The sequence below is a fragment of the Heterodontus francisci genome, chromosome 49 (genome assembly GCF_036365525.1).
Source record: "Heterodontus francisci isolate sHetFra1 chromosome 49, sHetFra1.hap1, whole genome shotgun sequence".
In the NCBI taxonomy this organism is placed as follows: Eukaryota; Metazoa; Chordata; class Chondrichthyes; order Heterodontiformes; family Heterodontidae; genus Heterodontus; species Heterodontus francisci.
In genome coordinates this window covers 13,071,694-13,130,278 of record NC_090419.1, presented here as the reverse complement: position 1 = coordinate 13,130,278, position 58,585 = coordinate 13,071,694, and the positions used below count along the sequence as shown (strand labels likewise).

The 58,585-nt window shown below is 53.7% G+C and overlaps 3 protein-coding genes across 7 annotated transcripts; 1 reads left to right on the top strand and 2 right to left on the bottom strand.

Annotated features, from left to right (window-relative positions):
* Positions 1-6,151: 6,151 nt before the first annotated feature.
* On the top strand, positions 6,152-28,378 carry ftsj1 (FtsJ RNA 2'-O-methyltransferase 1). 3 transcript variants are annotated; one of them, XM_068024217.1, is made up of 11 exons: positions 6,152-6,233; positions 9,679-9,812; positions 10,328-10,397; positions 13,060-13,162; positions 13,995-14,073; positions 20,165-20,217; positions 21,182-21,235; positions 21,859-21,961; positions 27,187-27,270; positions 27,536-27,639; positions 28,055-28,378. In XM_068024217.1, the coding sequence occupies exons 2-11, from the start codon at positions 9,692-9,694 to the stop codon at positions 28,277-28,279; spliced, it is 996 nt and encodes a 331-aa protein (XP_067880318.1). In that variant the 5' UTR covers positions 6,152-6,233; positions 9,679-9,691; the 3' UTR covers positions 28,280-28,378. The 3 variants fall into 3 exon arrangements, with proteins under 3 accessions (XP_067880318.1, XP_067880317.1, XP_067880319.1); XM_068024216.1 differs by lacking the exon at positions 6,152-6,233 and adding an exon at positions 8,090-8,173; XM_068024218.1 differs by lacking the exon at positions 6,152-6,233 and adding an exon at positions 8,705-9,000.
* A 432-nt stretch (positions 28,379-28,810) lies between these two features.
* On the bottom strand, positions 28,811-38,592 carry wdr13 (WD repeat domain 13). Of its 3 annotated transcripts, none has more exons than XM_068024213.1 (11): positions 38,502-38,592; positions 36,689-36,789; positions 35,955-36,192; positions 35,292-35,327; positions 34,519-34,628; positions 34,256-34,386; positions 33,304-33,611; positions 32,266-32,446; positions 31,445-31,586; positions 31,185-31,303; positions 28,811-30,378 (listed from the first exon to the last, which is right to left on the bottom strand). In XM_068024213.1, the coding sequence occupies exons 2-11, from the start codon at positions 36,727-36,729 to the stop codon at positions 30,194-30,196; spliced, it is 1,491 nt and encodes a 496-aa protein (XP_067880314.1). In that variant the 5' UTR covers positions 36,730-36,789; positions 38,502-38,592; the 3' UTR covers positions 28,811-30,193. The 3 variants fall into 3 exon arrangements, with proteins under 3 accessions (XP_067880314.1, XP_067880315.1, XP_067880316.1); XM_068024214.1 differs by lacking the exon at positions 38,502-38,592 and adding an exon at positions 37,967-38,153; XM_068024215.1 differs by lacking the exon at positions 35,292-35,327.
* Positions 38,593-39,816: 1,224 nt separating this feature from the next.
* On the bottom strand, positions 39,817-49,440 carry si:dkey-16n15.6 (organic solute transporter subunit alpha). Its single transcript, XM_068024317.1, has 8 exons — positions 49,371-49,440; positions 46,865-47,016; positions 46,604-46,677; positions 42,683-42,838; positions 41,400-41,511; positions 40,883-41,135; positions 40,085-40,414; positions 39,817-40,030 (listed from the first exon to the last, which is right to left on the bottom strand). The coding sequence occupies exons 1-8, from the start codon at positions 49,438-49,440 to the stop codon at positions 39,939-39,941; spliced, it is 1,239 nt and encodes a 412-aa protein (XP_067880418.1). The 3' UTR covers positions 39,817-39,938.
* Positions 49,441-58,585: the final 9,145 nt, after the last annotated feature.

The following is a 58,585-nucleotide window of genomic DNA, read 5'->3' as shown; positions in this document are numbered from 1 at the left end:
ATGCTTTGCTGCTTTGATGGCAGGTTTTCTGAAGGCGGGCTGGCTTTACAACGCGGAAAGTCCCTGATGGGGCCCACGTGCTGGACAATACACCAATTCTGCCAAACAGGTAAATCCTGCACCTCTTGGTCTCATTAGTGGCAGTAATCCTTCTTGTTGTTAATGGCCCATTGTTTCACTGGAATTTAGCCTGTAATGTGATTCCACTCAGTGGCAAGGAGCCAGCCTTCCCTCCACGACACCCTGGTCCACTCCTGCATCACCCCCGACACCTCGTCCCCTTCCCACGGCACCTTCCTGTGCAATCGCAGGAAATGTAATACCTGCCCCTTTACCTCCTCTCTCCTCATTATCCAAGGCCCCAAACACTCCTTTCAGGTGAAGCGGTGATTCCCCCTGCTCCCATGCCCACATCTCTGTCCTGGGCTTGCTGCAGTGCACATCAACGCGAGCTCAGGAACATTTACTTTTGGCTAGGGTTTTCATTATTCTTGTCATTTAACACCCTCTCTGCACTAACACTTTGTCTTTCACCACACCGTTAACATACCCTTTGCCTTTGCCCCATGACCTCCTTGTCAGTCAATCTCTCTGACCCTCTGTCCTATCAACACCTTCCCTTTTATTCTCTTTTGCCCGACCCCTGCTTTGTTTGCTTAAAACCTGTTACATTTCTAACCTTTGCCAGTTCTGATGAAGGGCCACTGACCTGAAACGTTAACTTTGCTTCTCTCTCCACAGATGCTGCCAGACCTGCTGAGTATTTCCAGCACTTTTTGTTCTTATGCCATCTTTCCCACTGTTGGCTCCGCGTTGTGTTTCTCGGTCAGATATAGCGGCGCGGGTTCGACACAGGGTAAAGCTCCGCCCTGTCCTCCCAGCGTGGTTCTGCTCCCACCGTGCCAACCCGATATTTTCCTTTTCCAAACCCCTCTTTCTTGCCGGATTTACGGCAGGATATGGCAAAGCACGGGCTGTTCAACATGTTGAACCCTAGTTTTATATCGGAATCTGGCATTCATCACTAAGAAGCATAGAATCATAATCAGTCAAAGAGTAGAACTCGCTGCCAGGGGGAGTGGTTCAGGCAAATAGCGTAGATGCATTTAAAGGGAAGCTGGATAAACATGAGGGAGAAAGGAATAGAAGGATATGGTGGGTGAGGGGCAGAAGGGTGGAACATAAACACTGGCACGGACACGTTGGGCTGAATGGCCTGTTTCTATGCTGTAAATTCAATGTATTTTACAGTACAAGGCCGTTCATCCCACCTTAGGTCTTCAGCTGCACTTTGACTGCTCTAATCCCACTTGCCTGCCATTTTTCCTATATCCCTCCAATTTAAATGGTATTCCAGTTGCTGCCTCAGTCGGCCCCTGGGGGTGAAGCATTCCTTGTTCTGGTAACCCGCTGTGAAAACACGTCTTCCAGTATTCCCCTTCTTTCCCTGCAGTGACCGGCCTCAATCTGTGCCTCCTTGTTTCTGGCTCCCCGGCACAGTGGCGCAGTGGTTAGCACCGCAGCCTCACAGCTCCAGCGACCCGGGTTCAATTCCGGGTACTGCCTGTGCGGAGTTTGCAAGTTCTCCCTGTGTCTGCGTGGGTTTCCTCCGGGTGCTCCGGTTTCCTCCCACATGCCAAAGACTTGCAGGTTGATAGGTAAATTGGCTATTAGCAATTGCCCCTACTGTCGGTAGGTGGTAGGGAAATATAGGGACAGGTGGGGATGTGGTAGGAATATGGGATTAGTGTAGCATGAGTATAAATGGGTTGTTGATGGTCGGCACAGACTCGGTGGGCCGAAGGGCCTGTTTCAGTGCTGTATCTCTAAACTAAATCTGCGCACAGAAAGCTCCCACAAACAGCAGTGCGATAAATGATCAGGTACTGTGTTTGAGGTGTTGGCTGTGGAAAGTAATGTGCTATTGTTTTCAATCCAAGTTGGTCCCCCAGCCCTGCCTGACCACGAAATCATCCTCGCTAACAACGAGGAGGTTGCATAGCTGTTCTCAAAATTTTGTCTCCAGGGAAGTGTAATCCTGAGAACGAATGCAGCGGAGATAAAAAGGGAAACTTTGCAGTATTCCATCAAGAAACGTCACGTGGGGAAAAAAACAGGATCGTTCCTCGACCGGAAGATTGGAGAGAATCATTAATCCTTTGTGGATGTTTTAAGATTGCTTTGTAGTGTTCTAACCCTGCCTGGTTTCGGTGTCTAATTTGTAAATAAATGCTTCAGGTATTTTAGCCTGTTGTTCAAAAATATGTTTTTGGGATGTTGGCGGCTGTGTTTGTCAGCTTGCGTCTGGGCTTTCTGATTGTTTTGTAGCTGTTTGGACTGACTCATGCCGAGCACACAGTGTAGAGTAGAATCAGGCCAGACTGGGTAAAGTTGGCATATCTCCCCTCCCTGACCTTTTATGACAATCTGGCAGGATACATGCTCAGTATTTCTCAACACCGCTCATAAACGACCAGTGATACCAAAGTGTCGCAACTTTCCTGCCCAGCCTCCTATCTTCGACAAACTTGAGCTCACGTAAAACTCTGCTGTCCCGTATCCGAACTCGCACCGAGTCCCGTTCGCCCATCAGCGCCTGTGCTCGCTGACCCTACATTGGCTCCCGGTCTGGCAAAGCCTCGAGTTAAAAAATTCTCACTCATTTTTTCAAATCTCTCTATGGCCTCACTGCTCCCTCTCTGTGCAAACCCCTCCAGCCCCTACAACCCTCTGAGATCTCTGCGCTCCTCTAATTCTGGTCACTTGCTTCTCCCCGATTCCCATCGATCAGCCTGCTCTGCTGTTCAACATGATCAGGTCTGATCCTCAGCTTCAATTCCTCTTTCCCGCCCGCTCCCCATATCCCTTGATTCCCTGAGAGACCAAAGATCTATCAATCTCAGCCTGAAATATATACTCATCAACCGTCTGGGATAGAGAATGGTTAAACCGGTCATGTGTAAGGAATGACATGACCTTTGCAGGTGTGACGCTTTCACATGTGAGAAATGCAGCAGTTGAAGATGTAATGTGTATGCTAGACCGAGGCCTGATATTATTTACACACGCACACAAAATGCTGGAAGGAGTCCAGGTCTGGCAGCGTCTGTGGTAAGAGAAACAGTTGACATTTCAGGTCAATGACCTTTCATCAGAACCGGAGAAAGTCAGAGATGTTAAAAGGTTTGAAGCAAGTTCGGAGATAGGGAAAGCAGGCGAGGGGAGGAAAGAGCAAAAGGGAGGGTCTGGAGGGCACGGTGGAGGACAACGGGGATTAAATGACAAAAGGAATGAGGGTGAAAGACTGAAAGGAGATGATAATGGGACAAGCAACGATACAGAAGTTGTGTCTAGAGGAGGTGGTAAATGGGAACACAAGATCATCACCATCAACCGCCGTCCAAAACAAATGGCAAGAGTTCACGATCTGAAATTGTTGAACTCAATGGAGAGTCCGGAAATCTGTGAAGCGCCTAGGCGAAAGGTGAGGCGCTGTTCCTCGAGCTCACGTTGAGTTTCATTGGAACGGTGTAGGAGGCCGAGGATGTAATTTGTATGGACTTCCAGAAAGCATTTGATAAAGTCCCTCAGAAAAGACAGTTAGTGAAAATTGAAGCTCATGGAATTGACAGAAAATTATTGATCTGGTTAGGAAATTGGCTGAACTGAAGGGGACAAAGAGTTGGATAATGGTCAGGAGGCTCAAATTGGCAGGATATGAATAGTGCTGTGTCACAACGATCTGTGTCGGGGCCTCAACTATTCACTGTAATCATTTACGACTCAGATAACGGGATAGAAAGCCACATATCCAGATTGGTTGATGACACCATTGTAAGCAGTGTAGACGGAGGCGTGACATTACAAAGAGATGTTAACAGATTAAGTGAATGGGTAAAACTGGCAAATGGATTTCAATGTAGGAAAATGTGAGGTCAGCCACTTTGGATCGAAGAAGGATTGAACAGGGGACTTACTAAATGATCAAAAGCTAGAAATAGTGAAGGTCTGAAGAGACTTGGGGAGATCCAGGTACATATATCATTAAAATATCATAACAGGTACAGCCCACTTGATCAACACGCCATCCACAACATTTACTCCCTCCGCCACCAACGCACGGTGGCAGCAGTGTGTACCATCTACAAGATGCACTGCAGCAACTCACCAAGGCTCCTTAGACAGCACCTTCCAAACCCGCGACCTCTACCACCTAGAAGGACAAGGGCAGCAGATGCAGATGGGAACACCACCGCCTGCAAGTTCGCCTCCAAGTCACACACCATCCTGACTTGGAACTATATCGGCCGTTCCTTCACTGTCGCTGGGTCAAAATCCTGGAACTCCCTCCCTAACAGCCCTGTGGGTGTACCTACACCCCAAGGACTGCAGCGGCTCAAGAAGGCGGCTCACCACCACCTTCTCAAGGGGCAATTAGGGATGGGCAATAAATGCTGGCATGGCCAGCGACGCCCACATCCCATGAAAGAATTAAAAAAATCAAAAAGGCTAATGGAATGCTGTCCTTGATATCTCGAGGACTAGAATACAAGGGGGTTGAAGTCGTGCTTCAGCTATACAAAGCCCAGGTTAGACCACACCTTGAGCACGGTGTTCAGTTCTGGGCACCACACCTGAGGAAGGATACACTGGCCTTGGAGGGAGGGCCGTGTAGATTTACCAGAATGATACCTGGACTCCCAAGGGTTAAATTATGAGGAGAGATTACACAAACTAGAGTTGTATTCCCTGGAATTTAGAAGAATAAGGGAATGATTTGATCAAAGTTTTCAAGGTATTAAAGAGAACTGATAGGGTAGATGGAGGGAAACTATTTCCGCTGTTTTGGGGCAATTTGCCCCTCCACTGAGAGTAAAGGATCCTTCGTAAATACAGCTCGTTTACAATGCAAAGAATTTTTTTTGACACTTTCCGTCACTTGAGAAAGGGACTTTTTCTTCCCCCATACCTGTGGTTTTATTATTCTTTATTTATTCCTGAATCTACTTCCTTTTTGGAGGGCTGGATTTGCTTGGGTGTTTTCCCTCAATCTAGGACACACGTCAAGAACATGGGAATGTAGCAGGCCGGGTTTTACACAGGAAAATAAGAATTGCCGCACCGATGATTGTTGATTAATTGAGGTGACTAATCCCTTACCAGTTCTGCAACAGACCCACCCAGAGATGGCAAGAGAACTCCACAAGTGGTGGAGAGCTTTGGGAACCATTTCATCAAAGAAATCTATCTAATTTGAGCGCATCGAAAATCACGGCATCCGCCAACACTCTCGGATGTGTGTTCCGCAGTTTGACCACTCACTGAAATATCTTACCTGCAGATTAGTTCTGCATTTACCACCCTTCGAGCACAGACTGTGCCCTCCAGTTCAACAGTTGAGGACAAGGTGGAATGCCTGTCACGGTCAACATTATACTTGGAACCCAGAAACCACACCTCAGAGTCAGCAGCTTGTCCCACTTCGGGACTTGAGCACGAAATCCAGGCTGACACTCCCGTGCAGTACTGAAGGAGCGCCACACTGTCGGAGGGTCAGTACTGAGGGAGCACCGCACTGTCGGAGGGTCAGTACTGAGGGTGCGCCACACTGTCGGAGGGTCAGTACTTAGGGAGCGCCGCACTGCCAGAGGGGACAGTACTTAGGGAGCCGCACCGTCGGAAGTGCAGTCTTTCAGACGAGATGTTAAAACAAGGCCCCATCTGCCCTCCCAGGTCGACGTAAAAGATCCCAGGGCCACTATTGGAAGAACAGTGGTGGTGGCGGGGGAGTTCTCACCGGTGTCCTGGGGCCAGTATTTATCCCACAAGCAACATCACAAAAAAAAACGGACAATCTGGGTCATTATCACATTGCTGTTTGTGGGAGCTTGCTGTGCACAAATCGGAAGTCGCGTTTCCCGCATTACGACAGCGACCGCACTTCAATTGGCCGTAAAGCACTTGGGGATGTCCGCTGGGCAGGAAAGGCGCTACGTAAATGCAAGTCTTTTTTTCTCTCTCTGTGTTGACAGACTGTGGTAAGAATGTCATTTACAAGCACATCCTGCCCTCTAGTGAGAAGACTGCGCAAGGAATAGTTTGTAGCTGGTTGACTGTCGGACTGACCGATCTTTTCACTTCCTGTTTCCAGGAATGGACTCATAAGGGGAGAGCGAGGGAGAGTGCGAGAACTTGTAAGGTGACTGCTATCGTCGGTATCAAATTTTTGCTTGGTAAGACTCGCCTGGGATGCTAAAAGTGCTAGCTAAATGCAAGTTGTTGTTGGTGGTGGTGGTGGGGCATTTCCGCAGGTCACAGACAGACTTAGGAAGCAATTATCCGGAAGATGTGCCAAGAACTGGGGTTCATAGACAATATTAAGTTGCTTTTCCAAACTCATTCATTCTGCCATTGCTTTAAGTGTTTGAATCGGAAAATTGTTAACGAGTTAAGCAGATAAACTGGAAAACTTGAGTTTCTCTGCAGACCAGGCTGAGGCTCTCTAGCACTGCTGTTGGCGGGTAGGTGTCATTACAGCGTGACATGTTTACATAGGCAGTTCCCATTGTAAATGTGGACATGAGCAGTTTCGAATAGGAAGACCATCAATGTTAAATTGCGACAAGATGAAGTAGGCTTTCGTAAGCAGGATCTGTCGCGTCCCCCTGCTCCTCTCCCACCGATCCGCAAATGCTTTAGCTTCAAGTATTTCTCCGATTCTCCTTTTGAATGTTACTATTGAATCTGCTTCCTTTCTATCAGCGCGTTCCCAGATCACAATAACTCGTCAAAAAAAATTCTCCTAATCTCCCCCCCCCTTTGTGTGCGTACACACTCTGTACCACTTAAGTTTATATTTCTCTCCTCATCCGACCAACATCGATGAGTTCACACTTCTCAGTGTTAAACTGCAGCTGCCATATGTCTGCCCATCTCACTGGTCAACCCACGTTCTTCTGAAGTCATTTACTATCCCCTTCACTGCGTTTCCGAGTTTGGAAATGATGCCCCGTCTTCCCAAATCCAGGTCATCAATATATAATCAAAAAGAGCAGTGGTTCTAATACCGCATCTGGGGGCCACCGCTGTATAAATCCCTCCGGTTTTACCATCCAATACTTGAAATGGGAACTTGGGACAAAAGGCAGCGAGGAAAGGGAGACTGAGGAATGGCGAGGGTTGTGGTGGGGGGGGGGGGGGGGAGTTCATATCTGCGGTGGCCTGTAAATCTTCCTATTTGCGCCAGTGTTTTCCCTATCTCTCCTGAAGGCGTGACTATCGATGGGATTCCTCAGACGCATGGGATGAGGGTGGCCTGATACTCGGACCTGGGGTGCCCATTCTTCACCAGCAAGTCTGGCTGGGGAGGGAAGGGTATTCAACTGTGGGGTGCCTCACACAAGTAGGCATCCTTTTAATGCCACGGGTCATAGCAACCCGAAATATTTTTTAAAAAGTAATGGGGGAAAATAACTAGTAATTGGCCTGAGTCATAGGTGCGTAAGGGGGGAAATAAAAGGAGGGTGAAACATTTTGGCGGGGTGCAGTTGGCAAGGTCAGGGTGGGCACCGGCGATGCCGAAGGGCTTGCCAACTGCCGCAGAGGAGGGCAAGCCTTTGAAACACCCCTGAAATGGGGCCATTGTTTTGTTTCTAAAAAAAAACCTGAAGGGGAAATCATTAGCCTTGTCCTGACAATCCCCTCCCCATGGCCATCCAGTGCCCATCCCCCACCCTCCTCCTTCTTGCCGCCGCCATCTTGACGGCGCCCAACCGTCGCCGCGGTTTAAAATTGAGCGCGCGCGCGTTGAGGGCGGGATTTGGCGCCAACCCGCCGCGGCCGCCGCGCCTGCACTATAGCGCCACCCCGCAGCTCCCGCTGGTCGCAGGCGGTACTGCAGCCTCTCGTCACTTTCCCCCCCCCCCACTCCCCCACCACACATGAAAAACAAAAAAAAAACGCTGTTTTTTTTTTAACGATATCTTTTCCCCCAACCCTCAATTTTTTACATTTTAATCGTCTTTTTATCCTTCTCCCGTGCGTTTTTTTTGGGACGGGCGTCGATAGGTCACTCAGGCGCGCGTTAGACGGCTGCGCGGCCGGGTCCTCCTTGCGGGGCGGGGCGTGGGGCGCCGCTTACTCAGCCGCAAGAGAGCGGGGCAAGACAGCAGGGGTGAGGGGGGCCACTCAACATGGCTGCCTGGCCTAGTCCAGCAGGCTTTTGCTCAACTCAGGCTAGGGCAAGGCAGGAAGCACTCATTGGAGCAGGCAGCATCTGGGCAGGGGGTGGACAGGGCCGGGGTTGCAGGACAGCGAGGTTTGGAGGCAATATAAAAGTGAGGGAGGGGGAGAGAGGCAAAGGTAGATTGAGGTGGCCAAGATGTCAATGGCGACACCTTCCTATATTGGCCAAGGGCGCAGAATGTAAGAGCAGTCGAGGTTATGCCGCAACTGTATGAAACACTAACTGGACCGCAGCTAAAGTGCGGCGGACGGTACCCGTTCACTGGCTTTGCAGGACGGATGGGATGGTACTATGCGAGTGTACAGAGGATGTTGCCAGCGATGGAGAATTTTAGCTACGAGGAAAACTTAATATAGGCTGAGGGGAGAATTAATTGAGGTGCATAGAATTACGAGGGGCCGAGTGGTTCGGAAGGACCCACATCCCTTAGCAGAGAGGTCGGGCGGGGGGGGGAGAGGGCACGGGGATTAGGCAGGATAGCTAGCTAAGCATAGACGTAAAGGGCCGAATGGCCTCCGTCTTTGCTATAAATGTTCGATGATTCTTCAAGAGGCTACAGAAGGACTTAGAGGGGTTAGGTGATTGGGCAGGAAGATGCCAAACCATGTAGAATACGGGGAAATATTAAGTTATCCAGTTTTGGTCAGCAGAATAGAAAAGCAGAATATTTTTTAAATGCTGAGAGACTGGGAAATGTTTGCATCCAGAGGCACCTGGGTGGCCTTGTACATAGATCCCAGAAAGTTAACATGCAGGTACAGCAAGCGATTAGGAAAGTAAATGGGACGTTAGCCTTTATTACAAAGGGATTGGGGTAGAAGATTTACTACAATTATACAGGGTATTGGTGAGACCACACCTGGAGTACTGTGTGCAGTTTTGGTCTCCTTACCCATGGAAGGACATATTTGTACTAGAGGGCGTGCACGGGAGGTTCAGCAGACAGCTTCCTGGGATTGGGGGATTGTCCTATGAGGAGAGATTGAGCAGACCAGGCCGATACTCCCTGGAGTTTAGAAGAGTGAGAGGCGATTTCATTGAAACGTATAAAATTCTGAAGGGGTTTGACAGGATAGATGCCGAGAGGCTGTTTCCCCTCCTGGCTGTAGAGCCCAGAACAGGGGATCACAGTCTCAGGATAACGGGGCAACCATTTCGGACTGAGCTGGGGAGAGAATTCGTCACTCGGAGGGCTGTGAATCTTTGGAATTCTCGACTCCGGAGTGCTGTGGATGCCCAGTCGTCGGGTATATTGAAGACGGAGATGGGATAGGTTTTTGGGCGTTGCGGGAATCGAGGGATAGGGCGGGAAAGTGGAGTCAAGATAGATGATGATGTTACTGAATGGCGCGCAAGAGGCTCGAGGGGCCGGTGGAAGAGGCTGTATTGTGGTGGCTGTGCAATGTGCTAAGCCCGGAGGTTGTGTCTTTCAGCTGCTGAGCGAAGATGGGACGTTCTTCAAAGGACAAACGGGACATTTATTACCGCCTGGCGAAAGAGGAAGGGTGGCGGGCGAGGAGCGCCTTTAAACTGCTGCAGCTGGACGAGGAGTACAATCTTTTCCAGGGTAATGCAATTCCGTTGTAAGATCCGCCGATTTGCGCCGCTACGCATTTCCCCCCCCCCCCTGCCTTTCCGCCATCATCCCTAGGCGCCAGATTACGTCAGGCTTACGGTCCCGGATGGGGGAAAGGTGGACCTCAGCGCACGGTGCGGCCGAGGAAGCCATCTCCTTAAAATGCTCCACCCAGCCTCGTTGTAGCTGCTTCCAATGGAATTGCAGAAGGCGGTGGTGGGGGGGGGGGGGGGAATGCACGTGGAACTCGTATCGCGGAATGAATCCACCCCGTCGTGACCTGGTGTATTTTTGTTGCGGGGGGGAGGGGGGGGTGCGGTTTTGAGCGGGGGGAGCTGACAGGGAAAGGAAGATCCCGTGTTTACAAATCTCGGCGGGTTTGGTGCGGGGGCCGTCTGTCGGAACGGGGAGCAGGTGGCGTGCCGTTTCCGAACGCCGTGGAAGTTTCAACAGCGCTGTTCGGATATCCTCGTAAGCGAGTAAAATCGATGTTTCCTTTCCCCCAGACGTTTGTCGGGCCGTCGACCTCTGCGCTGCTCCTGGGAGCTGGAGTCAGGTCCTGAGCCGTAAACTCAAGTAAGTCTCAGACGAGGGGCCTTTCCCCCGATTGCAACCGTGCCGCGCAACTGTATAACTACTTGGACTAGAGTCGGAGGAGGCCCTTCGGCCCCTCGAGCCTGCTCCGCCCTTTCGTAAGCTCGCGGCCGATCTCCTACCTCGACTCCGCTCTCTCCCTCCATTCTCTCACTGCCCAAAAATCTGTCGATCCCAGTATTGAATATCCCGAACGACTGAGCATCCACAGCTCTCCGGGGCAGAGAATTCCCACGATTCACGACCCGCTGAGTGACAAAATCTCTCCTCGCCTCAGTCCGAAATGTCCGACCCCTTACCCTGAGACTGTGACCCCGTGTTACAGAGTCTTAGAGTCATTTACAGCATAGAAGGAGGCAGTTCAGCCCATTGAGTCCATGCCAGCTCTCCACCGAGCTATCCAATCAGTCCTACTTGATCCCTGTAGCCCTGCAAGTCTATTTCTCTTAAGTGGCCGTCCAATTTCCTCTTGAGGTCTGTGAGCAGCGGGTTCCTGGTCATTACCACTCACTGCATAAATAAGTTCTTCCTCACATCCCCCCACCCCGTCCCCAGCATCTCTCACCCAAAATCTTCAATCTGTGTCCCCTAGTCCTTGTACCATTCGTTAATGGGAACAGTTTTTCCTTGTCTAATGTATCTAAGCCTGTCATAATCGTGTACACTTCTATTTAATCTCCCCTCAATCTCCTTTGTTCTAAGGAGAACAACCCCAGCTTTTCCAATCTCCCCTTGTCACTAAAATCCTCCATCCCTGGAACCATTCTGGTAAATCTCCTCTGCAACCCTCTCAAGGACGTTCACATCCTTCCTAAAGCGTGGTGACCAGAACTGGACACAATACTCCAGTTGGGGCCCAACCAGAGCTTTTATAAAGGTTCAGCAAAACTTCCTGGCTTTTGTACTCAATGCCTCTATTTATGAAGCCCAAGATACCGTATGCTTTACTAACCACTCTCTCAATCTGTCCCGCCACCTTCAAAGATCAATTCACATGCACCCCCAGGTCCCTCTGTTACTGCACACTCTTTAGAACTGTGTCATTAAGTCTCCCTATCCCTTCTGCCAAAATGCATCACCTCACACTTCTCTCTATTAAACTCCATCTGCCACCTGTCTGCCCACTCTGCTAGCCTGTCTATGTCCTGTTGTAGGCAGTTCATATCATCCTCACTGTTTGCCATTCCTCCAAGTTTGCTATCATCGGCAAATTTTGAGATTCTACTCTGTATTCCAAGATCCAAGTCATTTATATATAAGTAAAAAAAAGCAGTGGTCCCAGTACTGACCCTTGGGGAACCCAACTGTCTACCATCCTCCAGTCTGAAAAACAACCGTTTACCACAACTCCCTGTTTTCTGTCCTTCAGCCAATTTTTTATCCAATTGGACACTGACCCTGCTATTCCCTGAGCCTCCATTTTGCTAACTAGCCTTTTATGTGGTACCTTATCAAAAGCTTTCTTAAAGTCCACATAAACAACATCCACCGCATACTCTTCATCAATCTTCCCTGTTACTTCATCAAAAAATTCAATTCGATTAGTCAAGCCTGATCTGTCTTTTACTAATCCGTGCGGGCTCTCCTCAATGAACTCGGACCTTTCTAAGTGTTCCGTGAAATTTTCCCTGATCATTGTTCGAAAGCCTTGCCCACCACTGATGTTAAACTAACTGGCCTGTGGTTGCCAGGACTGTTCTTACACCCTTTCTTGAACAAGGGTGTCACATTTGCCACGTGCCAATCCTCTGGCACCTCTCCCAATAGCCAGGGACGATTGGAAGTTCTAGGTTCCCCAGCCAGGGGAAACAGCCTCTCGGGATCTACCCTGTCAAACCCCTTCAGAATTTTATACGTTTCAGTGAGACCGCCTCTCATTCTGCTAAACTCCAGGAAATTTAGGCCCAGTTCCCTTGATTGCTCCTCATAGAACAATCCCCTCATCCCAGGAACCAGTCTAGTGAACCTTCGTTGCACTCCTTCTGGGGCAAATATGTCCTTCCTTTGGCAATGAGATCAAAACTGCACATAGTACTCCAGGTGTGGTCTCACTAATACCTTGTAATAGTACTAAGACTGCCTTACTCTTGTACCTTAATCCCTTTGTAATAAAGGCTAATGTACCATTTACCTTCCTAATCGCTTGCTGTACCTGCATGTTAACTTTCTGGGATTCATGTATAAGGATACCCAGGAGCCTCTGAATGCAAACATTTCACACTCACCATTCAAAAAAATATCTCCTCTTTTAGCTTTCTTACATTGTATTCCATCTGCCACGTTCTAGCCCAACCTGTCTGCAGACTGTCACGGTGTCGCTGCAGGAGGCTGGCCACTGGGTGGCTCTGTGGAGCTGAGTTAGTTTTGCTATGTCAGCCGTCACGGTGTAATTGCAGGGGCTGCCCACTAGGCGGCTCTGTAGAGCGGAGTTAGTTTTGCTATGTCAACCGTCACCGTGCAGTTGCAGGGCCTGGCCACTAGGCGGCTCCGCGGAGCTGAGTTTTCCAAGTTGCTGCCAACTCCTGGACAAACCGAGGCCGGCACCGCTGGAGATTTGTTGGGATATTCAGCAAACATCCCCCCCCCCAACACATTTCCCACCCCCTTTCCGATTTGTCTAAATTTTTTTTGGTCCCACTCACAGGAGGGATGATCCCACGAGCTCGCCAGTCAAGATCGTTGCCGTGGATCTGCAGGCCATGGCTCCTCTCTCGGGGGTCATCCAGATCCAGGGAGACATCACCAAGGTAACCTGGGGTTGGGGGGGGGGGGGCGGCGGGGGAGGGGACACATTCAGAAATGTTTGTGAGCTCGAGTGCACGCAAGAGCTCAGGTCACCAGTCTGTGCGCCCGTGCCCCGTTGAGTGCTGAGGGGCTTTCAATCCAGTCCTGATATGCTGCCCGAGCCTGACAGGAGGCACGGCGCATCGATCATGTTAACTTGCCTCCTTGGTCCAGAGGCGACAGTGGTAGCCCCACCGCCCTGGCATTCCAAGGCAGGACATGCCCGGGATTGGCCCGGACGAGCTCATAACTCAACCAGCCAGTCGGGGGGCTAGGAAAACCACCCCTTTCAGGTACCGGTTCTGGGATGTCAGTGCAACAGATCTGGGGAAACCAAGTGGAGAGTTATCACTCCCACCAGCTTAAACATGCCCTCCCTCCCTCCACCACCGACACACAGTGGCAGCAGTGAGCACCATCTACAAGATGCACTGCAGCAACTCGCCAAGGCTCCTTTGACAGCGCCGCCCAAACCCGCGACTTCTACCACCTAGAAGGACGAGGGCAGCAGACGCACGGGAACACCAGCACCTGCAGGTTCCCCTCCCAGCCACACACCATCCTGACCTGCAACTATATCGGCCGTTCCTTCACTGTCGCTGGGTCAAAATCCTGGAACTCCCTCCCTAACGGCACTGTGGGTGTACCTACCCCACGCGGGCTGTAGCGGTTCAAGAAGGCAGCTCACCACCACCTTCTTAAAGACAATTCGGGATGGACAACAAATGCTGGCCTAGCCAGCGAGGCCCACATCGCACGAAACACTGTGGCCACTTAGCTCTTCCTGTCTCGTAGGTTTCGACAGCCCAGGAGATCATCAAGCATTTTGAGGGTCAGGCCGCAGACTTGGTGGTTTGTGACGGAGCGCCAGATGGTATGGTTACCGTTGATCTGTGTACCCCACAGTGTCGGGGTGTGACCGCGTGTTTTGATAGATATTTAAGTGCAAGTCCCGGGATGGTTTCCAGTGGGCGTCAGTTTGCACTCAGAGAGATGGGAGAAGAGAAAATTGTATGAAGGACGTGTTTCGGACAGAGGCATATTGTTGGGACAGTGTAGAGGGAACTTTACTCTGTATCTAACCCCGTTTTTTTTCTTTATGTCGAGGGGGCCTTTATTCCTCAGGCCCCCTTTATACACATATTTTTAAAATAACTTTATTAAAAACAGATAAATCAACAAAAAACTCAAATTAAAATGCCATTCTCGGCGTCGACGATGCACTCCCGGTCGCGGAAGGCCTCAAGCGTACCGGCGGACACCGCATGCTCCCTCTCCAGGGACACCCGGGCGCGAACGTAACCGCGGAAGAGGGGCAGGCAATCGGGGAGGACGGACTCCCCAACGACCTGCAACCTGGACCTGTGAATTGCCACCTTGGCCAGGCCCAGGAGCAGACCGACGAGGAGATCCTCCTCCCGGCCCACGCCCCTACGCACCGGGTGCCCAAAGATCAGGAGCGTAGGACTGAAGTGCAGCCAGAACTTGAGGAGCAGCCCCTTCAAATACTGAAAGAGGGGCTGAAAACTCGCACACTCCATATATACATGGAACACGGACTCTTCCAGGCCGCAGAAATTACAGGTGGCCTGGGAGTCCGTGAACCTACTTAAAAGTCTATTGCACGGGACTGCCCTGTGCAACACCATCCACCCCAGGTCCCCAGTGTAAAGGGGGAGGACTCCTGCGAAGAGAGACCTCCATCAGGGCTTCCCCTCGCCGTCAGATGGCAACGCGGACCGCCAGGGCGTGTCCTGCCGGCTGACGAGGGCGAGGAAGTGGAGAGTGTGCAGGAGCAGCCCGTACAGGAAACTCCTCCGGGCCGATTGGAATGGCACGGAGGGCATTTCCGAGAGGCGGCTCGGGTTGTGCGGGACCGGCTCCCAAGGAGGGTTTCGGGGCCTAGGTCTGATGAGCAGTTCCGGCCAAGTAGGGGTCAGCTCGGCCGGGAGCGCGCCGCACTCCCGAGCCCCCTCGTCACCCGCAGTGAGGGGCATCCCGGGGGCTTCAGCTACTCCTCCGCCCACCGGTCCATCCCCGGAGCCAGCCACCCAGATAGCCGAGGTGCTCTCCTCCGCTGGCAGGGGAGCGCCCTGACTGGAGGCGTCCATGTTCCAGACTCTGAATAAATCCCGGTAAAAGACAGGCAACTCCCTCAGAGAGGCGCGGCTAACGGACTCCACCGGGAGCTGCGTGTTGTCTTGAAGGCAGTGCCCCGGCGGAAAAAATACGTCGCCAGCGCACACCATCTGGGAGGACGCTCGACGTACAGGTATCTCTGCAGGGTCCGAAGGCGGAGAGTCGCAGCCTGGGTGCGGACGCACACCAGCGACTGGCTGCCCTCCTCGATCGGGAGACTCAGGACCGCGGCAGAGACCCAGTGTTTCCTCTTGCCCCAGAAGAAATCGACGAGTTTCTTCTGGATCTTGGAGGCAAATGCAGGGGGCGGGGCCAAAGTGACCAACCGGTACCACAGCATGGAGGACACCAGTTGGTTTATGACCAGCGCTCGGCCCCTGAAGGAAAGCACTCTGTGCAGTCCTGTCCAGCACCTCAGCCAAGTGGTGACTTTCGCCTCCAACTCCTGCCAGTTTGCCGGCCAGGCTTCCTGAGTGGGGCTAAGGTGGACTCCCAGATAGAGGAGGTGCGTGGTGCTCCACGCAAAAGGTGTCATCTCCTCCGGCAGGGAGTCCACCCGCCACTGACCAACCAGGAGTCCGGAACATTTCTCCCAATTGATCCTCGCGGAGGACGCGGCAGAAAAGGTCTGCTGGCAGTCGTCCATCCTCCGCAAGTCAACGGGATCTGTGACCGTGAGGAGCACGTCATCGGCGTAAGCCGAGAGGACGACCCGCATGGCCGGCTCGCGCAGAGCCAATCCTGTCAACCTCCTGCAAAGCAGGCACAAGATCGGCTGCACGCAGATGGTATACAATTGGCCGGACATGGGACATCCCTGATGCACTCCTCTCCCAAAGCGAAGGAGCGCCGTCAAGGACCCGTTAACCTTGACTAGACACTCTGCGGCCGCGTATAAAAGTCGGACCCGGGCCACAAAATGCGGCCCGACTCTGAAAGTGCGCAGAATCCCGAACAGGTATTCGTGATCCACCCTGTCGAACCCCTTCTCCTGATCGAGGGAGAGAAAGGCGACTGACAGACCTCTGGGAAAGATGGATCAGGTCCCGGACCAGGTGGATGTTGTCCTGGATGGACCGAACCCGGGACTGTGTAGGACTGGTCGGGGTGGATCATGTAGGCCAGCACGGAGCCCAGGCGGGTAGACATAGCCCGGGCAAAGATCTTATAATCCGTGCTGAGGAGGGAGACTGGACGGCAGTTTTTAAGCAGGCGGAGATCGCCCCTCTTCGGCAGCAGGATGATGACCGCCCTGCGCCACGAGAGGGGCATCTCCCCGGTCGCCAGGCTTTCCCCCAGGACCCGCGCGTAATCGTCCCCCAGGACGTCCCAGAACGCCCTGAGGAAGTGCACAGTCAGCCCGTCCAGCCCTGGGGATTTGCCCCTCGAGAGCTGGCGGAAGGCGCCGGTTAGTTCCGCCAATGTGAGCGGAGCCTCCAATCCTTCGATGCCCTCCGGGCTGACCTGCGGCAGGTCCTCCCACAAAACTCTGCTCGCGTCCTCGCTGGACGGATCCGGAGAGAACAATGCACTATAATACGTACGGACCAGGAGGCCCATTCCCTCCGGATCTGTGATGGAGGATCCGTTGTCGGCCGGCAGCTCAACGAGCTGCTTACGGACCCCCCGCCATTTTTCCAGCGAGTAGAAGAAGGGTGAGGCGCGGTCCAAATCTTCCAGGATCTGCATGAGCTGCAGGTCCCTCGGCGCGCCCTTCTTCTCTTTGTACGCCTGCCACAGGGCCGGGTCTGCGATGGCGTGACCGAGGTGGGACTCCAAGTCGAGCACCTCCCTCTCTAGGCGCCCGATCTCGGCTTCCCGCCTCTTGGTCGACCCCTTCACGTACTCCTGACAAAAGACACGGATGTGAGTCTTGCCCACATCCCACCAGAGCCTCAAGGAGGGGAAGCCCCCCTGCTTCCTTCTCCAGTCAGCCCAGAATCGACGGAACAAGTCCCGGAATCGCTCGTCTTCCAGCAGCCGGTTGTTAAAGTGCCAGTACGCGATCCCGCCCGCGTGTGGAGTGGAGTGAACTCTGCCCACATGCGGCGAGGAAATCCCGGAGTTCCGCCGTGGGGATGAGAGGAGACTCGGTGGGAGGCATGAGGGGCTCCGCCACTGGCGATGGAATGAAGATCGTCCTCTGTGCCCCACACCGAGTCCCCATCCTCCTCTGGGTCGTCACCGCCAGCGGCCGACACACCCACCACACACTGTGGGGCGGATGTCCCGGCTGCGCCAGCTGGTCCTGGCTCCGCCACAATCCCACCCCCAGGATCAATGGCGGAGGAGTCCTTTCTGGGTTCTAGGATGGAACTGGAGCCTGTAGGCACCAGCGGCCCAGGACCCCCCTCCACCTCCGCCCCCAGGCCACTGAGCACTCCAGGGGAGATGGAAGTTCCCGACTCCGGAAATCCAGCCGGAGGCGGAGAGAGGAGGCCATCTCCTGCCCCGCCAGCGCCCACAGACCCAGCAGATGGGGCAGCATTTTCAGTTATAACCGGGTCGAGTGTCTCCTGGCTGGGAGGGCTGCCCCTTTGGGGCCTCGCCCTCCCCTCCACTCAGGGCACCTGACCCAGTGGCAGAATGGGAGACGTCCCGAGGCTCCCCCACCACAAGCAGGGCTCCACTGGCTCCCCCCAGAGGGGCTTCATGTACTGGGGCCTCCCTCTCCCCCTCCATCTTGAGGGGTAGGGAGGCTCCTGCTCAGGCTTTACAGACTTGGTGGTGGTGGTGGCAGGGGGAACCTAGGGACCTGAACCAGGAGACAGCTCCCCTCCAATTGATGGGCCCTGCACCTCAGGGCCCTGTGTTACCTCTATGGAGGGGTGCCTTCTCCTCTTTTTCCCACTCGGGCATGGAGGCTCAGAGACCTCCATGTCATCAGAGGGCTCTGCCTCCACACCCTCCTTTTTTTTAGTTACTCTGGGCCTGAGCCCAGCCCTGGGACAGGTCGATTCACTGGGAACGGGCCTTGGGCTGAGCTCAGGCTCGGGTTGTGTCACGGTGTCCAGGGGACGAGCCTCTCTGTGTTTATTTTTCCTCCGCGCCTTCCTTCCACTCGGGCGGGCACTCCCCTCCCCGTTGGAGGCCGTGAAAACCGCAGCCTCTGGAACCGACCGAGCAGTGTCTAGTGTCTGTAGGATGAGTGGAGGGAGTGGGAGGAGGTGCAGAGTGCCGGAGTTGGCGGCCGGGAAGTTGGGGCAGCTCTTACGAACATGCCCCACCCCCTTGCAGACATGGCATCGCGCCCTGTCCAAGATCCAGAAGACACGGTAGGCCGTCCCCTGGAACTCCACACTGAAGTGGTCCTCCAAGACCTCCTCCCGCGCCAGCTGTACAAATAGCTGGCGGCGGAAGGAGTAGACATGTCAGAGGCTGTGCTCCCGAAGACCGAGCGGGATTGGGGTGATCTCCGACCTCACCTCCCCCAGATGGTGCAGATGGGGGAGGAGGAGCTCACTGGGAATGAAGGGCGGGACGTTTGATAGCATTATCCGCTGCGCAGTGGCCCCCAGAGGGTCCACTGGCAGGAAAGTCCCACCCACAGTGAGCCCTTTATTCAGGGCCAGGGACACCACCCACTCGGTCTTCAGAAAAAACAGTCTTCCCATACATCTTTGAGGCCGCAACAACGGCCGAGGGGCCGACAACCTTGGCCATTGCCTTTACGCAGGCCTCAATGAACATGTTGGGGTGGGGATAGCACTTCACCCCATGGCTGGATGTTATCAATTTAAAGGGTGATGGGGCTGCGTGGGCAGTCACAGAGGCTGCAGCTGCATAGGTGGTAGAGGGCCCCGCCACCAGTGATGAAGGGCTTGCCATGGGTCTAACGACCATGAGCTAAACCCACCCCCAAATTGTAGGCTTGCAAACCGAATAACAAAAGATTCACAGAAGATATTGAATATATATAAAAAAACAAACAAACAAACAACAGGTTAGGGGAGAGGCTGAGGGAATAGAGGAGAGGGAAAGACAGACTGTATGGGATGACTTGCTTTCCGGAGGTGGTGCACACAGCACACTTAAAACAGTCTCTGCCAGCACACTAGGTCTTCCGGTCTTCTGGTTGGGGGAGGCGTCTTCACCTGGGTCAGCTGAAGCTGCCCAGGCACTATCTATCCCCTTCCGTCTGTTTAGCTGGGCAGCTTCAGCTGACCCAGGCTGGGCAATTGGGGTGGGGAGGGAGCTTCCCTGTGTGCTTGTTGCAGCAGCACAGATTCCTGCTGAATTGGCAGCCCCACCCCTTGTTGTTCCGGCCACTTGTTCCTCCCCCAACAGTCCAAAGCAAAGCAAATTACTGATGTTCAGCACCCAGCTCCGGACAAAGCCTTGTTTCCAACAAAAAGTCTCTTCTCTTTCACGGTGATTGTTATTGAAGCTTTTCTCTGCTCAGTGTCGCTCCTCTCTCCACCTCGGCAACCTCCAACTGCCACCAGCACTCTCAGCTGAGGCTCGTTGCTGCAATCAGCAGTCAGCACCTCCAATGAGACAGCAGCCAACCGCATTTTTTTTTTCTAACCCCCGTGCTGTACTTGTCCTGGGAGTGTTTGATGGGGGACAGTGTAGAGGGAGCTTTACTCTGTATCTAACCCTGTGCTGTACCTGCCCTGGGCGTTTTTGATGGGGACAGTGTAGAGGGAATCAGTTCGGACAGAACAGGGTGAAAATCTCTTGAGCTGTGGCTTAGTTGAGTGAATGAATGATCTGCAAGGCAGACAGGAGGCAGGAGGTTTGTTGCCTTCCCTTGTATGTCGATATTTTTACCAGTATCCATGGTGACCTCGAATGTAATTATTTCAAAACCCCTTCTGTTCCAGTAACTGGCCTCCACGATATCGATGAGTATATTCAGGCCCAGCTCCTGCTAGCGGTAAGTCCTGTTCAAGCAGCCTTAGTCACCATTAACGAGTGTTTGTATGTTGTCCTGTCACCAGACAAGCAGAGTGAACATTTGTTCTATGGTGGCTCTGTGAGACCCCAAGTCAGAGTTTAGTGACAGAATGTGACTCGGAAATAACGCAGGACATATAACACCGAGGATCCAGTACTGGAGCTGTCTTAGATTCGGGAAACAGGGAGCGACCATCGTAGTTTAGGGTAACATAGAATGTCCAGCACAGAAACAGGCCATTCAGCCCATCTGCTCTGTGCTGGCATTCCTGCTGCACACGAGCCTCCTCCTACCCCTCTCTCCATCTCCCCCCATCCCCATATCCTTCTATTCCTTTCTCCCTCGTGTGTTTATCCAGCTTCCCCCTTAAATACATCGATACTACCCACCTCAACCACTCCCTGTGGTAGCGAGTTACACATTCTCACCAGTCTCTGGGGAAAGGAGTTTCTCCTGAATTCCCCATTAGATTTATTAGTGACTGTCTTATATTGATGGCCCCCGAGTTCTAGTCTCCCCCCACAAGTGGAAACATCTTCTCTACGTCTACCCTATCGAAACCCCCCTTCATCATTTTAAAGACCTCTATCAGGTCACCCCCTCAGCCTTCTCTTTTCTAGAGAAAAGAGTCCCAGCCTGTTCAGTCTTTCCTGATAGGTTGTAACCTCTCAGAATGAGCATTCAATTGCAAAACAGCACAGCAATATCTGTAAGTGGGCAGCCATTTATATGAGGAAATGGAGGGTGGCCATTTTAAATTAGGCAAATGGCAGGCAGCCAGTTTTAAATAAGGGAAATGAAAGGCAGCCATCTTGAAATTAACCCTCTTCAAGCGAACAAATCATTGACGTAATCCACAGGGATTCCAAGTGTGATGTGTTGGTCTTTGGTGATAAATCTGCTCCTGGGAAATGTTAACCATATGGCTTGTCTCACATTCCAGGCTCTAAACATCACCACCCACGTGCTGAAAAATGGCGGAACCTTTGTAGCAAAGGTAGGCGTCCGCGCAGACTCATCGTGCACACACCTCCAGCTTTCTTTGGTGTTAAGGGATGTTTGCTACGGCCAGTGTTTCTTTGGTTGAAACATCTTTATTGGGGAGGGGACGGGAAGGATGTATTTTTAAGTATTTTTTGTTTGCGGCAATTCACGCCCTTTCGTCCAGTTCAACAACGACCAGCAGAAAACCGGGCAATAACTGAGAACGGACTATAATCTCAGGCTCTGCAACCCAGGAAGTAAGGATTACAGCGAGAGAGGTGGGCAGAGCATTCAATCAGGGGGGTGGGTGGGCGTGAAATTAAAGAGGGATCATTAAAGAGGCAAATGTGATTGCGTTTTGCCCCCCGGCAAGATCCCACAAACCTTGATGAACAACCAGATATTTGTCTTCCTGTCTGACTGGTGCCCCAGGATGCTTGACGTCCTCCCGCTCCATCGCAACAGGCAAATTAACATCTTATCATGGCCCCTCCGACAGTGCGGCACTCCCTCAGTACTGCGTTAAAGCTGCTATATAAGTGCAGGTTACGTAGTATTTACGGCACATTTTACAGGCCATTTGGCCCAACTGTTTGATGCCGGTGTTTAAAGCTCCTTGCTTCGCAATTCCGACAGATCTTCCGCGGGAAGGACGTTACGCTGCTGTACTCGCAGCTGAAAATCTTCTTCTCCGAGGTGACCTGCGCAAAGCCGCGGAGCAGCCGTAACTCCAGCATCGGTAAGAGTTCGGGCGTACGGTAAAATTGCTGTAATCGGGCACGGCGCAGGGTCACTGAGAGTCTAATCGCTGCGGGAAGTGTCTCTATGTTGACAGCTGCTTGGCAATCTGTGGCATGTCAAGGAGACTCGCCTTAATCGTAGGGAGGCGTCTAATTTTGCCCAATTGACCCCCGGCCTCGACAGCTTTCTGGGGGAGAGAGTTCCAGATTTCCACTCCCCTCTGTGTGAAGAATGTTTTCGGGATAATTTCTTGGAACAGTATGTTCTGGAGCCAACCAGACCGCAGGCTATACTCTACCTGGTATTGTGTGACAAGAGAGGATTAATTAATGACCTCACAGTTAAGGCGCCCCTAGGCAGCAGCGATCATAATATGAGTGAATTTTACAGTCAGTTTGAGGGAGAGAAGAGTGGGTCCAAGACTAGTATTTTAAACTTAAATCAGGGCAATTATGAGGGCATGAAAGCAGAGCTAGCTAAAGTGAACTGGTCAATAGAGATGCAGTGGCAGACATTTAAGGGGATATTTCAGAATACACAATAGATACATTTCAATGAGAAAGAAAAATTCCAAGGGTGGGACCCACCATCCGTGGTTAACTAAAACAGTTAAAGATAGTATCAAACTTAAAGAAAAAGCATATAATTGCACAAAGATGGGAGGCAGCTCAGAAGATTGGACAGTATATAAAAAACAGCAAAGAATGACTAAAAGATTGATAAGGAAGGTAAAATTAGAGTATGAGAAAAAGCTAGCTAGAAATATAATGACTGTTCCTGTAGATATTTAATATAGAAAAGTTAACAAAGTGAGCGTTGGTCCTTTAGAAAGTGAGGCTGGGGAATTAATAATGGATAATAATGAGATGGCAGATGAATTGAACAGATATTTTGCATCGGTAATCACTATTGAGGATACAAATAAGATCCCAGTATTAGCTGTAGGTCAGGAAATGGAAGGGAGGGAGGAACTCAAGAAAATTACAATCGCCAGGGAAATGGTACTGAACAAATTGTAGGAGCTGCGGGCTGACAAGTCCCCGGGTCCTGATGGACTTCATCCTAGGGTGTTAAAAGAAGTGGCTAGTGAGATAGTTGATGCGTTAGTTTTAATTTTCCAAAATTCCCTAGATTCGGGGAAGGTTCTGTTAGATTGGAAAATAGCGAATGTAACTCCTTTGTTCAAAAAGGGAGGGAGACAGAAAACAGGAATCTACAGGCCGGTTAGCTTAACTTCTGTCTTGGGGAAAATGTTAGAAGCTATTATTAAAGACGTTATAGCAGGGCATTTAGAAAAGTTCAAGATAATCAGGCGGAGTCAACATGGTTTTGTGAAAGGGAAATCATGTTTAACCAATTTATTGGAGTTCTTTGAGGGAGTTACACGTGCTGTGGATGAAGGGGAACCGGTGGACGTTTTGTACTTAGATTTCCAGAAGGCATTTGATAAGGTGCCACATCAAAGGTTATTGCAGAAAATAAAAGCTCATGATGTAGGGGGTAACATATTGTCAGGGATAGAAGGTTGGTTAGCTAACAGGAAACAGAGAGTAGGCATAAATGGGTCATTTTCTGGTTGGCAAGATGTAATGAGTGGTGTGTCACAGGGATCTGTGCTGGGGCCTCAACTTTTTACAATTTATATAAATGACTTAGATGAAGGGACCGAATGTATGGTGGCTGAATTTGCTGATGACACAAAGATAGGTAGAAAAATTAGTTGTGAAGAGGACATAAGGAGGCTACAAAGGAATATAGAAAGGTTAAGTGAGTGGGCAAAGACCTGGCAAATGGAGTATAATGTGGGAAAGTGTGAAATTGTCCACTTTGGCAGGAAGAATAAAAAAGAAGCATATTATCTAAATGGTGAGAGATTGTAGAGCTCTGAGATACAGAGGGATCTGGGTGTCCTAGTGCATGAATCGCAAAAGGTTAGTATGCAGGTACAGCATGTAATTAGGAAAGCTAGTAGAATGTTATCGTTTATTGTGAGGGGAATTGAATATAAAAGTAGGGAGGTTTTGCTTCAATTATACAGGGCATTGGTGAGACCACATCTGGAGTACTGTGCACACCACTGGTCTCCTTATTTAAGAAAGGATGTAAATGCGTTGGAAGCAGTTCAGAGAAGGTTTACTAGAATAATACCTGGAATGGGCGGGCTGTCTTATGAGGAAAGGTTGGACAGGCTCGGCTTGTATCCGCTGGAATTTAGAAGAGTAAGAGGCGACTTGATTGAAACATATAAGATGCTGAGGGGTCTTGACAGGGTGGATGTGAAAAGGATGTTTCCCCTTTTGGGAGAATCTAGAACTAGGGGTCACTGTTTAAAAATAAGGGTTCGCCCATTTAAGACAGAGATGAGGAGAATTTTTTCTCTCAAAGGGTCGTGAGTCTTTGGAATTCTCATCCTCAAAAGGCGGTGGAAGCAGAGTTTTGAATATTTTTAAGGCAGAGGTAGATAGATTCTTGATAAGCAAGGGGGTGGAAGGTTATCGGGGGTAGGTGGAAATGTGGAGTAATCAGTTCAGCTGTGAACTTATTGAAAGGCGGAGCAGACTCAAGGGGCCGAGTGGCCTACTCCTGCTCCTAATTCGTATGTTTGTAAGAAGTGCTTCCTGACATTACCCCTGAACAGCCTGGATTCCCTCCACCCCACCAGAGGAAGTAGTTTCTCTCTGTCATAGGGTCATAGGAAATAGGAGCAGGAGTAGGCCAATCAGCCCATCGAGCTTGCTCTGCTATTCAGTTAGATCATGGCTGATCATCTACCTCTACGCCATTTTCCCACACTATCCCCATATCCCTTGATGTCATTAGTATCCAGATATCTCTCGATTTCAGTCTTGAACATGCTCAATGATTGAGCTTCCACAGCCCTCTGGGGTAGAGAATTCCACTGATTCACCACCCTCTGAGTGAAGAAATTCCTCCTCATCTCAGTCTGTAATGGCCTGCCCCTTATTCTGAGACTATGTCCCCTGGTTCTGGACTCACCAGCCAGGGGAAACATCCCATCCCCATCCACCCTGTCACGCCCTGTAAGAATTTTGTAAGTTTCAATGAGATCACCTCTCATTCTTCGAAACTCTAGAGAATACAGGTCCAGTTTCCCCAATCTCTCCTCATAAGACAATCCCGCCATCCCGGGGATTAGTCTGGTGAACCTCCGTTGCACTCCCTCTATGGCAAGTATATCCTTCCATAGATGAGGAACCCAAACCACACACACTACTCCAGGTGCGGTCTCACCAAGGCTCTATACAATTGCAGCAAGACCTCTCTACTCAAATCGCCTTGTGATGAAGGCCAACATACCATTTGCCTTAACTGCTTGCTGCAACTGCATGCTAGCTTTTAGTGAATCATGAACAAGGACACCCAGGTCCCATTTGGACATTAACACTTCCCAACCTCTCACCATTGAAGAAATACTCTCTTTCTGTTTTTCCTACCAAAGTGGATCACTTCACACTTATTCACATTATATTCCATCTTCCATGTTCTTGCCCATTCACTTAGCCTGTCCAAGTCCCCTTGAAGCCTCCTTGCATCCTCACAACTCACATTCCCGCCTAGTTTTGTGTCGTCAGCAAATTTGGGAATATTACATTTGGTCCCCACGTCCAAATCATTGATATAGATCGTGAACAGCTGTAGCCCCACTTCCGATCCTTGCGGTACCCCACTAGTAACAGCCTGCCATCCTGAGAATGATCCATTTATTCCTACTCTCTTGCTTTCTGTCTGTGAACCAATTCTCCATCCATACCAATATATTAGCCCTCAATCCCACGTGCTCTAATCTTTTGCTAACCTGTGTGGGATCTTATCTGAAAATCCAAACATACCACAGCCACTGGTTCTCCTTTATCTCTGCTACAAGTAACATCCTCAAAAATACTCAAACAAGTTTGTCAAACATGATTTCCCTTTCACAAATCCGTGTTGACTCTGCCCAATCATATCGTTATTTTCCAAATGTCCAGTTATCTCATCCCTTATAATAGATTCTAACATTTTCCGTACTACTGATGTCAAACTAACAGGTCTGTAATTCCCCGTTTTCTCTCTCCCTCCCTTCTTAAATAGCGGGGTTACATTTGCTACTTTCCAGAATCTATAGAATTTTGAAAGATAACCACCAATGCATCCACTATCTCTATAACTACCTCCTTCAACACTCTGGGATGTAGCTCATCTGGTCCAGGGGATTTATCAACTTTCAATCCAGTTAATTTTTCGAGTACTACCTCTTTATTAATACTAATTACTTTCAGTTCCTCATTTTTACGAGTCCCTTGGTATTTCTGGGAGATTTTCTGTATCTTCCTCCGTGAAGACAGACACAAAGTATTTGTTCAGTCTCTCCGCCATTTCCTCAATTCTCCAGCACAAACTCTCCTGTCTCCGCCTGCAATGGACCCACATTCGTCCTTGCTAATCATTTCCTTTTCACGCACCTACAGACGCGTTTACAGTCCGCCTTTATGTTTCTAGCTAGCCTAGATTCATAATCTCTCTTCCCCATTCTTTATCAGTTTCTTGGTCCTCCTTTGCTGGATTCTAAATTGCTCCCACTCCTCGAGCTTCCCACTTTTTAAGCGACCTTATTCCTTTCATCTAATGCAATCTTTAAAGTCCTTTTGTTAACCACAATTGATTCATTTTTGCTGTTGGGTTTTTGTGTCTTCGAGGAATGTATACTTGTTGTAAACCGTGTAAAACTTCTTTAAATACTCACCATTGCCTGTCGACTGCCAAATCTTTGTCTATTTTCCCAATCCACCACAGCCAACTTGTCCCTCATACCTTCATAGTTTCCATTGCTCAGATTTAAGACCCCAGCTTCAGAATGAACTATATCGATCGAATCCTTTGATCATCTTAAACCCCTCGATTCAATCACCCCTTAGTCTTCTACACTCGAGGGAACACGAGCCCAGTCTGTGCGAACAGTCCCTCGTAATTTAACCCTTTAAGCCCCTGACGCAGCTGTGTTTCCCGTGTAAGTCACAGCGAGAAATGGCGCCCGAGATCTGGCAGCTGATATATTTGGGAACAAGCAGTGGGATGGGAACTGGGACTAGATTTATTGCAATAGTTTGCTCATTGTCCTGATTAAGTGGTGGGGGGGGGTTGTGGGAGAAGCTGCAATGGACATTTGGTGCTTGGAGCCAGGGCTGACTGGTTATTTTTTTTTTCTCTCCCTCCCTTCCGCAGAAGCGTTTGTGGTGTGCCGCGGATACTCGCCCCCCGCGGGGTATGTGCCCAACATGTCGAACCCGCTCCTGGACCACTCCTACGGTAAGAACAGGGTCTGCACCGCTCCTGTATCTCTCCCGGCTTCCCCCGAACCACGAGAACCCATCACGTACGATCGTACAGAGGCTGTTCGGCCCATCTGAGTCTGTGCTGGCTCTTTCGAAGAGCGATACTGTTCTTCCCGCTGCTCCCCCCCCCCCCCCACCCCCCTCGACACCAGCTCTTTCTCACCTGAAATCAGTGCCCTGTGGTTCTCGACCAGTTCCTCTTTATCACCTCTCTCTCTTTTCCTCCTCTCTTGCTGAAGATGTGGACTTTAACCAACTGGAAGGCCCCAACAGGCTGATCGTGCCTTTCCTCGCGTGTGGCGATCTCAGTGCGTACGACTCGGACAAGACCTACCCTTTACAGGTAAGAGCGGCGAGCTGCTGTCATGGTGACTGGATATGAAGTTTGGCTGCAGATCAGTCACAATCTCACTGAATGGCCTCCTCCCGACAGCGCGGCACTCCCTCGATGCTGCCCCTCCGACAGCGCGGCTCTCCCTCGATGCTGCCCCTCCGACAGCGCGGCTCTCCCTCGATGCTGCCCCTCCGACAGCGCGGCTCTCCCTCGATGCTGCCCCTCCGACAGTGCGGCGCTCCCTCGGTACTGCCCCTCCGGCAGTGCGGCACTCCCTCGGTACTGCTCCCGTCTTTGGAACAGGGAACTCGAAGTCGCCACCTGCTGACTCAGCAGCAAGCCACAGCCGACACCAAATGGACACGGGAAAGATGTGCTTGGTTTTCTGTTTCGTAACTCTGGTGTTTCTGCCCCCTCTCTCCAGCTGGATCCCAGCAAGGAATACACTTATACTCCACCCACCCAACCTCCCATCTGCCCTCCCTATCAGGAAGCCTGTTTTTTGAAGAAAAATAACCTGCTTGCTCGGGAACGAGGCCCCTCGCCCTCCAAGAGGCCACCCTCGCTGTCAGAGCCCTCAGCAGAGCAGTGTGACATCGCTGGGGCGTTTGGAGGCTTGTGTGTGACTGAGGGGGACAAAGACTTTTAAATCAATGAAGGACTCGGAGTTTAATGTTTTAATCAGAACTGCAAGTTCGCTTTTTTTTGATATAAGGATTGGTGAGCAAATAAAAGAGTCAAGAAAATACGCGAGAGTTTATTAATACTCTGGGTTTAACAGGGAGTGGTTGAGGCGAATAGTATCGAGGCATTTGAGGAGAAGCTGGACAAACACACGAGGGAGTAATAGCAGGATATGGTGATGGAGAGGAGTGGGAGGGCTCTTGTGGAACACAAACACCGCCACGCAGCAGATGGGCCGAATGAATCTGCAGCACAGGCCAGTGTAAACTCCAGACCGCGCCCCTGCCGCAATCCCTTATCCTCTGGGCCCTGGCAGAAGCCGCAGCTGAGGCTTGACGGAGAGCTGGTATTGAGAGTGCAGGCTCAGCTGCGACGCCCCGCACAGCTGAACAGCTCACTGACTGGCACTCGTGAGAGACTGTGAAACATCCTTCCCCCTTCCACAACCGAGGAGGAGGAGGCACCAGGAGAGAGAGAGAGCAGGAACAGAATCAGCTGCTGCGCTGTAATAATTTAATTTTCATCATCAAGTACCAAACCAAAGACAACAGTGCAACCTTTTTACAAACAGCTTACAGCTAAACGCCTCTGCCCTGATAACCTACAACTCAGTCCGACTAACCCCCCCCCCCCACCTTTTGAACAGCTTACAATCATCTACCAGCCCCTCCCAGGACACCTGCGGGGCTTTCCCTCACTCAGTGAGGGAGATCCCGACTAGAAACTACACATTAATTAGAGGGGTCGGTGCGAAGCGGACCACTGATCATATCCTGCCTTCCGTTACCAGGGACTTTGACCAGTGTTTTCGGACTCGCAGACTGCGACTGCACCTATTTTTAAATTCCACCCCCCCCCCCCACCCCCACCCCCACCCCCACAATTGCACGTTGAGAAAAAAAATAGTGTTTACAAAGACGCTATTAAATAAAACAGAAGCATTTTTAAAAACACAAATAAACTAAACAGTTTTAGACATAGTTCACCTGCTTGTGTTAAATATCTCGCCTTCCCCTTTTTTAGAAGGTAGATGTTCCGTAATTTAGCACATCAAAGCGCTCCGCGCACAATTAACTTCTCCAAACTGGGAAATGCACGGGTCCCGCTGCACACAGCAAGATCCCGCAGATGCGTGGCCAGTCGGCCAGGTTTTTATGGACTGAGGGAGGAATGGTATCCAGTCACACTGCAAGGTGCGCTGGGTTTAGTGTTTTCCCCTCGGTTTCAGCGTCTCACTTGGAAGACAGCGCCACCGACAGTGCGGCTCTCCCTCAGTAATGCACTCGGAAGTGGCGGCCTGGATAATGTGCTCAAGTCCTTGTGGGGGAGACTTGAACCCAGGGGCTCCGGGGCTGAGCGTGTTAGGCGTGCGTGTTACTCACTGAGCCACCGGTGGGACTATTAGACTCCAGCGACAGGGCTGAGTTTAGCTGGGGAATGGCAGCAAGGGAACAAGGAGGAAGAGAGACGCATCTGCGGGCTCCTCCCGGTCACACTGGCCCGACCCGCCTTCCCAAAACGCACAGGACGGGGGACACGAGGGCTACCCCAGCCGGAAATAATTCCCAGCCGGCGCTCGGCCTTCTCGTTGCTTCCCCCCCGCCACAACATCCCCTCTCCCTGCGCTGGCGTCAGCCCACATCAATTTCAACTGGACAGGGAAGGGAGGAGGAAGGGGTATACCTGTAGACAATTTAGTTGAAGGGGGCGGGGCAGGGGGGATTGCCTAGGAATCGCACACATCCAGGGAGACCAGAACCGCAGGCCAAGTTAATTCTGGAAATCTCTGTATATCGCAGCCACCTCGAATGTAACTAAATTAAAAATATCCAGCAGCTGACAGCCTGCCATGCAGAGCGATGTCTCAAGTTCAGTGTCACTACTTCTGTCCCCGTCGCCAGATAATGACCATGCCCTTGGCGTCGCTTGAAGCCAGCAGGCTCTCATCGCAGTTGAAGCTAACGTCGAGCACGGCCGCGCTGTGACCCTGTAGCTTGTTCACGATGGCCTTGGTGGCCCGCTCCACATCGAAGAAATACACACACATGTCCTCGCTGCCCGTCACTGTGTGAGAGAGAGAGAAGGAACTGTCAGCAACCGGCTCAGTGAGTCCTCGCAGATACAGAGTAAAGCTCCCTCTACACTGTCCCCCATCAAACACTCCCGGGACAGGTACAGCACGAGGGTTAGATACAGAGTAAAGCTCCATCTACACTGTCCCCCATCAAACACTCCCGGGACAGGTACAGCACGAGGGTTAGATACAGAGTAAAGCTCCCTCTACACTGTCCCCCATCAAACACTCCCCAGGACAGGTACAGCACGAGGGTTAGATACAGAGTAAAGCTCCCTCTACACTGTCCCCCATCAAACACTCCCCAGGACAGGTACAGCACGGGGGTTAGATACAGAGTAAAGCTCCCTCTACACTGTCCCCCATCAAACACTCCCCAGGACAGGTACAGCACGGGGGTTAGATACAGAGTAAAGCTCCCTCTACACTGTCCCCCATCAAACACTCCCCAGGACAGGTACAGCACGGGGGTTAGATACAGAGTAAAGCTCCCTCTACACTGTCCCCATCAAACACTCCCCAGGACAGGTACAGCACGGGGGTTAGATACAGAGTAAAGCTCCCTCTACACTGTCCCCCATCAAACACTCCCCAGGACAGGTACAGCACGGGGGTTAGATACAGAGTAAAGCTCCCTCTACACTGTCCCATCAAACACTCCCCAGGACAGGTACAACACGGGGTTTAGATACAGGGAATATAATCTCCAAGTTGAACACGGAGACTGCACCCGAGTTGCTATTGACTGAAGCCTGCCATTACCCAGTGTAACACACGACAGGTGACGTGTTCTTACCGACGCAGGCTCCCTGTCGGAATGACATGAGGGGACAGAAAATGCTGTGGACTGGATTTGAGCTGTGCTGAATTTCAAACGTCCTCTTCAGCTGTAGTGTGCCTTCATTGTCCACCACCCTGGGAACGAAAACAAAAAGACACTGAAAATGTAGCACAGGGGGACTCCCTCTCCCTCCCCACACAGGCCAGCATCACTCGCGCAGTACAGCAAGAGCCCAGTTCTCCCGCCGCACTCCCCCACCCACCCACCCACCCTACCTGTACAGCAGCAGCTTGTCGACACAGGCGTTAACCAGTAGGGAGGGGTCGCGGGCCTCGCGACTGATCCACGAGCGGGCGGAGATGCTGGTGATGGAACTGCCCTCACACACCAACAGGCGCTTGGCTTTAGTCAGTTTACCTGCGGGCAGAAGTGGCAAAGTGCAGGAGGTAAAGCGGAGCATGCCGGAGAGAGAGAGAGAGAGCGCGGCAGACGGGGGAGCGAGTGGGTAAAAAGGATGCAGCGCGAGCGAGGACGAGAGTTCAGCTCACGCTGGTCTCAAGTGGCGTCAAGGTCCCTGTGTTTCGGGTGGGTGGCCAGGGAGGAGGGAAACGATTCGGGTTCCTGCTCCTGATCTCCGTACGGTGAGTATCGCTGGAGAGTGTGCGCGAGGCGGCGAGAAGGCGGGCAGGTGAGAACGGTGGGGATGGGGGATGGATTTGGCTGTGCTGCCTTTCACAGTCGAATAGACCATCGGCACCCACTCTCTGGGCATCCACATGAAAGGCTGAGCCTTTGGTGAGTTATCCGGGGGAGGGGGGGGGGGGGGGGGGGCACCCGGCGTTAGCCGAGGGGAAGGTCGGCCTCGCCTGTGATGGCCTTCACAGTTGAATACCCCGCCGTCACCGCTCAAGTATTCCAGACCGGAAGGCCGACGGGGCAGGGGACACAGCAGGGCGTCCGTGGAAGTCGGGCCCCGGTGAGGGTGGGTGAGGGAGGGGAGAAAACGGCAGAGCGAGAGAGAGAGATTGAGGAGAAACCCGGGGGACCGGGGTGGGGGCGCTCACAACACGCAGAGGAAGATCCCAGCATCTCCTACCTGTGGCCATGTCGAAGAGGAAGGAGAAAATGCTCCCTCGGTCATCGCCGACCCAGAGGATTCTGCCGGGCGAGTCGAAGGACAATGAGAGGACGCGGCCCGTCAGTTTGCTGGAGCCTCCCTTCACCTTCTTTCCAGTGGAAATATTCATGATGTGAACGTTGTGTTTATTGTTCCCAACCTGTGACCCACATGGGAAAGACACAGAGAGCCATCAGCTTCAGGTGAAAACGCAGGCGACTGGAAAAGGTTGGGGGGGGAGGGGGGGGGGGGGGGGGGGGGGGAGTGGCGGGCAGCACAATAACAATTGTTGCGCAGTTCCTGCCCACTGGCCAGACGGTCAGATATTCCTGTCAACATCTCGGGTTGTAAAGCTCTCCTCGATAGTCCCCCCCCTCCTCATTCGGTTTTGCTATGTCAACAGTCACGCCGTAGTTGCAGGCTCTGGCCACCGGGTGGCGCGAGTTTCTTGCTGCCAGGAACTGGCGTCAGTCGCAATGAGTCACCCTGGCCTCCACTGCCCCTCCGACAGTGCGGCGCTCCCTCAGACCTCTCCGACAGTGCGCCGCTCCCTCAGTACTGACCCTCTGACAGTGTGGCGCTCCCTCAGTACTGACCCTCCGAAGGTTCGGCGATCCCAAAGTACTGACCCTCCGACAGTTCGGCGATCCCTCAGACCTCTCCGACAGTGCGCCGCTCCCTCAGTACTGACCCTCTGACAGTGTGGCGCTCCCTCAGTACTGACCCTCCGACAGTGCGGCGCTCCCTCAGTACTGACCCTCCGACAGTGCGGCGCTCCCTCAGTACTGACCCTCCGACAGTGCGGCGCTCCCTCAGTACTGACCCTCCGACAGTGCAGCGCTCCCTCAGTAGTGACCCTCCGACAGTGCGGCGCTCCCTCAGTACTGCACTCCTGGAGTGTCAGCCTGGTTAACGGGGGGCCCAGAGCAGGCAAGAGGCGCCCTCTTTCCCAAGTGCCGGCTGGCGCCCCCACTCCCCCGCGCCTCCCCCTCCCCCACCCCCCCACCGAAAACCTACCACAGTCAGGTTGTTGTTCATGGGCTGGAAGGTGCAGCAGAGCAGCTCGGAGCCATCAGGGTCGGGGATCTCGCGGATGCACTTCCCGTCCTCGGTGGCCCAGATGCGCATGGTGGCGTCCAGCGAGGTGGTGACGATGACGTCGTTGGAGAGGGACCAGGCGAAGTCGGTGACGCCCCGCGTGTGCCCCCGCAGCACCCGCAGGACAGCCGGCGGGGTGGGCACCAGCTGGAAGATGGAGATGGTGCCGTCCAAGGAGCAGCAGGCCAGGCGGCTCTTGTCGTCGTTGGCGAACTGAACTTTGGGAACTGCGCGGAAGGCAACGCTTGAACAACATGTCGATGGGGCCTGAATACTAGACAGGTCTGAAAAACCGGGCGGACAGGAGCGCGTGGAGTCAAATCATGGGGTGGTTCCGATCCGGAGGAGGCCATTCGGCCCATCATGCCAGCTCTGCGGAGGAGCTTGCCGATTAAAGCCGCTCTCCACCCCCCCCCCCACTGCTCTTTCCCCCACAGCCCTGCAAATAAGGTATTTCTCCAATTCCCCCTTTTGAAAGTTACTATTGAATCTGCTTCCACCGCCCTTTCAGGCAGCGCGTTCCAGATTTCAACAACTCACAGCGTCAAAAAAATTCTCATCTCCCCCACCCCTCCCCTCTCACTCCTTTGACCAGGACGCTCGGGAGATCTCCAGCCCCCTCTGCCCTTCTTCAATAGTGCCTGTCGGTTCTTTTATACCCGCCTGAGAGGGCAGACGGGGCCTCAGTTTAGCGTCTCATCTGAAAGATGGCACCTCCGACAGTGCGGCACCCCTTCAGTACCAGCCCCGGCGAGTGTCGGGCCTGGGTTACGCGGTGGGGACAGGACGCCGCGAACTCCTGACGTTGCGGCGCGCGCGGTGCACCCGAAGCGGACTCTCTCCATCGCCCCCCCCCCCCCCCATTCCTTACCCGCCTCGTCTACATGCTGGTCGAAGATGTGGTACATCCCGGCGAAGGCGTAGTTCTCGCTGAGCGTGGTATCGCCCGCCATGGCGCGACTGGCCTCCGCCACCGAGGTGGGCACCACGCTGCCCGGCGACCTGAACGGAGACAACAACGGGGCAGATTCGCGTTTCTACGGGGGGGGGGTGGGGAGGCTCTCGCCAATGAATTTTTAAAAAAATGAAGCGAAGTTGGAGGCTGACGGGTACGGGGGTCGGCGCAGTACTCACTTATCCTCGAAGGCGGCACGGTTCATCTGTGCCTGCAGCTGGTACGACCCGCGGCTCACTGAACGTCTGTGACCCCTCGCTCCCTGGGCTCGGAGATCGTCTTCGAAATCCTGGGACGCCGGGGTGGGGGTTAAACAAAACAAGAAAATAAGCGCCAGTGAAAGTACAGGGTTATCGCCAAACACGAGGGAGAGGGGAGAAAGTAAATCACAGCAGGCAGATCTCTGTAAATTATAAACCCAAACCCCGCTCATTTGAAAAATACATTTTTATCGACGTAACAATTTAAAATTTGCCAGCCAAGACCCCCCCCAACGTGTTAAGTCGAGTGGTTCAGGCGACGCCCTCAAGCGGCTCGATTGTCAATGGCAACAGAGAGGCCAGGGGTTCCCCAGTATGGGGGTCTCGCCGAGGAGGAATTGATTTGAGGGATTGGCGGGGGGGGGGAAATCGCAGCAAAGCAAGGAGGGAGAGCGCAGGGAGGAGAGGGCGCTGGCCACAGGAGGAGAAGGGAAGGGGTGGGGGAGGAGAAGGCAGCCAGTCGAGAGGGAGAGAAAGAGGCTGGGGGCTGGATGGAGGAATCAGGGATCAGACAGAGGTCGAACGGCTGTGCTACAATATCACGCAGGTCTGATTCTCGCAAAGCCGCCGGGAGTGGGGGGTGTGGTAGAAGAGGGAAGGAAAGGGAAACACACACACGCACAGAGCTAGGCAACCTCACACATCTCCTGGCAAACCGCTGTTGCCAGGGACCCCCTGAACAGGTCACTTACCCGCCCGTTCGGCCGTGGAACGGTGCGCGCAGGGTCCTGTAAGGAGGGTACAAAAGATTAATTGCCACAGTTTGGAGGGGCAAGATCATAAACAAGTATAAAGACGCCACAGGACAATTTACGCCCGCCATTTCCCCACCCACGAGCCTTTCTGATTCTTCCCTCTCCTCCCTCTTGAGGGCACTGCCTCTCGCTGGGGTTCCGGATCCCTAAACTCCCTCATCACCGCTCACCACTCCTCCTCCAGCAAGCTGGAGAGTGAGCAAGAGGAGCTATTTGGTCCTGACAGCCGAGCACTGTGGAGGCGGTGCTCCCACGAGCTGGCACCCACTCTCACACACATACACATATACACATACAAGGGCTCACACACACGCGCCCGCCAGCGTGTCACTCGAAAGCTGCCAGCATCCGCCGCTGGCCTTTCCTTGCCAATATCCATGGATGGATGGCGATGCCAATTGCGGTGCCCACTCACCACCTCAGCCGGGATCAGTGTTTGGTGGAGAGGGGGGTTGCGTAGGGGCTGTAACCGTGCTGGCGGCCTGCGTAAGGCTCGGCGACGACTTAGACTGTGACAGCGCGAGGCGATGACGGGTCTCGGCCTAACCACACCCCCACCCCCCCCCCCCCCCCAACCCAACCCCACCCCCTCCCCGTTACCTCCATGCGGTCGAGGGTGGTGCGGCTGCTGCGGATGCTGTTGCTGTAGGCGCGGAAGCTGCTCTGCTCGGACAGGGGGCCGTAACGCTGGGCAAGCAGCTGGCTGCGGAGCCTCAGGTACTGGCGCCGCAGCAGAGGGTCAAAGCCCCCCTTGGCATTCTCTCGCAGGAGCTGGCTGCGCCGGCGGATGTACTGCGTGCGGAACTGTGGGAAGTTGGCAGTCCGGTAGGCGTTATACCTAGTGAGGGCGGGAAGGCGAGAGAGGGTGGGGGAGGGGTGGGGGTTGGGGAAAGAGAGAGGAAAGGGGGGGTTAACGGTGTGGAGGCAGAAACATCATAGAATGAAATGTCTCAAGGGGAAAACACTTGCAGGGCTCTTGGTAAAGAGCAGTGGAAGGAGAGTGGGACAAATCAGTTAGCTCTTTCAAAGAGCCAGCACAGGCACGATGGGTTGAATGGCCTCCTCCTGTGCTCTATCGTTTTTTACACTTCATTCTCAAGAATCTGGGAGCTGGCTCGACCCAGCTGCAGGAGGAGGGGGAGGCTGGAGAGAGGCGAGAAGTGAGAAGCCGTATGGCATCAAGGCCTGGGAACAACAGAGTCCCGGCCGGTATTCACAAGCTAGACTTCAGCACGACACGGAGCTCAGAGGGAGGGAGCTGTGGACGCTCGGGGGGGGGGGGGTAATGACCCTCATTCCCCAACTGCGTCTCCTACCCACCGCCTAAATCTTACCTGGCATCAACAGCTAACACTTGCTGCCACACAGCTGCCATCCCACAGGCCCCGGGAAGTCTTCAGGGAGTTACAGGTTCCGTGCAGCTGCACACGGCCATCTGCAAGAGAGAGAGAGACACACACACACAGTCACACACCTCAAAAAAGGTAAAACGTGACTTCTCATTTATCACCATTTAGAGGGGAAGCTGGTCACTGCTCTCCACCCCACCCCCAGCCTGGGACTGGGGCATGCCGACCTGAAAGATCCCAGGCTCGACTCCCGTTAAAATGCCCCTTAGGGCAGCCGCGGGGTCGAGGCAGGAGGAGGCCGATCCGGCTGTCACATCCGTGCCGGCTCTCTGGGGAACCTTTTCTGCACTTTCGCTAATGCATTAAGATCCTTGCTGAAGCGTGGTGCCCAGAACTGGACACAATACTCCAGTTAAGGCCAAACCAGGGTTTCGTCAAGGTTCATCGTAACATCCTTGCTTTTGTATCTCTGCCCCTATTTATGAGATCAGGATCCTGCCAGTTTTATTAACCACTTTCCCAACCGGCTTTGCCACCTTTAGATGATTTGTGCACATATACACCCATGTCTATCTGCTCCTGCACCCTCTCTAGAAGTCTGCTCTTTAGGAACAGTAGGCCATTCAGCCTGCCCCACCATTCAATACTATTAAGGCTGATCATCCACTTCGACGCCTTCCCCCCCCCCCACATTATCCTCATATATTAATTAAATGTAATATATCCAAGTTTGCAGATGATACAAAGCTGGGTGGGAGGGTGAGCTGTGAGGAGGATGCAGAGAAGCTCCAGTGTGATTTGGGCAGGTTGGGTGAGTGGCCGAATACGTGGCAGATGCAGTATACTGTGGATAAATGTGAGGTTATCCACTTTGGTGGCAAAAACAGAAAGGCAGATTATCTGAACGGCGACAGATTGGGAAAGGGGGGGGTGGTGCAGCGAGACCTGGCTGTCTGAAAGTAGGCGTGCAGGCAGTTAAGAAGGCAAATGGTACGTTGGCCTTCATGGCCAGAGGATTCGAGTACAGGAGCAGGGATGTCTTGCTGCAGTTACACAGGGCCTTGGTGAGACCACACCCGGAGTACTGTGTGCAGTTCTGGTCTCCTTATCTGAGGAAGGATGTACTTGCCATGGAGGGAGTGCAAAGAAGATTTACCAGGCTGATTCCTAAGATGGCAGGGTTGACGTACGGGGAGAGAGACAGGGTCGATTAGGCTTGTACTGGCTAGAGTTTAGAAGAATGGGAGAGGATCTCATAGAAACCTGGAAAATTCTAGCAGGACTGGACAGGCTGGATGCAGGGAGGATGTTGCCGGTGTTGGGGGAGCCCAGGACCAGGGGTCACAGTCTCACGATAAGGAGGTAAGCCATTTAGGACTGAGATGTTTCCATGAAAGATGCAAATTATAACTGCATTTGGGGTGGAAACAAGATTAAAATGCACCAGGTGCCAAGTTGCAGCTCGACCCGACCCAACCCAACCCAGTTTCTACCCCATTGGCACCGCAGGGATGGGTCAACACAAGCAGACACTTCCGCATTCCCCGCCAACTTCCGGCAGAAGTCCATCCCCCCACCCGACGCCGCCTATTGGTCAACCTCGCCCGTCCATCAAGAGCACGGCACGCTCCGATTGGCCGCCCCGTCCAACGGCTCCGAATAGGGACGATAACCGCCCCGGATTTCTTTTTCGCCCCCCACCATTGGGATAAATAATCATTAATGATTCACACCCCCGCCCAAAACAACAAAAATCCACCCCCCCCCCGCCCGCCCGCCCGCCCACCTCGCTCCTCACCATTGCCATCCAGAGCGGGCACCGCTGGAGAAGTGAATCACCGCTCCGCCTGACGGAGACTCGGGTCACGTGTCCCCCCCCATCACGTGCTCCCCCAGGACGCCCTCACCACCCCGTTAACCGGAAGTGACCCTAGTCACGTGCTTCCAACACCACCTGCTCCCGGAAGTGTGCAGTGTGCATGTGTGTGTGTGGGTGGGGGGGGGAGCCTGTCACGTGCCAGTGATCGCCACGCCCATACATCACGTGACGCGCCTCCCGGTTGCCAAGAGGAGTGAGGCCTTGGTTACCGACCTCCTTGGAGCCTTGGTCAATGGAGGAGATGGGATCACTTGTGATGAGCGCTTAAACAAAGAAAAAACTATTGAAACTGGCTTTTAAAAAAATTTTTAATAGTTGCCCTTTATTTTCTTCCAAATGAATAGCACTGAACACTGGAAAATGTGATTATTTCTCCCCTTTCCACCAAATCTCCATCATTTCTGAGCAGCCATCTGCATTTTCCCCTTAGTTATTTACAGGATGCTGAAAATCTTCCCTCTGCCTCTCTCCTCCAGACAACTTTCCCCTCCCATCGCCATCGCAAACGCCCGCTTGACCAATTACCATGGCCAGACGGGGGTGGCAAGAACAGCACCATGGGCCGATGTTCTAATTCGGTGGCAAACTGAGATTGCCGGCCAAGTTTCCTTTCTCTAAAGCAAAATAAAAATCAAGTGGTTTATTCAGCACGGCCACAAGGCCGATACCAATCTCCAATTATTGCTCCCAGCTGCCTTACTTGGCCTCCGAGCGCAAACTGTTCAAGAGCGAAGTCCAGAAACCTGTTTGCACAGTGGCAGGAATCTCGAACTCCCATTCCCCCGACATACCGTGAATGCTGGGCGAGTTCAGATTTTGTCGACTGAGAGCCATAGTTTTTTTTTGTTGGGTAAGGGTATCAGGAGTTACGGAGCCAAGGAGTTGGAGTACGGATCACCCGTGATCCAGTGGAATGGCAGAAAAGGCTCGAAGTGTATTGGGGCCTCCTGTTGTCTCCGAATCCTCCTGCTGAAATCCAAGGAGAGACGTTTGCATGAACGTTTTATTTTCCGTCAAAAGGGGAAAACGCGAGACCCTCGGTTGGGTGAGCTCCTGGCGCCAATAGCGTGTTGGCTATCCCGTGGCATTGCTCATGGTTCTGATGTTTTAGCTGTTATCTTTGACCTGTTCCATTTGGATTTTTTTTTTTGCCTCAAATTCACAGAACTATAGGATGATACACTACAGCAGGAGACCATTTGGCCCATGGTGACTGTGCAGGATTGCTTAAGAGTCGGTAACACAGCGTGAAGTCTGGCTGTGAACCCGCACAGTAGGCACAAGTCCTTCATGTACGTAGGTTACGTGTTAAAAGCTTCTAATTTATCACTCAGGTAAAGGCTCATTACAGAGGCTTCAGACCATAGTCACATCTTTACAGGGATCCCGGTAGTTAATCTGTGCCTTCACCTGAACAGTGTTCATTTCAACAGGTACACAGTCCCGAACTGGAGACGCGTTCCAACTGGTGCTCAGTTTCCTTGCCGCGCCGTTCTCTGCACTCGGAGGTGCGGGGACAAAACTGCCGTCCGCAAGCAACTTCTTGGCCGTCTTGAAGTCAAACCTATCCAACGGAGCATGCTCGATCCTGCACAGTGTATCGTCTGCGTCACTGATGTAACCCGGGTTCATTCCCAGCGAGAAGCCATCAGGGTCAAAGCAGCTACAATCGTTGCCGCCGAACTCAATGTCCTCCGTCTGCATGGACTTGTGCAGCTTGATTGTGGGAAGATCGTCACCAGGGTTGTCACATGGCTCCACCTTCCTGAAGCAATAGCAGGCCAATATGCTGATGAAGAACATCTCGACAATGACTGCATAATGGAAAATGACTGCAAGGGGCACAGCAGTAGAGTGTTACAGGATGAATCAGGGAAGACGGTAAGTGCTTTAGGCCTTTCACAGGCTACATACAATTCTATCCTAGGTCAACTCACTCCAACCCAACCCGGTTCAACTGCACTGAACCCAAACCAACTCGGCTCTAACCATTCTCACCCAACTCAACCCAACTGAACTCTTCCCCAAACCAACCCAACCCAACTCAACTCAACCTATCCACACCCAACCCAACCCAACTCAACCCGACACAACTCAACCCAACAAAGCTCACTCCACCCCACCTCCTCTACTCAGCTCACTGTCTCCAATAGTAAATCAGGCAAAATTCCGAAGTACGTTATTGTGCTTAATCCCAGGAGCGAAAGTCAAACAAAAGCAAGCCAGATAAGGAGGTGTTCGGGACAGCTGACCAAAAGCTGGGTCAAAGAGTTGGGTTTTAAGGTGTGTGCCGGACTTACTTTGAGTGCGCATGTCCACGGAGAAAGGCGGGAAGCAGGGAATGGCGCCGAGTGCCCCCATCGTCTCCAGGATTCCACTCTGTAGTCCAAATAGCACCAGGACCACAATGATGCAGATGAACTTCTCCTGCAGGCCGTAGCCCTTCAGCGAGTTCTTGGTGGCCTTGTAGTATAAGAGGTAACCGTAAAAGGATAGGAAGGTGGAAACGCCGATAATGATGTTGACATAGGAGTTGGGGTTGATGAAGGAGACCTGCAAATGGCCAATGAAATGTCACACCACCGTACCACACATCCCGGTCTCCAGCCTTCCCTTTCCAAACTCCACCAATCCCCAGCCTGTGAGGCTGCCTCCCCACCCTAATCAAAGAGGCTGTTGTAAGCCACCCTCCCACCAATAATCCTCATCCAACGGCCGCATGGCCACAACCCGCCCCCGAGCACCTCCATCATCCTTCCATCCCAGTTGCCTTCTGGACTCCGATTCCCGATCCTCACCTTTGCAGGACGTACTCACATCTCCATAATCGTACTTCTCATCTGTCCACAGCACAAGCAAGACAAAGAAGAGTATCGTCCTGACAACCGATAACTGGAACACAGCTGCCGTCATCCACCTCAGGCTCAACCTTAGAAAGAGTAAGGGACCACCCGTTACCTCAGAGGCCCAGCATTAAACGTCACTTCCACCTCTGTAACATCACCCGACTCTGTTCCTGCCTCTGCCCATCTGCCGCCGATACCCTCATCCGTGCCAGTGTCCCCGCTAGACTTGACTATTCCAACGTTCTCCTGGCTGGTCTCCCACATTCAACCCTCTGTAAACCTCAACTCATCTGCTGCCCCCCCCCGCGCCCTAACTTGGCCCGTTCACACGTCAACCCCCTGTGCTCCCTGACCTACACTGGCTCCCGCTCCGCCAACACCTCCATTTTAAAATTCTCATCCTCGTTTTCAAATCCCTCCATGGCCCTCGTCCCTCCCTGCAACCCTCTGAGATCTCTGCCCTCCTCCAATTCCGGCCTCTTGACCATCCCCCGATTCCCATCGCTCCACCATTGGCGGCCGTGCCTTCAGCTGCCTGGGGCCCTAAGCTCTGGAATTCCCCTCCCTAAACCTCTCTGCCTCCCTCTCTCCTCCTTTAAGACACTTTTGAAATCAAGCTTTTCATCCATCTTCTGCCTATCTCACACTCTCCCCTCTGTCTGTCTGTCTCTCTCTGTCTGTCTCTCTCTGTCTCTCTCTCTCTGTCTCTCTCTCTCTCATTCTCTCTTATTCCCTCTTTCTCTTTCTCGTTCTTTCATTCTGTCTCTGTCTCTCTCTCACTCTGTCTGCCTCATTCTCTCTACTTTTCTCTCTCTGTCTGCTACATTCTTTATCTGTCTCACTCTCTCTATGTCTCACTCTCTACCTTTCTCTGTCTCCCTCTCTATCTCGCTCTGTGTCTCTCTTTGTCTTTCCATCTCTCCCTCTCTGTCTGTCTGTCTCTCTCTCTGTCTCTGTCTCTCTCTCTCTCTCTCTGTGTCTCCCTCTCTTTCTGTCTCCCTCTCTTTCTCACTCTCTCTCTCTCTCTCTGTCTGCCTCACTATCTCTCTCTCTGTCTCCCTCTCTCTCACTCTTTCTCCCTCTCTCTCTGTCTGCCTCACTATCTCTCTCTCTCTCTCTCTCTGTCTTTCTCTCTCTGTCTCCCTCTCTCTCACCCTCTTTCTCCCTCTCTCTCTTTCTGCCTCACTCCCTCTCACAATCTGTCTTTCTCTCAGTCTGTCCCCTCCCACCGTCCCTCTCTCTGCAGGAACTCACCGGTTGACGGAGATCATCGGGAAGCAGCAGCAGCAACAACACGGGAAAGGATTGGGAGACACCTCCTCTCCGGCCAGTTGTTCCAGCATCCGCACCTTCCCACCAAAGAAGTCTGTAATCAGTCCGAGGAATTTCCAAAGAGTAATGGAATGATAGCTGAGAAAAGGAGAGAGTCTTGATTATAAAACCGAGCCTGGGGAGTAAATGGAGCAGTTTGACAGTGGCATTGTTCACAGGAATGGAAGGATGTGAGCAGGTAGGAACAGGGAGAGGCGTTCAGCACTCCCTGCCAGACACATCATTCACATCCCTCGAGAGGACCCGCTGGCACCGCCTCAGACCCCACCTTATCTGGCAGAGGGAGAATTATAGAACAAGAATGTGCCAGGGCACAATGGGAGTGAATGGGAAGGGGTTTGGGTCCATTGGGATTGTGTACAATGGGATTGAATGGGAAGGGGTTTGGGTCCATGGGGATTGTATATAGTGAGAGTGAACAGGAAGGGGTTTGGGTCCATTGGGATTGTGTACAGTGGGAGCAAACGGGAAGGGGTTTGGGTCCATTGGGATTGTATAGAGTGGGAGCAAACGGGAAGGGGTTTGGGTCCATTGGGATTGTGTACAATGGGAGTGAACGGGAAGGAGTTTGGGTCCATTGGGATTGTGTACAGTGGGAGTGAACAGGAAGGGGTTCGGGTCCATTTGGATTGTGTACAATGGGAGTGAACGGGAAGGAGTTTGGGTCCATTGGGATTGTGTACAGTGGGAGTGAACAGGAAGGGGTTCGGGTCCATTTGGATTGTGTACAATGGGAGTGAACGGGAAGGGGTTTGGGTCCATTTGGATTGTGTCCAATGGGAGTGAACGGGAAGGGGTTTGGGTCCATTGGGATTGTGTACAGTGGGAGTGAACGGGAAGGGGTTTGGGTCCATTTGGATTGTGTACAATGGGAGTGAACGGGAAGGGGTTTGGGTCCATTGGGATTGTGTACAATGGGAGTGAACGGGAAGGGGTTTGGGTCCATTGGGATTGTGTACAATGGGAGTGAACGGGAAGGGGTTTGGGTCCATTGGGATTGTGTACAGTGGGAGTGAACGGGAAGGGGTTTGGGTCCATTGGGATTGTGTACAATGGGAGTGAACGGGAAGGGGTTTGGGTCCATTGGGATTGTGTACAGTGGGAGTGAACGGGAAGGGGTTTGGGTCCATTTGGATTGTGTACAGTGGGAGTGAACGGGAAGGGGTTTGGGTCCATTTGGATTGTGTACAATGGGAGTGAACGGGAAGGGGTTTGGGTCCATTTGGATTGTGTACAATGGGAGTGAACGGGAAGGGGTTTGGGTCCATTGGGATTGTGTACAGTGGGAGTGAACGGGAAGGGGTTTGGGTCCATTTGGATTGTGTACAATGGGATTGAACGGGAAGGGGTTTGGGTCCATTGGGATTGTGTACAGTGGGAGTGAACTGGAAGGGGTTTGGGTCCATTGGGATTGTGTACAGTGGGAGTGAACGGGAAGGGGTTTGGGTCCATTGGGACTGTGTCCAATGGGAGTGAATGGGAAGGGGTTTGGGTCCGTTGGGATTGTGTACAGTGGGAGTGAACGGGAATGGGTTTGGGTCCGTTGGGATTGTGCACAGTGGGAGTGAACGGGGAGGGGTTTGGGTCCATTTGGATTGTGTACAATGGGATTGAACGGGAAGGGGTTTGGGTCCGTTGGGATTGTGTACAGTGGGAGTGAACGGGAAGGGGTTTGGGTCCATTTGGATTGTGTACAGTGGGAGTGAATGGGAAGGGGTTTGGGTCCATTGGGATTGTGTACAGTGGGAGTGAATGGGAAGGGGTTTGGGTCCATTGGGATTGTGTACAGTGGGAGTGAATGGGAAGGGGTTTGGGTCCATTGGGATTGTGTACAGTGGGAGTGAATGGGAAGGGGTTTGGGTCCGTTGGGATTGTGTACAGTGGGAGTGAACGGGAAGGGGTTTGGGTCCATTAGGATTGTGTACAATGGGAGTGAATGGGAAGGGTTTTGGGTCCGTTGGGATTGTGTACAGTGGGAGTGAACGGGAATGGGTTTGGGTCCATTGGGATTGTGTACAGTGGGAGTGAACGGGAATGGGTTTGGGTCCGTTGGGATTGTGTACAGTGGGAGTGAACGGGAATGGGTTTGGGTCCGTTGGGATTGTGTACAGTGGGAGTGAACGGGAATGGGTTTGGGTCCATTAGGAATGTGTCCAATGGGAGTGAACGGGAAGGGGTTTGGGTCCATTGGGATTGTGTACAGTGGGAGTGAACGGGAATGGGTTTGGGTCCATTGGGATTGTGTACAGTGGGAGTGAACGGGAATGGGTTTGGGTCCGTTGGGATTGTGTACAGTGGGAGTGAACGGGAATGGGTTTGGGTCCATTGGGATTGTGTACAGTGGGAGTGAACGGGAAGGGGTTTGGGTCCATTAGGAATGTGTCCAATGGGAGTGAATGGGAAGGGGTTTGGGTCCATTGGGATTGTGTACAGTGGGAGTGAACGGGAATGGGTTTGGGTCCGTTGGGATTGTGTACAGTGGGAGTGAACGGGAATGGGTTTGGGTCCGTTGGGATTGTGTACAGTGGGAGTGAACGGGGAAGGGGTTTGGGTCCATTGGGATTGTGTACAGTGGGAGTGAACGGGAATGGGTTTGGGTCCATTGGGATTGTGTACAGTGGGAGTGAACGGGAATGGGTTTGGGTCCGTTGGGATTGTGTACAATGGGAGTGAACGGGAAGGGGTTTGGGTCCATTGGGATTGTGTACAGTGGGAGTGAACGGGAATGGGTTTGGGTCCGTTGGGATTGTGTACAGTGGGAGTGAATGGGAAGGGTTTTGGGTCCATTGGGATTGTGTACAGTGGGAGTGAACGGGAAGGCGTTTGGGTCCATTGGGATTGTGTACAGTGGGAGTGAATGGGAAGGCGTTTGGGTCCATTGGGATTGTGTACAGTGGGAGTGAATGGGAAGGCGTTTGGGTCCATTAGGATTGTGTACAATGGGAGTGAATGGGAAGGGTTTTGGGTCCGTTGGGATTGTGTACAGTGGGAGTGAACGGGAATGGGTTTGGGTCCATTGGGATTGTGTACAGTGGGAGTGAACGGGAATGGGTTTGGGTCCGTTGGGATTGTGTACAGTGGGAGTGAACGGGAAGGGGTTTGGGTCCATTGGGATTGTGTACAGTGGGAATGAACGGGAAGGGGTTTGGGTCCATTAGGATTGTGTACAATGGGAGTGAATGGGAAGGGGTTTGGGTCCATTGGGATTGTGTACAGTGGGAGTGAATGGGAAGGGTTTTGGGTCCATTGGGATTGTGTACAGTGGGAGTGAACGGGAAGGCGTTTGGGTCCATTGGGATTGTGTACAGTGGGAGTGAATGGGAAGGCGTTTGGGTCCATTGGGATTGTGTACAGTGGGAGTGAATGGGAAGGCGTTTGGGTCCATTAGGATTGTGTACAATGGGAGTGAATGGGAAGGGTTTTGGGTCCATTGGGATTGTGTACAGTGGGAATGAATGGGAAGGCGTTTGGGTCCATTAGGATTGTGTACAATGGGAGTGAATGGGAAGGGTTTTGGGTCCATTGGGATTGTGTACAGTGGGAATGAACGGGAAGGCGTTTGGGTCCATTGGGATTGTGTACAATGGGAGTGAACGGGAAGGGGTTTGGGTCCATTAGGATTGTGTACAATGGGAGTGAATGGGAAGGGGTTTGGGTCCATTGGGATTGTGTACAGTGGGAATGAACGGGAAGGCGTTTGGGTCCATTGGGATTGTGTACAGTGGGAATGAACGGGAAGGCGTTTGGGTCCATTGGGATTGTGTACAGTGGGAGTGAACGGGAAGGGGTTTGGGTCCATTGGATTCACTCCGAGGGAGAGCTTTATTTGCCGTGAATACTCACATGGATGCGATGAAGCTGCAGAGGGCGGCCGATCGGGGAATGTACATCCCGATCAGCGAGGTCATTGCAAACACCTAACAGAAGCAGAAGAGGAGATGTTAACTCACCAGCATCCCTGCTCATCATCATTTCCCATTACTACTTCATCAGCAATGTGCTGACACTCTGCAGGGGAGACCGAGGGAGGGGACACCGAGGGAGGGGACACCGAGGGAGCGGACACCGAGGGAGGGGAGACTGAGGACGAGGAAGGGGTCTCACCGGATAGATCCCTAGGATCCAGAGATTCAGACGCCTGCGTTTGGCACTCCGGATATTCCGAAAGAAGAATCCGATCTCTTCCAAGAAGAGAATCAGGATCACTGATGTCATGACAGCTGGAATGATGAATATCCAGATTTCCGACTTGATCGCTAATGAAGGACAAAGACAGGGTGAGAAATAAAACCCTCCTGCAGCCCCTCGATCCTTTTCTACTCTACAATCAGATCCTGCCTTTTCCCTGGATCCCTCAGTAACCTGAGCCAGCGATCGAGCTCAATATTAAACCTGCAGTGCACACTCGTGTCGACTGACTACCTGATGCTAAATCTTCCACTTCTCCTGTGCCTCTCAACACCTCCAGACTTTCCAAAGTGCCAGTGAATAACTTTCAGTTGAAGTGCGGTCACTGCTGTAATGTCGGAAGCGCAGCAGCCATTCTGCGCACAGCAGGATCCCGCAAACAGCAATGTGATAACGACCCCAGATCATCGGTTTGTTTAGTGATGTTGGTTCAGGGATGGCAATTGGCCCCAGGAAGTCGGAGAGAACTCCATCCACTCCCCCACCCATCCCTCCAAACCCCACCCCGCTCCTCCCAGTTGTGGCCGTGGGATCTCTGACATCCACCTGAGAGAGCAGACATGGACTTGGTTTAATGTCTCATCCTGAAAGACCGCACCTCCGACAGTGCGGCGCTCCCTCGGTACTGACTCTCCAACAGTGTGGCGCTCCCTCGGTACTGACCCTCCGACAGTGCAGCGCTCCCTCGGTACTGACCCTCCAACAGTGCGGCACTCCCTCGGTATTGACCCTCCGACAGTGCGGCGCTCCCTCAGTCATGACCCTCCGACAGTGCGGCGCTCCCTCAGTCATGACCCTCCGACAGTGCGGCGCTCCCTCAGTCATGACCCTCCGACAGTGCGGCGCTCCCTCAGTACTGACCCTCCGACAGTGCGGAGCTCCCTCAGTACTGACCCTCCGACAGTGCGGCGCTCCCTCAGTACTGACCCTCCGACAGTGCGGCACTCCCTCAGTACTGACCCTCCGACAGTGCGGCACTCCCTCAGTACTGACCCTCCGACAGTGCGGCACTCCCTCAGTACTGACACTCCGACAGTCCGGCGCTCCCTCAGTACTGACCCTCCGACAGTGCGGCGCTCCCTCGGTACTGACCCTCCGACAGTGCGGCACTCCCTCAGTACTGACACTCCGACAGCGTGGCGCTCCCTTAGTACTGACCCTCCGACAGTGCGGCGCTCCCTCAGTACTGACCCTCCAACAGCGCGGCGCTCCCTCAGCACTGACCCTCCGACAGTGCGGCGCTCCCTCGGTACTGACCTTCCGACAGTGTGGCGCTCCCTCAGTACTGACCCTCCGACAGTGCGGCGCTCCCTCGGTACTGACCTTCCGACAGTGTGGCGCTCCCTCAGTACTGACCCTCCGACAGTGCGGCGCTCCCTCGGTACTGACCTTCCGACAGTGCGGCGCTCCCTCAGTACTGACCGGCAGAAGTGAAGCGGCCCAGTACTTTAACAGTTTTTGGAGCAGAGAGTTACACAGGAACAGGAGGAGGCCCATTCATCTGTCTTGGTTCCGTAAGCCTCAACCCCCTTAACCAACAAAAAATGTATCAATCTCAGGTTTGAAATTCCCAATTGACCCCCGGCCTCGACAGCTTTCTGGGGGGAGGAGGGTTCCAGATTTCCACACCCCCTTTGTGTGAAGAAGCACTTCCTGACATCACCCCTCAACGGCCTGGCTCTGATTTTCAGGATCTGCTTTCATCCCTGCATGGGTGTAACATCCCTGCCCTCATTCCCCGGGCCAGATCAGCCACCTGAGCACTTCCTGTCTCTTCCTCCGCTCTTTTGTGACTCAGTATCACGCCAAGCCGGGCCTTCACCCACTTTAACCAGCCCAGGGGAGTCCGAGAAGAATAACCTCCCCAATGAGGGCAACAGTCTTCTTTTAATTTGTCATCTTCACGCTCTCAAATCTCTCCCGGATCCCACCTCCCTTCCCACAGGCAGGTGAGAGGTGAACGAGACCTGGTGCGAGGTAGGACACGGGGGCTGAAGAGTTTCGGATGAGCTGAAGTTGACGGAGGGTGGGAGACGGGAGGGTGGTCAGGAGGGGGGGTCGGAATAAGTGAGTTTGGAAGCAGCAGAGGTGATGGTGAGGGTTTCTGCAGCGGAAGAGCTGGGTATTTCTCCAATTCTCCTTTTGAAAGTCACTATTGAATCTCCTTCCACTGGAAACTATTTCTCGTCAAAACCCTTCCTGATTTTGAACGCCCCGATTAAATTTCCCCTTAACCTTCTCTGCTCTAAGGAGAACAATCCCAGCTTCTCCCGGTCTCTCCACATTAACTGAAGTCCCTCATCCCTGGAACCGTTCTAGTCAATCTCCTCCGCACCCTCCCCGAGGCCTCGACTGTCCTCCCGAAAGTGCGGGGCCCGGAATTGGATCTTGCAGCTTAATGCTCGCCTGCCTCCACACTTACCTTTGAAAAAGTCGCCCGAGAGCGGGATTTCTCCGTCCGGCAGCGAGCAGTTGAAGGGTTTCGAGTTCATGGCGGGATAGTGGGCGTGATGTGGGGGCAGGCTGTCGGAGACGGAGTCGGGCGGGCGGCTGTGTCCCAGTTAAACGGTCGCTGGTGAGAACGAGGGCGGCCGTCTCCTTTCCATTCTCCCTTATCAATGATTGACTCGTCTCAGGTGTGTATCTGCCTAGGCAACAGGTTCAAGTCCGCGCAAGGCACCTTGGCCTTTGAACTGTCTCAGGTAACCAGCGTTGGGCCCAGGAGGCGGAACAGAAATCTTTAAAGGGAAAGTCCCTCGGGTAAGCAACCCGGCAAACCATAATTACTGTCCAGCCGCAGTGGAAATTTGGCATTCCCTCTCCCGCCAGGCTGGACCTCCTCTCTGGTGTCTCTCACGAGTCTCGGTTTTCCACGGGCAAACCCAGAGAGTGAATGACGTCAGGCCATTTGACCATGAAGGGTGTCGTGGCCAGGTTTCTCAGCAGTCTTATTCGATGTCCACACACACACACACACACACACAGACTGACATAGAGTCACAGACTGACGCGCACACACAGACTCACAGACACAGACTCACAGAATGGCACACAGAGCCAGAAACACTCACAGGCTGACACTCACAGACAGAAGATCGACATGCATAGACAGATTGACACACGCAGACATAAACACACTGAGACAGACACGCACGCACAGACAGACAGACACAGACCCACAGAATGACGCACACACACACAGACAGAAACACACTCACAGACTGACATGCACAGACAAATAGACACACACACAGACAGACTGACACATACATACAGACATAAAGACACCCAGACTGACACAAACACACTTCACAGGGGTTACTGCCTGTTGATCAGGAACAGGAGCCCTGCTGCAATTCCCCTCCCTAAACCAGGGCAACGATCAAAACCCCAATTGCTGCTCCAGTTGAGACCCCATGGAGCATAAATCAAACAAATTTTGACCCCGAGCCACATCAGGAGCTATTAGGGACAGGCGACCAAAAGCTCGGTCGGTTTTTAAGGAGCGTCTTAAAAGAGGAGAGAGAGAGGCGGAGAGGTTCAGGGAGGGAATTCCAGAGCTCAGGGCCCCAGGCAGCTGAAGGCACGGCCGCCAATGGTGGAGCGATGGGAATCGGGGTTAGAGATCTCGGAGGGTTGTAGGGGGCTGGAGGATGTTACAGAGGTAGGGAGGGGTCGTAGGGGGCTGGAGGAGGTTACAGAGATGGGGAGGGGGTGCTGGGGCAGTGGGGTGGTGGGGAGAGAGGGGTCGCAGGTTGTGGAGTGAGGGACGTAGCTGCTGTTAAGAGGCTCTGGGAAGAGGTGGCTCTCGTAGCTCTGTGTGTGCGGGAAACGCAGCCAGTCTGTTTAATTCCGGGCTGGGGGCAGGAGAGGGAACCAGACTGAAAAGGGAAGCAGCTTCCCCAGCCAGTTGGAACGGCTCCAAGCCCCCATGACCTGCGCCAACGCTGAGAAAGGGCAACGGTCAAGGGTCTCAGAGTTCCCCTCTCCTCTGGGACAATTGACCGAAACAGATGCGCTTAGAGCCTCGGATTAAAGGGATAAATGTGGGATTATCCAGTGAACTCGCACGGATCCAGTGCGGAATCAGAAACCGCCCTTCATCCGCCCCCCCCCCCTCCCCCACCCCCACCGCACCCTCTGCCGACTCGGCAGAACCCATTGTGAGGCAGACTGGGGCCTCGGGCATTTCTCTTCGCCTCACGTGCTTTCATTTTCCGGAGAGTTCTACTTACAAATCGCAACCCTGATAAATTCAGCAGGGGAGGCAGTCGCTCGCTCGCACGCACGCACGCACGCACCACGGTCAGAACCGGACGGCAGTTGGACTACAGACCACTCGACATGCCAGGGGCAAAAGGTAAAACCCACCGCCCCCCCCACACCCCAACGGATTGGGGCAGCCGTGCAGCTCCCCCTCTCCCGACCGCAGCCGCCAGGATATTCAGCCATGGGGAGGCGTCATGGCCAGGCCTAACCCTGCCTCCACTGGGCCTCCGGGCAACCTCTGCAGCAGGGGCAGGGTTCCCAATAACCCACCCACCCTCCAAGCCAGGGTACAGGACCCAAGGGAGCGCCTTTGATACTCTGCTCAAGTGGGCGTCTCCTCACATGTCTGAACTGTGAGTGCCGGCTATTCAACAAGTGTAGAGGGAGCTTTACTCTGTATCTAACCCCCCGTTTTTTTTTTGTAGAGGGAGCTTTACTCTGTATCTAACCCCCGTGCTGTACCTGTCCTGGGGAGTGTTTGATGGGGACAGTGTAGAGGGAGCTTTACTCTGTATCTAACCCCCGTACTGTACCTGTCCTGGGAGTGTTTGATGGGGACAGTGTAGAGGGAGCTTTACTCTGTATCTAACCCCCCGTTTTTTTTTTGTAGAGGGAGCTTTACTCTGTATCTAACCCCCGTGCTGTACCTGTCCTGGGGAGTGTTTGATGGGGACAGTGTAGAGGGAGCTTTACTCTGTATCTAACCCCCGTACTGTACCTGTCCTGGGAGTGTTTGATGGGGACAGTGTAGAGGGAGCTTTACTCTGTATCTAACCCCCGTTTTTTTTTTTTTCTTTTTTTTTTCTTTTTTTTTAAACAAACACCCTTTTTTTTTCTCCACAAGGTGACCTTTATACCCCAGGCCCCTTTTATATTTTTCACATCGAGGGGGCCTTTATCCCTCAGGCCCCCTTTATGTACATATTTACAGTTTTAAAATAACTTTATTAAACCAGATAAACAAACAAAAAAACTCAAATTAAAATGCCATTCTCGGCGTTGACGATGCACTCCAGTCCCTGTGGTGCCCACCGGTCGCGGAAGGCCTCAAGCGTACCGGCTGATACCGCATGCTCCTTTTCCAGGGACACCCGGGCGCGAACGAAACCGCGGAAGATGGGCAGGCAATCGGGGAGGACGGACCCCCCGACGGCCCGCAACCTGGACCTGTGAATTGCCACCTTGGCCAGGCCCAGGAGCAGACCGACGAGGAGATCCTCCTCCCGGCCTGAGCCCCTCCGCACCGGGTGCCCAAAGATCAGGAGCGTGGGACTGAAGTGCAGCCAGAATTTGAGGAGCAGCCCCTTCAGATACTCAAATAGGGGCTGCAACCTCGCACACTCCGTATAAATGTGGAACACGGACTCGTCCAGGCCGCAGAAAGTACAGCTGGCCTGGGAGTCCGTGAACCTACTTAAAAGCCTATTGCACGGGACTGCTCTGTGCAGCACCCTCCACCCCAGGTCCCCGATGTAAAGGGGGAAGACTCCCGCGTAGAGAGACCTCCATCGGGGTTTCCCCTCGCCGCCAGATGGCAACGCGGACCGCCAGGGCGTGTCCGGCCGGCTGACGAGGGCGAGGAAGTGGAGAGTGTGCAGGAGCAGCCCGTACAGGAAACCCCTCCGCGCCGATTGGAATGGCACGGAGGGCATTTCCGAGAGGCGGCTCGGGTTGTGCGGGACCGGCTCCCGAGGAGGGTTTCGGGGCCTGGGTCCGATGAGCAGTTCCGGCCGAGCGGGGGTCAGCTCGGCCGGGAGCGCTCCGCACTCCCGAGCCCCCTCGCCACCCGCAGTGAGGGGCGTCCCGGGGGTTCCGGCTACTCCTCCGCCCGCCGGACCGTCCCCGGAGTCGGCCGCCCGGACAGCCGAGGCGCTCTCCTCCGCCGGCGGGGGAGCGCCCTGACTGGAGGCGACCATGTTCCAGACTCGGAAAAGATCCCGGTAAAAGACAGGCAACTCCCTCAGAGAGGCGCGGCTAACGGACTCCACCGGGAGCTGCGTGTCGTCTTGAAGGCAGTGACACTGGCGGAAAAAATACGTCGCCAGCGCACACCATCTGGGAGGACGCTCGACGTACAGGTATCTCTGCAGGGTCCGAAGGCGGAGAGTCGCAGCCTGGGTGCGGACGCACACCAGCGACTGACCGCCCTCCTCGATCGGGAGACTCAGGACCGCGGCAGAGACCCAGTGTTTCCTCTTGCCCCAGAAGAAATCGACGAGTTTCTTCTGGATCTTGGTGGCAAATACAGGGGGCGGGGCCAAAGTGACCAACCGGTACCACAGCATGGAGGCCACCAGTTGGTTTATGACCAACGCTCGGCCCCTGTAGGAAAGCACTCGGAGCAGTCCTGTCCAGCGCCCCAGCCGAGCGGTGACTTTCGCCTCCAACTCCTGCCAGTTTGCCGGCCAGGCTTCCTCAGCGGGGCTAAGGTGGACTCCCAGATAGAGGAGGTGCGTGGTGCTCCACGCAAAAGGTGTCATCTCCTCCGGCAGGGAGTCCACCCGCCACTGACCAACCAGGAGTCCGGAACATTTCTCCCAATTGATCCTCGCGGAGGACGCGGCAGAAAAGGTCTGCTGGCAGTCGCGCATCCTCCGCAAGTCAACGGGATCTGTGATTGCGAGGAGCACGTCGTCGGCGTAAGCCGAGAGGACGACCCGCATGGCCGGCTCGCGCAGAGCCAATCCCGTCAACCTCCTGCGAAGCAGGCACAGGAAGGGCTCCACGCAGATGGTATACAATTGGCCGGACATGGGGCACCCCTGACGCACTCCTCTCCCAAATCGAAGGGGCGCCGTCAAGGACCCGTTAACTTTGACTAGACACTCTGCGGCGGCGTATAAAAGTCGGACCCGGGCCACGAAATGCGGCCCGAGTCCGAAAGCGCGCAGAGTCCCGAAAAGGTAATCGTGATCCACCCTGTCGAACGCCTTCTCCTGATCGAGGGAGAGAAAGGCGACCGACTGACCAGTCCTCTGGGAAAGATGGATCAGGTCCCGGACCAGGTGGATGTTGTCCTGGATGGACCGGCCCGGGACCGTGTAGGACTGGTCGGGGTGGATCATGTGGGCCAGCACGGAGCCCAGGCGGGTAGACATAGCCCGGGCAAAGATCTTATAATCCGTGCTGAGGAGGGAGACCGGACGCCAGTTTTTAAGCAGGCGGAGATCGCCCCTCTTCGGCAGCAGGACGATGACCGCCCTGCGCCACGAGAGGGGCATCTCCCCGGTCGCCAGGCTTTCCCCCAGGACCCCCGCGTAATCGTCCCCCAGGACATCCCAGAACGCCCTGAGGAACTCCACGGTCAACCCATCCAGCCCTGGGGATTTGCCCCTCGAGAGCTGGTGGAGGGCGCCAGTCAGCTCCGCCAACGTGAGCGGAGCCTCCAATCCTTCGGCGCCCTCCGGGCTGACCTGCGGCAGGTCCTCCCACAAAACTCTGCGCGCATCCTCACTGGACGGATCCGGAGAGAACAACGCACTGTAATACGTCCGGACCAGGAGGCCCATTCCCTCCGGATCCGTGATGGAGGATCCGTCGTCGGCCAGCAGCTCAACGAGCTGCTTACGGACCCCCCGCCATTTTTCCAGCGAGTAGAAGAAGGGTGAGGCGCGGTCCAAATCTTCCAGGATCTGGATCCGCGACCTCACGTACGCGCCTCGGGACCCTATGAGCTGCAGGTTCCTCAGCGCGCCCTTCTTCTCTTTGTACGCCTGCCACAGGGCCGGGTCCGCGACGGCATGACCGAGGCGGGATTCCAAGTCGAGCACCTCCCTCTCAAGGCGCCCGATCTCGGCTTCCCGCCTTTTGGTCGACCCCTTCGCGTACTCCTGACAGAAGACGCGGATGTGAGTCTTGCCCACATCCCACCATAGCCTCAAGGAGGGGAAGCCCCCCTGCTTCCTTCTCCAGTCGGCCCAGAATCGACAGAACGAGTCCCGAAATCGCACGTCCTCCAGCAGCCGGTTGTTAAAGTGCCAGTACGCGGACCCCGCCCGCGTGCGGAGCGGAGTGAACTCCGCCCACACCAGGCGGTGGTCCGAGCACGGCACCAGCCGCATGGAGGCCGCCGAAACGCGGGAGACGTACGCCTGCGAAATGTAGAGGCGGTCGATTCGCGACCCCCCTCCTCCAGACCTCCGCGTGAAGGCGCTGGAGTCGGGATGGAGATTCCGCCAGACGTCCACCAAGTTAAGGGAGCTGATCAGTCCCCTCAACTTCTCCACCGACGCTTGGCCGCGCTGGGGACCGGAGCGATCCCCCACCTCGAGGGTGCAGTTAAAATCCCCCCCGAGGATGATGCACTCGCCGCTATCGATGGAGCTCAAGAGAGCGGACACTTCTTCAAAGAAGCGCGCTTGCAAAGCGCCGGGCCTGGGCGCGTTCACGTTCACAAAGTGGAGCGGCACGCTACCCAGGCGAACGGCGAGGTGGAGCAAGCGGCCCGGCACTAGCTCCTTGACCCCCAAGATCTCCGGCTGAAAAGTCGGGGCCAACAAGATAGCCACCCCACTAGAAATAGGGGTGAGGTGACTCATGTAGACCCCACCCTGCCACTCCAGGAGCCAGGTGGCTTCGTCTCCCGGAACGGTGTGGGTTTCCTGCAGAAAGCTCACCGCGTATCTCCCTTCCCTAAGGACTGAGAGATTGTGAAATCTGCGGTGAGCCCCTCTGCTGCCGTTGATGTTGAGGCTGGCTATGGTTATCTTCATGTCAAAGGTACTTAAAACCCGTCACCAACACCTCACTGTGAGGAGGGAGTGGAAGTGCACCTGGCCCTCCACTCCCCCAGCAACCCATTGAGGAACACATTAAAACGGCGCCTCTCAACCAGTTTCACGTCCGCGCGCTTGCCCGCTATCTTAAGGGCGGCACGGACGGACTGGATGATCAGCGCCAGATTCGATCAACGGTCGAGGGCCAGCTGAACTTTATTGCGGCAACCCCTGCAAGCCGCGAGGAAATCCCGGAGTTCCGCCGTGGGGATGAGAGGAGATTCGGTGGGAGGCACGAGGGACTCCACCACCTCACTGGCGATGGAATCAAGATCATCCTCCGTGCCCCGCACCGAATCCCCATCCTCCTCCGGGTCGTCACCGCCAGCGGCCAACACATCCACCACACACTGTGGGGCGGACGTCCCGGCCGCGCCAGCTGGTCCCGCCTCCGTCACGATCCCACCCCCAGGATCGATGGCGGAGGAGTCCTCTCTGGGTTCTATTGTGAAACTGGAGCCTGTAGGCACCAGCGGCTCAGGACCCCCCTCCACCTCCGTCCCCAGGGCAATGAGTGGTCCAGGGGAGACAGAAGTTCCCGACTCCGGGAAACCAGCCGGAGCCGAGATTGGAGGCGGAGGGAGGAGGCTATCTCCCGCTCCGCCAGCACCCACAGGCCCAGCAGGTGGGGCAGCATTCTCAGTTATAACTGGGTCGGGTGTCTCCTGGTTGGTGGTGGACTCCGGCTGGGAGGCCCGACCCTCTGGGGCCTCGCCCTCCCCTTCATTCAGGACACCCGACCCAGTAGCAGTGGCAGAATGGGCGGCTTCCCCAGGCTCCCCCACCACAAGCAGGGCCCCACTTACTCCTTCAGTAGGGGCCTCATGTACCGGGGCCATCCCCTTCCCTCCATCCTGAGGAATTGGGAGCACCTGCCCGGACTTTGCAGCCTTGGTGGTGGCGGTAGGGGAAACCTGGGGACCCGAAACAGGAGACAGCTCCCCTCCAACAGATGGGCCCTGCGCCTCAGGGCCCCTTGTTACCTCTGTGGAGGGGTGCCTTCTCCTCTTTTTCCCAGTTGTGTGCGGAGGCTCAGAGACCTCCATATCATCAGAGGCCTCCACCTCCACACTCTCCTTTTTTTTATTCACCCTGGGCCTGAGCCCAGCCCTGGGGCAAGTTGACTTCCCGAGATCGGGCCTTGGGCTGAGCTCAGGCTCGGGTAGTGTCACGATATCCAGGGGACGCGCCTCTCGATGTTTATTTCTCCTCCGCGCCTTCCTTCCACTTGGACGGTCACCCCCCTCCCTGCCGGAGGCCGTGAAAACCACAGCCTCCGGTACCGACTGAATGGTATCTGGTGGTGGTGTAGTGGGGGTGGGAGGAGGTGCAGCGTCGCCACCCTGGGCCGCTGAGTTGGAGTTGGCAGCCGGGAGGTTGGGGCAGTTCTTACGAACATGCCCCACCCCCTTACAGACATGGCACCGCACCCCGTCCAAGGTCCAGAAGACGCGGTAGGCCGTCCCCTGGAATTCGACATTGAAGTGGCCCTCTGTCACCTCCTCCCGCGCCAGCTGCATGAATAACTGGCGGCGGAAGGAGTAGACGTGTCGGAGGCTGTTCTCCCGAAGACCGAGCGGGACTGGGGTGAGCCCCGTCTTTACCTCCCCCAGATGGTGCAGGTGGGGAAGGAGGAGCTCACCAGGGATGAAGGGTGGGACATTGGATAAAATGAGCCTTTGCGCAGTGGCCTCCAGGGGGTCCACTGGCAGAAAGGTCCCGCCCACGGTGAGCCCCTTGCTCAGAGCCAGGGACACCGCCCGCTCGGTCTTCAGGAAAAACACTGCCTTCCCGTACATTTTAGAGGCTGCAACAATGGCCGAAGGGCCGACAACCTCGGCCATTGCTTTCACGCATGCCTCTATAGTCATGTTCGGGTGGACGTAGCTCTTGACCCCATGCTTCGTTGTTAAAAAAGCAAACGGTGACAGGGCAACAGGTGCAGCTGCAGCAGCCGCAGCAGCATATGAACGGGAAGGCCCCGCCACCGGCGAAGAGGGGCTTGCCATGGGGTCTAAGAGCTACGTCCACCCCCAAGAAACAAAACAAATTTACACAATTTTTAAAAAAAGCAAACTTTAAACAAGGTGGAGTGGGAGTAGAGGAGGATGGCGTAGGATGGTAAAGGAAAAGGGGAGGATAGGTGATTGAGGCGACTGAGTGGAGGAAGGGAGAGAAAGGCTGAAAAGGATGTTTGTTTCAACTGCCAGTTGGAGCACCTTTATCACAATTAGTCCAAACTTGTTTGTTGTCTTCCAGTTGGGGGAGGCTTCTTCGCCCGGGACAGCTGGAGCCGCTCGGTACTCTCCTCTTCTGATTTTAACAAGACAGTCTTCACCCGGGCAACTCCAGCTGTCCCGAGCAGGCAGTTGGGGTGGGGAGGGAGCTCCCTGTGTGCAAACACCAATACAAACACAGGGGCCCTTACTGGATTTGGCTGCCCCACCCCTGAGTCTTCAGGCCTCTTCTCCCTCCCCCAAACAGTTTAAACTTAATAGTCTTTCAGGTGCCCTGACACCCACCTCTCCAGAAAAATTGCAGCCTTCCTTGATGGTTTCCCTCCACTCTGTATTCACCTTTCTCCAATCTCTCT

What these genes read in the sequence shown, in the direction of transcription:
- ftsj1 (XM_068024217.1), top strand. Translation starts at nt 9,692, where the DNA reads ATGGGACGTTCTTCAAAGGACAAACGGGACATTTATTACCGCCTGGCG. An exon ending in GTCCTGAGCCGTAAACTCAA is followed by an intron (nt 10,398 to 13,059) that starts GTAAGTCTCAGA and finishes TCCCACTCACAG; the next exon opens with GAGGGATGATCCCACGAGCT. An exon ending in GCGGAACCTTTGTAGCAAAG is followed by an intron (nt 21,236 to 21,858) that starts GTAGGCGTCCGC and finishes CAATTCCGACAG; the next exon opens with ATCTTCCGCGGGAAGGACGT.
- si:dkey-16n15.6 (XM_068024317.1), bottom strand. Translation starts at nt 49,440, where the DNA reads ATGAACTCGAAACCCTTCAACTGCTCGCTGCCGGACGGAGAAATCCCG. An exon ending in GGATCCTAGGGATCTATCCG is followed by an intron (nt 46,678 to 46,864) that starts GTGAGACCCCTT and finishes TGCTTCTGTTAG; the next exon opens with GTGTTTGCAATGACCTCGCT. An exon ending in AGAAGTACGATTATGGAGAT is followed by an intron (nt 41,136 to 41,399) that starts GTGAGTACGTCC and finishes GGCCATTTGCAG; the next exon opens with GTCTCCTTCATCAACCCCAA.
- wdr13 (XM_068024213.1), bottom strand. Translation starts at nt 36,729, where the DNA reads ATGGCAGCTGTGTGGCAGCAAGTGTTAGCTGTTGATGCCAG. An exon ending in GTGTTAGCTGTTGATGCCAG is followed by an intron (nt 36,193 to 36,688) that starts GTAAGATTTAGG and finishes CGCCCTCACTAG; the next exon opens with GTATAACGCCTACCGGACTG. An exon ending in CCAGCATGTAGACGAGGCGG is followed by an intron (nt 33,612 to 34,255) that starts GTAAGGAATGGG and finishes CCTTCCGCGCAG; the next exon opens with TTCCCAAAGTTCAGTTCGCC.